Consider the following 72089-nt stretch of genomic DNA (forward strand, 5'->3'; position numbering starts at 1 on the left):
CACCTCCCACATTTTCCCACATTAACAACAACTTCATTAGTTAGAATAATTGCATTATTAATTGCAATTGAAGACATTTTGGAGCATTGCTACTAAGCATGGATTAAAGTTTACATTTTAGTTTACACTCCCTCCTACCCAATTCTGTAGGTTATGGTATGGTACATGATGGCCTGCATCTGCCATGCAATGTCATTCAGGACAATTCCCAAGTCCCTAAAATTCCCCCATATTACACCTGTTTATACCTCTCCCTGCAGAATCACAGGCCTAGAGTCTGGAAGATAGATTTACAGGAAATAGAAAGGGAGAAGGTTTGTGAACCAATACCTATATGGGCAAAATCTATGATAAGGTGGAAATATGCAGTTGTACATTGGAAAGGCAAGACAAACATAAATTTTTAAAAATCCAGATCATTCCTATTAAAAAAAAATAACTACCTTGAAGTCATTCATGCTAAGTATCACATTTGATTTCTCAATAGTTTACAACAGAAAACATATTATGGGAAGTAGTAATAACACAAATATGCCTGACTTCATTCTTCTGGGATTGACAGAATCTGAAGATATCCAGCATGTCTTATTTTGCTATTTATCCTGGTATACCTGATTATTCTGCTAGGGAATGCAAGGATGATTCTGATAATTCATCAGGATTTCCAGGTTCACACAACCGAATACTTTTTCCTCATTCACTTGTCATTCCTTGACCTCAGTTACTCAATGGTCATCACACCCAAAAACATAGAGAACTTACTGGCTTCTTACAAATATATTTTATTAATGGAGTGTCTCACATAAATGTATGATTTTTTCTTCTTGGTTGTCACTGAATTTTTCTTTGTTCAGTAGCCTATGACTGCTATGTAGCTATCTGCAAACCACTTCACTACCAGGTAGTTATGGCTACGAGACTCTGCCACAGCCTCATCATTGGGTACTACATGATTGGTTTTACTGAATCATTTATCATTGTTCTTCACAGAAAGAGCTTGAATTTCTGCAAAGGTAGCATAATCTCTCATTATTTTCTGTGATACAAACCCAATTTTAGGCCCATCCTGCACTGACAATCATGACATTGAAATCTTTTTTTAAATTTTATTTTAAAAGTACATTTTTTCTTTTTTCTTTTCTTTTAAATGTTATATTTAAAAAATATGAGGCCCCCATATACTCCCCACCCCACCTCCCCACCCCTCCCACATCAACCTCTTCCATCATTGCAACACATCCACTGCACCTGGTGAATACATTCTGGAGCACTGCTCCACCACATGGACAGTGGGCCACATTGTAGTCCACACTCTCCCCCAGTCCACCCAGTGGGCCATGACAGGACACACAACGTCCAGTATCCATCCCTGCAGCACCACCTAGGACAACTCAAATTCCTGAAAATGCCCCCACACCATATCTCTTCTTCCCTCTCCCGACCATCAGCAGCCACCATGGCCACCCTCTCCACATCACTACTACAATTTTTTCCCTTACTAATTACAATAGTTCCCCAGCAGAACACCAGTAAGTCCACTCTAATGCATACTCTCTTCCTCCATCCTGTGCACCCTGGAATGGTTATATCCAGTGCCCCTCTACCTCAAGATGGGGCTTAAATTCCACTTGGATGATGGATGTAGCTATAGGCACTCTTGGTTCTCTGGTGTGGTGGTTGGCCCTCTTCACCTCCTTGTCAGCTGGCCAGGGTAAGTCATGAACTTCACACCAAAAGTATGAGCAGCAAAAGAACAAATAGATAAAAGGGACTTCCTCAAAATTAAAGCATTCTGCACCTCAAAGGAGTTTGTCAAGGAAGTGAAAAGAGAGCCTATACAATGGGAGAAAATATTTGGTAACCATATATCTGATAGGAGATTTATACCTTGCATATATAAAGAACTCCTATATCTTGAAAATAAAAAGACAAACAGCCCATTTAAAATTGGGAAAGAAGATTTAAACAGACACTTCTCCAAAGAAGATATACAAATGGCTAAAAACACGTGAAAAAATGCTCAAAATCACTAGCTATTAGGGAAATGCTAATCAAAACAACAATGAGATACCATCTTACTCCTGTAAGACTGGCATCTATCAAAAAATCAGAAGACTACAATTGTTGGAGAGGATGTGGAGGAAAGGGAACACTCATCCACTGCTGGTAGGAATGCAGAAGGATCCAGCCTTTCTGGAGGACAGTTTGGCAGTTTCTCAAAAACTAGCTATAGATTTGCCATATGACCCAGCAATTCCACTGCTGGGTATAAACCCAGAAAAACTGAAAACAAGGACACAAACTGATAAATGCACACCAATGCTCATAGCAACACTATTCACTATTGCCGAAAGTTGGATTCAACCCAAATGCCCATCAACAGATGGATGGATAAATAAAATGTGGTATATACATACAATGGAATACTACTCAGCTATAAGAATGCAATGAATGTCTCATGATGATGGAGGAGATTGTTGTCATGGGGGGAGGAGTGGGGTGAGGGGTTGGGGGGGTATCTGGGGACCTCATATTTCTTGAATGTTAAATTAAAAAAGAAAGAAAGAAAAAAAGAACAAATAAAGTACAAACATATGTGATAACATGGATGAATCACACTCCCCCAGTTGTCTGCTCTCTGTGTCTATTCACTGTGTGTTCTTGTGTTCTTCTGTGACTGATTCTATCCTTATCAGTGGCACTGGGAATCTGTGTTCCTTTTTGTTGCATCGTCTTGTTGTGTCAGCTCTCCATGTGTGTGGCGCCATTCTTGGTCAGGCTGCAGTTTCTTTCACACTGGGTGGCTCTCCTTACAGGGTGCACTCCTTGCATGTGGGGCTCCCCTATGCAGGGGATACTGTGTATAGTCCAGCTCCACATGGGTCAAGGAGGCCCAGGGTTTAAACCATGAACTTCTCATGTGGTAGGCAGACACCGTATCCATTGGGCCAAGTCCCCTTCCCACATGGATGAATCTTGAGAACTTGATGTTGAGTGAAGCAATCCAGGCATTGAAGGACAAATACTACATTACCTCTCTGATATGAAATAAGTAAACCAGGCTGTCTCAGAGAGCTAGAAACTGGATGATAAACTTAAAGGAAGTTGGGGAGTAGAGGAAGCTTGCGAGGTGACATTGAAATCTTGATCTTCATTATGGATAGTTTAAATGTTGTGGCCTCCGCTGCGGGTCTCTGCCGGGGGTCGGGCCAAGCTCACGGCCAGACTGGGGTGGCAGGTCACTGCTGGGGGTCAGGCCGAGCTCACGGATGGACCAGGGCGGCAGCAGGCGGCCCAAGGCTTGGTGGGGACGCACGGTTAGGTGGAAGAAACCATGGAGACGAGGTCTATGCACAGGTCTGCTTTATTGAGGAAGTGCCCTTAGTTATATAGGGCTGGGTGGGGGGAGGGGTTGGAGCTAGGGCGGACTGACTACGGGGTGATAGTGGATAGGTGGGAATGGGCGGATGGCTATGAGGTAAGCAGTGGCTAAGGAAGGGGGCAGATTATATGTTGGCAATGTGGGCGGGACTGGCGGGAAGAACAGCAACGGCTGTGAGGGGGAGATAACAACAGCTGGGAGGAGGGGTGGAGGGAGGCAGCAGCATAAGTGGCTGCCGAGAAGGGCCAGAATACAGAAGGGTTATGAAGAATAGGCAGGTGAAGTATAGGGAAGCGAAAAGCAGGGTGGGAGCAGGGAACAAAATGTAATGGTGTCTCATCACAATTTCTTTGTCATATGGGTCTATTCTGTCTACCATTTTGAAAATTAATTCCACTTCAGCAAAGTGCAAAGCCTTCTCTACTTGTGCCTCCCACCTCCTGGAAGTCACTATCTTTTTTGGCAATATGATTTTTACTTTTTTAAAACCAAAGAAGTCCCACTTCTTGGGAAAGGATCAAGTGGTCTCAGTGTTTTACACTATGATGATTCCCACACTGAATCCATTCATTTATATTCTTCAGAATGAACAAGTAAAAAATCCTCTCATTAGAGTTGTGCAGAAGAATGAGGATTCCAGGAAAATGAAATGCCATTTGAGGCCTTAAATTTCAATGTACCTTTTCTTTCTTTCTTAGTTGGGTATTCATTCTCTAAATAGAGTAACATCTTTTTTTTGTCTTTATTTATTTTTTAATGTTACATTAAAAAAATATGAGGTCCCCATATATCCCCCACTCCCTCACCCTACTCCTTCCCCCATAACAACAACCTCCTCAATCATCATGAGACATTCATTGCATTTGGTGAATACATCTCTGAGCACCGCTGCACCTCATGGTCAATGGTCCACATCATAGCCCACACTCTCCCACAGTGTATGTATGTATGGGAGGACAAACAAAGTCCAGTAACTGTCCCTGCAGTACCACCCAGGACAACTCCAAGTCCCAAAAACACCCCCACATCACATCTCTTCCTCCCACTCCCTACCCCCAGCAGCCACCATGGCCACTTTCTCCACACTAATGCCACACTTTCCTCGATTACTAATCACAACAGTTCATGAATAGAATATCAATAAATCCACTCTAATCCATATTCAATTCCTCCATCTTGTGGGCCTTAGAATGGTTGTGTCCACTCCATATCTATATAAAGAGGGGGCTTAGATTCCACATAGATACAGGATGCATTGTCAGCACTCTAGGCTCCCTGGTGTGGTGGTTGACCTTCTTCATCTCCATGTTGGCTGAGTGGTGTAAGTCCAATAAACCAGAGTGTAGGAGTTGCAAGTCTGTTGAGGGTCAGGGCCTGGCTATCACATGGTCAGTCCAGAGATTCAGGTCCCCTGGGTATACATTAAACCCCAGCAACAACTATAGTTCTGGTAAAAGTAACAGGAGAGACTTGTGGACAAAGATCACATCTAAGTCCAGCTCCATCACACAGAAACACAGACTCCAAAGTAGGGTCAACTGAGATAGCACTGAACTCCATCTGCCATGATGATAGAACCTGTGGGTCTCTGTAGAGTAACATCTTTATTTAGCTTGAATTTCTGTTGGGCTAATCTTTATTAGACCAGACATGATGGAACATTTCAAGAATATATTTTTAGAATTCCACATAATAATTAGAAGCCATGAAATATGTGTTAATCCTTTTCTCTAAAGGTATGTATTTCTAAGTGCAAATAATCTGCAAAAACAACAACTAAAATGTAATGTTTTCCTTCAAATTATTTTATAGAAATACTCATGCATATTCCAATTTCAGAGATTTTTATTATAATAAGCACTTTCAGAAATAATTTATTCTATAGAGGAAAAGATAGCTCGATCTTAAAAAGTGCTGCTTTTGAATGAAATACCCAGTGTTTGTCTTGATCTGTCAGCTTTTTAGCTGTTTTATTCCTTAGTAAGTGACTGAAAGTATAAATCTGGTATACTAAACTGTATAAGAAAAATAATTTTAAATCCATAGAGTTATCTTAAATACTAAATGAGATGATTTGTAGAAATAATTTCAAGCAATAATTATAAATTTGACCAGAACAATTAGAAAATCTTATATTCTTGCACAATTTTGAAAGCACAATAGATATTGTTATGAAAATGCTCATTGATGCTATATAAATATTTTTAGCTAAGCTTATTCCTAATCGAACAGTTAAAAATGAAAAAAAGAGAACTTAAATTTTTCCTTTTGAAAAAAATTAAAATATTGTGATAGAATTAAGCTATAGAAAAAAGTATGTTAACCTTGAAGAAAATTTGTTAACATGTTAAATTATTATAGAAAATAGAAATATCCTAATCATTTTTCAGATTTTTATTCATGGCCTTCTAGACAAATCTTTTGTACATGTGAATTTATTGGATATATATATATATATATATATACACACATACATATAAATTTTTGTCATTTTCTCTTTCTATTTTACAGCTTTCATTTCCCATTCATCATCATAACCTTTGGTTATTCTTTCGTCATTTAAGTTGGGAGATGAAAGTTTTCTTGGTATATTACTGAAATCAGGAATCTCATTTTGCATTGCTTTAAGCCCTGAATTTTTGTAAATTTAAGAGTTTAAATACTTGAATGTAGGTATACCTCTTTGTATCCACCTTGTAATCATTGGAAAACCTTCCCATTCTGTGATGCATCAACAAACTTTAGTATTTATTATGTCTTTGTTGAATTTTGCCATGATTAATTTTTTTTTCATTTTCTCATGTTTTTATAAGTTTATGTTCTTTAAAAAGATATATATTTTTGAGTTACTTACTTGGCTCATTTGTTTTAAAAATTTTAATAGAGAAAATTTGCAAAGCTAAGAATTGACTATCAATACAAATTTTGTGAAATTCCCTAATTTTTTCAGGTAGTTTGCTAATAATTCCTTTAAAATTTTTCTCTACATAATCTGAAATTGCAGTTTTAATTTTCTCTACTTTTTAAATTATATTTAAGAAAGTATGTTTTTTCATTCCTATATGTGATTAATTTTATTTATATTTAAGAAATTTTTGTTTGATATATTTTTCTCTTCAGGGTTCTTTATTCTTTTAATGCATTTTAAGGTTTTCTTTGTAGTATTATAAAGTTCATTTTCTTAAATTATTTTTTAAATATTGTATTAGTCACCCAAAGGGGTGCTGATGCAAAATACCAGAAATTGATTGGTTTTTATAAAGGGCATTTATTTGGGGTAGGAACTTACAAACACCAGGCCATAAAGCATAAATTACTTCCCTCACTGAGTTTATTTTCACATATTGGAACAAGATGGCTGCCAATGTCTACAAGGGTTCAGGCTTTCCGAGTTCCTCTGGGCTCAGCTCCTCTGTTTTCTCCACAAGGTCAGCTGAAGACTATCAGGCAAATGGCTCTTTCTCTCTCCCTGGGGCTCTGGCTTCAGCATCGAACTCCAACATCAAAACTCCAACATTAAAATCCCTCTAAGTCTGTCTTTTGCCATGCCTTTTATCTGTGAGTCCCTACCCACCAAAGGGTGGGAACTCAATGCCCTACTGCCACAAGAGGTTTACATGATTGCTTAATCAAGGAAACTTACGAGTCCAGTATAATCTAATATACCCACAGGGAAAGATTAGTTTACAAACATAATCCAATATTTCATTTTAGAAATATTGTCAATAGTATCAATTTGTCAATAGTATCAAATTGCTACAAATATTAAAATAAAATTCAGACTGTTTTAGGATTAAACATTTAATTAATTTTCATTAGTTCATTATTCATTCTTAATTTCTTCAAATGATGAAAATGTGCATTATTTTCCTTTACATTCTGAATTTACATAAAAGTTAAATTTATCACAAATAATATTTAGGTCAATTTTCTATAACTATTTAAATTTGCTCTGATCTCTATATCTTATAGAATATATATTTATTGCAATTCTTTTATGTATTGTCTGCAATTAGCTTTTTCTTTGTTAAGGATTTTCTTCTTTTTTTTTCTTTTCTTTTTTATAATATACATTTTTCTTTCCTTAGGAGGCACCAGGGATTGAACACTGGATTTTGTACGTGGGAAGCAGATGCTCAAACCACGGAGCTACATGCATTCCTTAATAATATACTTTTAAATTAACCTCTCACCTTGTATATTCATTGCTTCCTCTCTTTTATTTATAGACTCTTTATATTTTCTGGTCTTCTCTGTGAAATTTTCTGGCCTTACTTTCGATTATGTACATTTATATAATTTATGAAATCCATCCTATTGGTTTTTGTTGGCAATGATGGCCAACAGATTCTCTAATTTTTCAGAGAATAGTAAGTTCAGAATTTGCTTATGTTTTAATTAAATTCAGACTAACTTGTCCTCTTATAATGTATTCCAGGAAGAATTTTAATTATTAATTAAATGTAACATAACCTCTGGGCAAAGTGAACTCAATGGACTATTTACATTCCTCTATTTTCTCTATTTATGTCAGTGTTTATCATGTTTAATGTAAGATGTGGTCTGATATAATTTTAAGACAAAATCTTTTGTGCTTGGTGTTATGTCAAAATTCTATACATTATAAAGTTTGGGCTACTTAAAAATGATTTTAAAAGACTGGTATACACATAACAAGTAGGCACAGATTTTTTTTGGTTGTTTTCAAATGACTGATGATATACAATGATGATAAAAATAGACTATATTAACTTGAGCACCTACTGTGAGCCACACAATATTCAAAGGGCATTAGGCATATAATTAATTAACATAGTTTATCTTCACAAGATAACTCTCAGATAGATACTTGCAATATCTAAAATTTAATCTTATGTAATGTAAAGCCATGTTGCTACTTGTTAAAAGACATTAGAGTCATAGTTTCATTTTCTCTCTGTTGCATACCTCCCATCAGCATATTATACTGATGTCTTCTACAGATGTATTTGGAATGTGACCGTTTCTCAACATCTCTGGTATTCATCTTCACCTGTAGAACCATCCTCTCAGTCTTTAAGTTATTGCCACAGCCTTCTAGATTTTCTCCCTGTTCTCTGCCTTGTACTTCTTGTAATGCTTTGAAATTATTTTATAAATCTCAAAAAGATTAACTTCTTAAATTTATCTATTCCCATGGGTGTGAGACCCTTTTTGACTGGACCATGTCATTGAGGCTTGACTCAGGTTGAGTTTCCATCCTCTTTCTGGGTCTGATAAAAAGAGACACAGTAAAAAAAAAATACACCATTTTGAGCTTGCAGTGTGAAAAAAAGGCCTCTAGTTTTTCCCAGAGATGAGCTGCAAGGAAAGAAGGCCCTGAGAGGCTCAAAGAGCTGATGCACAGGCTCAGGAAGAGGTGCCTGTATGCCTGATAGCTCACAATAGCTCACAATAGAATTGGGGAGGAAAACAAAGCATCTGAGACTGCTGGAGGAGGCCCTGAAAGAGACAAGCCAAATGCCTGGTTGCACACAGCTGAGCTATGGGAGATGGTAGTTGTGGAGGGGAAAGCAAGGAACTTGGCAGAGACTGTGTCTTTTAATTTTCAGGTCTCCTTGACACGTATACCAAAGAATTGTCCATTTTGACCCTTGCAGATTGAGGTATCATTAATCTTTCTGTTCAAATTTTAATTTAATGACACTATATAGTGTTTTTCTCTTCATATGCTCATTATTCTTGCAAAGACCTTGAATGGATTTTTTTTTTTTTTTTTTTTTTTTTTAGATTTATTTATTTTATTTAATTTCACCCCCTCCCCTGGTTGTCTGTTCTTGGTGTCTATTTGCTGCGTCTTGTTTCTTTGTCCGCTTCTGTTGTCGTCAGCGGCACGGGAAGTGTGGGCGGCGCCATTCCTGGGCAGGCTGCTCTTTCTTTTCACGCTGGGCGGCTTTCCTCACGGGCGCACTCCTTGCTCGTGGGGCTCCCCCACGCGGGGACACCCTTGCGTGGCACGGCACTCCTTGCGCGCATCAGCACTGCGCATGGCCAGCTCCACACGGGTCAAGGAGGCCCGGGGTTTGAACCGCGGACCTCCCATATGGTAGACAGACGCCCTAACCACTGGGCCAAAGTCCGTTTTCCTTGAATGGATTTTTGAGACATACTTTTGTCTAAAGAAAGCATGTGGATTTCAGTAATATGCAATAGTTGCTTATGTCATTTGCAAAATGAAAATGAAATAAACCAAATAATCACTAATAAAATTGTTTATAAGTGCTATTACTGAAGGAATTAAATCATGAAATATGCCACAAGTTGCATTTAATTTCTAAAATTTTTATTTTATTTTTTAGTCATATATTTTTATTTTTAAAAACTTTAGATTACAGAAATGTTACATAAAATAATATAACAGATTCCATATGCCCCACTCCTTCCCCCTCCCACACTTTCCCACATGAACAAAATCATTCATTAATGTGGTACATTATAACTGATGAACACATTTGATGATAGAAAAGGAACATGGAAGAGATAGTGGATGGAAGTCATTATAATCCTAGCTATGGCCATGTGACCATAGGCAGAGACTAAAACTATAATTAAGCATTTTCCATTATGTTGAAATATACACATATTTACATATATCTTTATTTTCTTTCTTCTCTTGCATCCTCTACATAAAAAATTCATATTAATTTTATGTTGTAGCATTAAATTTATAGGATAATACTAAATATCGCTCAAGGATTTGCATTTTTTCTGGGGAAAAGTTTAGTGCATTTTCCTGTTACAAAACAAGGACAACTAGATCATATTAGGCAGAATTATGAATACATTATTAACTTATTAGGGGATTAATTATGGCTTAAGCAGATGTGCATCAGTATCGCATTGATAAGCAGTAGACTGTGATGTAAAGTTCATGGGTCAGCTTGGACAGAAAATGGTGCCTATGGTAGAACTAGCATGATTTTCTATGTGAGGTTATTTCATAAATGAATGTGCATCTATACTCATTTCATTGCTTTTACAACCCTTTTCATCTGACTCTCCAAAGGAGACTTTTCATGGGAATGTGGGGGGTCATCCCATCCAATGAGTTGGAGTTCTTAAAAAACACAACTGTGGATATCAGAAGTTAGAAAGAATTACTCCTTCAACTAGCCAAACCCTTTTGGGAAGTTCAATTTAGCCTTAATGAGTTTCCAACTCACAGACTGTCTTGCAAAATTCAGCCTTGAAAACTCTCACAGTCATGCTGTGAGTCAATTTCTGTAACAAATCTTTTCATGCATACCATGTCAGTTCTGTCGAAAACACTCTTAGTTTGCCAGACTTCCATGACAATTGCCACACAATGAGTTGTCTTAAAAAGCACAACATTTATTAGATAAGGGTTTAGAGAGCTGGAGATCCACATGAAATAACAACAAGGCCTGCTTTATCCCAATATTCGGTAGCATTCAGTTCCTGGCTTTCTGAAATTTTGGGGGTTCCTGAACTTTTATCTCTGCTTCCTGTCACTAGGAGATCTCTTTCTCCTCACGTCTGATCTTATTACTTATTGTTTTCTCTGTTTTCCAACTTCTTTCTGCATGGCCTTCTCTAGCCTCTGGTTTCCAATTTCTTCTCTTTATAAAGTTCCCAGTAAGGGTATTTAAGACCCACCCTAATTAATTTTGATCACACCTTAAAAGAAAATAATATATTCAAGAGGAGGTTTAATTTTCCAAAATGGTTTATTCCCAAAGGATGAGGATTAATATAATTAATATGTCTAAATTGGGGTTCACGTAATTCACTCTTCCATGATTTTCTCTCTGGAACACAAAAAAAAATATGATCTACCCATGAGTAAAATACATTTATCCATCCCATTATCCACAATCTTTAAGTCTTTCTGCAATATCTCTAAGCACAAAGTATCATCAAAATCAGTTGAGGATGTGGCCAATTGTGGGGACAAATTTCCTATAATCTTTGGAACTGTGAATCCTAGAAAACAAGTTGTCCGATTCCAAAATTTAATACAGGGAAAGGCATAGGACATTCCCTTTCCAGTGGTCAGAAACCTAGAGAAAAAGGGGATCAGGTTTCCTGAGCAAGGTTGAAATCCAACCTACAAATTCTGTTAGATTTCAAGGTCTGAGAGCCATCTGTCAAGCTATGCATTGTAGTCTGGGGCAAATGGAGTGGATGTCCCCCCTTTTTAAGCACCTGGAGAGGAGTCTTGCTCTGCAAAGAGTAGGGCCTAGGTTCCATACCATCTTGCACTGGGGTGGAAGCTCATTTCCCTTAACATCTGGACAGAAGCCTTGCCCCCTCCAGCCCTGGCTCAGAAATCCTGCTATACCCAAAGGCTTGAGCTAGGGAGATGTCTTCAGTGGAGACTTTCCAACTGAAAAGTCATTTTTTTCTTCCTTTTGCCTTGTGTCTTCTTGCACTCACCCTGGCATTTAATCAGCTCACGCAAACTTGTCAAAAGCCATCACAGAAAAGGATTTTCCATAGATCCTTCCTAGAAAAATACATTTCCAGTCGTGCCTAGAATGCTGCATAAGGGAGTGATGATAATATTCTGCTTCAATGTCTTGTTCCTATTTAAAAGAATACTTTAGTGCATGAAAATTCACTTGCACTTATAATATATGTACTTTTCTACATGTGTATCATATGCAATAAAAATTGATAAGGAAAAAAATTTATTTCCTTGTCCCTTTTAAAATTTGGTACTTAAAAATCCTTTGACTTACTCATCTTACTTATTTTCCTATTATTGAAATAGTAAATAAATGCTTGTGACATATCCATATACAATTATCCATTATAATTGTATGCTTTGAGTTTTTAACATTTTGAAAATACAGTTAAACATTTTAGTTATGTCAAGTGTGATGAATTTTTAAAATTTATTTTTCATTTTAATTGATTTTTCTTCTCAGCTATCTTTTTTCATATTTTCTTTCCTTAATTATGTTTCCTATGGTGGTTAATCACTCTCATAGTTTACTAAATTTTACTAGATTTATTTTAATTTTATGTCAAGTTTATTCTGACTTATTTTTTTCCCTTTATTTTTGTCACACACACAAAAAATATGAGGTTCCCACTTAACCCTCACCCCCCTCACCCCACTCCTCCCACATCAACAACTTCTGTCATCATTGTAGCACATCCATTACATTGGGTGAATACATTTTGGAGCTCTATTGCACCACATGGACAACAGTTTACATTGTAGTTGACACTCTCCCCCAGCACACACAGAGGGCCATGGCAGGATATATAATATCCAGCATCAGTCCCTGCAACATCATTCAGGACAAACCCAAGTCCTGAAAATGCCCCCACGTCACATCTCTTCTTCCCTCTCCCTGCCCTCAGCAACCACCTTCGCCATTTTCTCCACATCAATGCCACAATTACTTCCATTACTAGACACAACTGTTCCATAGTAGAATATCAGTAAGTCCACTCTAATCCATATCCTATTCCTCCATCGCGTGGACCCTCAGATGATGCTCTCCACTCCACCTCTATATCGAGAGGGACTTAGATTCCATATGGATGATGTATACCGTGACTCCTGTGCCATATACTTCATATGTTTATCCAATCTCTGGTATATGTGATTTTCTTGAAGCTTTAGCTTTGTTAAATTTTCTTTTGCATTATTATATGATATTAACTTATTTATTTTCTTGCTATATTGCCATTTTGTGCTCTGATATTATTACATTTTGGAATATAATTTGGTTCCATTTATCTTTCTCTTTTATATGGAGTTTAAAAGCTGTAATTATTTTATTCATTGTTTAAATGTCATTGTTATTCTATCAGGTACAGCAACAGGTTAATAATGGGTCATTATAATTTTCCAGTCTCATGTTCAGTGTATTATTCTCATGCTTTTATGATGGCTCTAAAGTATTTCTTACTTTAATTATTAGTCTGCCCAAGGGGTGTCAATGCAAACTAACAAAATTTGCTTCCTTTTATAAAGGGGGTTTATTAGGGGTAATAGCTTACAGTTCCAAGGCCATAGAAAGCCTAACTCAAGGTAGCATAAGAGGTGTTTTCTCATCAAATCAATTGCCACATGTGGAAGGTAGATGCCACTGATCTCTGGCTGGTCTCTGACTTCCCTTTAGGGATCACCCTTTCATCTTGAGCACTGTGGGCCCAGACTCTAAAGGCTTCATGCTTAAGTGATTCTTTAGTCCTCTCTCTCCTGGTATAGAGCTTGTTTCTTTATGGGCCTCCTATATCAGGCTTGTCTGTTCTGGTCTCTTCCCAATCTAAGCTGTAAGCAATCTAGCAAGTGGTTCATCTTTCCCCAGGGCCTCAGCTGTTTAAGTCTTCTTTCTGTCACATGGCAGGATCAAAAATGACAGAGTTCTCACTACCTGTTTTCTCTTGTGTCAGTCTCAGTGAATGTCTGTTTATATAAGACCAGATAAATGGGGGGAACTCATCCTGTGACATGACCACTGGTGTGGTCTAATCAAAAGCCGCAAATCAATCCTAACAGATAACCTAATCAAGGAACACTAAACTGAATTCCATTCAATCAAAGGTATAACACTTTGAAATAAGTTAGTATATAAACGTAATCTTTCTCTTTTGAGGATTCCTATAGTAATGTAAAACTGCCATGCTCTCCAACTACTTGTAATTTCCTAGATAAGTCTGATTCATGATTTTTTTTATCTGTAATTCCTTGAGTACCTTAGATGCACAACTTACTTGTCAAAGTGTTACTCCATACTTAGACATTATATGTTTTTGTGAAAATATTTCCAGACACTTATAATAATCGAGAGTTAAATAATATGTTAACAGCTTTTTCATGTGAGCCAGTGCCCATACAGACATAATTTACGATAAGTTGAAAGTGTGTACTTGGACTTTGAAGGGATATGACAGCAGGGTAGTGATAATATTGGGTTGGGTGGTGCAAGTTTAACAGGTGGGAAGATTGGGGAGGGTGGGTTGGAAGGTCCATAGAACTGGGGAAAGGGTTGGGAGAGGTGAACACTGGGGTTTGGTGAGTATGTGGTTGAAAGTACAAAGTTGGTAACACTCTTATGACAATATGACAAGGAAGTGTTATGGGTTTAGGGTGTTGGTTGGGGTGCATTTGGGACAGGAAACACCTGGGCATACCTATTAGGTATATAAATATGTTCAGATGTTCATGGGGCATTGTCACTATGAATGGAGACTCACAATAACTGAAAGAATGCTGAATTCCCATCCTGGAGAGCTCTGCCACATTCTCTAATGGAACAGCAACAGTTCCCCAAGTTCAGGGGCAATAACTGGTGAAAGAGGATGGCCCATTTATTTGACCTTGACATTGATGACTATGCTTTGAGCCTTTGCTCTTGAAATTGAAACTTAGCCTAGTGTTGTGGGATGCCTAAGATTTGCCTCCTGAGAGCCTCTGTGATTCAAATGTGGCCTCTCTTTAAGCCAAATTCAGTATATAAATGCATTACCTTCCCTCCAGGATGGGACATGTCTCCTAGGGATGAGCCTCCCACTGAGGGATTACTACCAAGCACCAACCAGCAGTGCAACTGGAAAATGATCTTGAATAAAAGGGGGAAAAGGTAAAGACAAATGAGTTAATATGGCTAAGAAATTTCAAAGTTAGTCAGAAGGTCCAGAGGTAACACTTATGCACATCTCAGAAGGATCTCATAGATGGCTAAAGTGGCTACTACCCCAAATAATGTGGCTTTTGAGGGCTCTGGAGACACCTGGGTCCTATGGTCAGGGTAGATAGCTTCAGAGAATGGTGCCTGGTCAGTGGGCCTTACTTTGGAGTTTGTGTTCCTGAGAGTGACATAGTTGGACTCAATTATGGCTTCCCTACACATGGCTCATCTGTTCCTTATATTTAAATCTATATCTCAGGCTATGGCTTGTAGGTGTATGCCAAAGAGACTGGAATCTTTGAGCTGTCCATGTACCAGATTGGCCTTGAGCCTCAGGGGAGTTGCAATACCTACTCTCCAGTTCATTGGACTCATCCAGGACAACTAACAAGGAGATGAGGGTTGTCAACCATTACACCAAGGAAACAAGAGAGCCTACAACTGCAAGCAGGAGAGTCCTATCCATCAGCTGTATGAAATAAAAGCCCCCTCTCAATTAGAGGTGGAATGGACATCACCATTCCAGAACTCTCAGAACTGAGGAATGAACTATGTCCTAGAGTGTGGAGGCAGGTGGCCACTGGAGGCATTGGGGGCAGGGAGAGGGAAAAACAGTTGTAATATGGATTTTCATTTGGCGCTTAGAAATCATCCTGAATGACATTGCAACAACAGATATAGACCATTTTATATCTTCCCAATGCATGCAGAATTGTGTGGGAGAGAATATAAACTGCAATGTGAACTATGGTCCATGCTCACTGACAATGCCCCAGGGAATGTTTATCAATTGCAATCAATGTGCCACACTAATGAAGGATGTTGCTTATGTCAGAGGGTGGAGGGGGTATGTGGGGGGGGGGTATGGGGAGTAGGGCACAAGGGAATCCCTATATTTTCTGTATAACATTTATGTAATCTAAGTATTTTTCAAAAAACAAAAAAATATATATTATTTTTAAAATAAATAAATAAATGGCATCTATACAACTGCAAAAACAAACAAACAAACAACAAAAAAAGTCCCCAAGGTGACTCAATTTATTCTCATGGGAGACTCAAATCATCTGAACTTTCAGATTCCTCTTTTCCTTGTCTCATTGGTGTTCTGTCATCTTACTTTGGCTGGGAGTCTGGACATCAACCCTCAATAGTGCTGATTATCAACTTCAAACACCTTAGAGATATTTCCTCTGATGATTGGCTATCACCAATTTGGGAATTCTACCATGATTGGTCCTAAAATTTTGGTCCATTTCTTGGTTAAGAAGGAAACCATCTCCTATTTTTGGTTGTGCAGACCAACTGGGTGGATTCTTAGTTTTCTTTCTGGATGCAATGGCCTATGACCACTATGCAGCTATTCCATTTCCCTTCCCTGCTCTCCATGGTGATGGTGTCCTGCCTACCTTCCTCATGTACCTGTACAGTCTGACTATTGCCATGACTATCTTCCCTTGATTGTTCTCTGAGTCATAAGGCTCTTCAAATGTAATCAATTTTTATTGTGATAAAACCCCTCCATCAGCATTATCTTTGGTATCCACAATCCAGAAGTAGTCATCTTTACCTTTTCAGGTAATGATTTGTTGTTTTCCTGGATCAATATTTTGATATCCGACTTCCATGATGTCCTCTCCATTTTGAAGATATGTTCCTCAGAGGGAGAGAAAAAAATACTTTTATACCCATGTTTTTCACACCATTGCTTTCACTGTGTTATTTGGTACTCTTCTTATGTATTTTCAAACAATGAACAATACCTCATTAGAGAGTGACACAATGCCCCACGTCACTTACACCCTAAGGATATCTATGTTGAATCCTCTAATTTAAAGTATGTGAAGGATGCACTGAAGAGATTCCTGACTAATCCATGTTATTCTTTCAAACTATTTTAAGCTAATAACTACAAATCTCTTTATTTAAGGGATGGCAATTTCTTCTGTGAATTGAAGGATAAAAAATAGCCAGTTTTTCATTGATTTAATTTTAAATGGATACACCAATGCATTTTATTTCAAGCTAAAATATCCAGCCAATTATTCCATATATAGAAAGGTTTAAAGTTTATAATTAAAACAAACATATTTCATAAACAATATCTGAAAATAAATAAATGCACCTGAGTTAATCATAATATATGTATTTTCCTAAAAACTGAAAGATAGTCTGATGGTGATAGAGGTATGTAAGAATCTTTTCTTTGGCTGTACTTGAGAACCAGATCATCCTCTTTTCCATCTCCATCCTTTATTCAATGCTTAAAGTTTTTGCTATTACTTTTACCTTTTATCACATCATTTTCCATCAATTTGCAATCTTTTTGGGGCCCATTTAAATCTTGATATTAAGGTCAACTTATAAATAAAATTTTATTAAAGTATATGACTCATACATGAGCATGAATAGACAATGTATAGTAAAATATGTGAATTTACAATACAAACATGCATATCATCATGCAAGGTTCCATACATCTCCCCACCACCAACACCTTCATTGCTGTGAAACATTTGTTACAACTGTGAAAGAGCATCCTCAAAATATTAATACTAACCATAGCCCATATCTGACTTTTGGCATAGTTTCTGCCAACCAACTCAATTATTAACAACCTATATTAATGTTTATACTTGTTATCATTCAGAGAAAACGTTCTCATATTTGTCCTATTAATCTCAATGAATCTTCCACCACTCTTTTATACAGTCCCACACTTTGCATAATTCATTAAAAGTGTATATTCATTGGCTCTCATTTTCATCATAGAGATGTGCTGAACATCAATTTATAGCACAGAAAAAAATTAACACTTTAGAGGAAAAGAAAATATGAATGCTTGAAACCATGCTATAAGACATACGGCAAAATATTCCAAAAGAAAAGAAAAAGGATTCTACCTTTCATCCTTCTCATTCAGGCATGCACTTGGGCATCTATGGGAGAATAAGCATGTTTTTCTACTACTTATGCATTGTCATATTTTTGAAAAGAGCAATCTAATATCTTGTACTTCTCTCATTTACTAGTGTTCAATAAAATAATTCCATAAATGTCTACACAGTATATACCTATTGCAAGTTACTAAGCTAAAGCTATTTTTTAATCTAACTTTACATGGGATCCTCTTTAAAAGACGAACAAAAGAGGAATTTACTCGAAGATTCCATACACATACTGAAATATTGTTTGTTACACTATCATTTATAAGTGACAAACCAACTCCATAAACCAATTAGGCACATCAGCAAAGCTCAAGCTTGCAAAGAAGTAAGATGGGAAAAATAACTTATCTGCTATCCCTGATCTTCTATGGTCAAAGTATACTTCATTTAACATTACTTTTTTACAGTCCCAGGTTCTGCATATATAGGTGTTCAGGGAGTTCTATGGTATCTTCCATCTAAACAATGATCCTAATCTGTGCTAGTGATGTAAGAGTGACAGGGCACCGTCATGAAAAATGTACTTTGGGACATAACTATGTATTTAGGAAGCCTTGAAACAACAACCACAGGGGACCCCAATTCTGTAACTGAAGCAGAAGCCGTAGCTCCTATCCAAGTCTATAATTTAGGGATTGGACAGAAAGCATTGCAATTGTGTAAATCTAGTTTTTTGCATGCATTAAATACTGTCAATAATATGAGATTAAGAACAGGCAACACATTGCATAATTCAGAAGTATAATAAGGACCATTTCTCAAATTTAAGCTCAAATATCAGTGTAAGAAAGCCCATACTTTTGATTTGTTGAGTATATCATTTTGTTTTAAAGAGTGTGATTTAATACCTCAAAATTGTATATGCATCTCATTACAGGCATACCTGGCAGTGATCACCATTTCAGGTCCATTGCAATAAAGCACATATTGCAGTAAATCGAGTCATACAAATTTTTGGTTTCCCAATGCATATAAAAGATCAGCCTATACTATACTGTATTCTATACATTGTGAAATAGCATTATGTCTAAAAAATATGCATACCTTAATTAAAATGTGACACAGAGTGACAAAGTGACCACATATGGTAGAAAAATGGCACCAACTGACTTGTCCAATGTAGGGTTGCCACACACCTTCTATCTGTAATAAAAACCATATCTATGAATTACAATAAAGTGAAACACATTAAAATGAAGTATGCCTATACTGTATGTATGTAAAGGCTTTTATAGTATATAAATTATTAAGAAAAAGGTAGCAATTATCATGATTCTATATTTTTTAAATTCAAAAGCAAAATAAAGGAATTTCACTCTTCAAAAATAGGGATTTCCTTTCCCTTAAATTCTAGATAATTTTGGCTTAAGCAGCATATCCCTCTCTCTGGAATTTCAAAGATCCCAAATCCAAATACCTATGCTGTCAAAAGCTTCTGAGAAAAGCAGAAGTTTACATCATAACTCAGCCCTTCTTATTCCAAGAGTAATATAGCCACTCCGCCAGAGAACAATTTCCCACTTGCCCTTCATCTTCTCCATTCCCCTAGCCTTACACCAATTTACTGGCTCCTTCCACTTTCCACACTTCTCCTTTCTGATATTTCTTTATCTCCATCGAGAACTGTACAACTTTATTTCCTACTCTTAAAGAGCATTATTACTATGTAGTTAGAGGTTCTTCAAAGAATTATGACACTAGTTGTTGCCATCTATTCAAAGCTGCTGTCACAGCTATGATTTGTTTCTTCATTGCTTATCATGGCATTTTTAGAAGAAATAATGTTTACCTGAGGAGAAGTAGCTTTGTTGACACAGATGTTGTGAAAATAAACTATTCCTCATTTCCAAAATGAACATGAGTTTGGGTTAACTAAAGGTCTACTTCATTAAAAGCAATTCTAATCACAAAAGATATTTGACAAAAAAAAAAGTGAGAAGTGGATTCTGATAATTTCAAGGAAAGAAAACACCTTTCCAAAAAGAAATTCAATCATCAAATAGAATACATTATTGGATAGGAATGGTTATTAATGTTTACTCATTGATCAACAGAAACGTATTGATGTAGACATGGGCTCATGAGGAGATTATATCATGTTATTTAGAAAGTTTTGTGAAGTATATGTTAAAAAAATTCATGTTCATATTGTAAGCTTAAAGTTTTGCTTCTGGATCACCAAATAATCATTATGGCTGCAAAGACAAAAAAAAAGAACACTTATTTGCATGCAATGGTATGTTCTCTGTATCTGTAAGCACTTATCTCATTCCTTGATTCTAACTTTTGTTTTTTTCAATATTATCAATGTTTTATTGTTGATCAATTGGAAAATAAAGACTCTACAGCATAAAGCCAGTGTAAAAAGCCAGTCAGGGCAAACAAGGAAGACTCAAAGTGACTTTGATGCTGGGATACCACACAGGAGTTAGGCTAGATCTCCATTACTTTGCTGTACCTAACAGCAAGGGAGGATGGGAAACAGTCTAGTCATGTGTCCAGGAGACAAAAAAAATTATTTGGCAAGGAACAGAATACCTCTTCTATAAAGTGTGTCAGTTCTGTGTGACTTCATCAACTACTTTATCAGCATTAACCAACTCTTCATCCTACCACTACTAACAATAATAAAATATTAAAGAACTATGAAACATATTTTTGTTTCTCTTTTAAAATATTTGAATTTCTTTGTTGACATTAACTTTGCTTATTTACATTTCAAATAGAGATTGGCATTTATAAAAATGTAACAATATATTAAGGTTAATAAAACAATAATGCTCTATCAAATTTATTGTGATTGAGTTTATTTGTCTCAATAGTTACCACTTACATAAGTAGCATACATTCATATGCAAGATTTCAGAACTCTGAAATCCTGTACATTGATGATTGAATGTATATTGATAAAAGTAATCTTGCAAGTATCTATTAGAAATTGAATGTGTGTATTTGCCTGGAATCAGGATCCATCCAGTCCTGGATATAGTTCATACAATATTCAGTCATGGATAATCAGAGTTACACACTCAAATTTGTGTGTTTTGGTACATGTAGAAATCAGTAGTAAAGAAATAAAAGCAACTTTTTTTTAAACAAAACAATGCATTTAAGGGATGCGAGTATATAGATAAGAGAAATTTAATAACATTATTACAGTATTAGTGGAGACAAGAAGGAAACAGAGAATTGGTGTGTATTTAGCAAAATTAATACATCTCAAAAATTTAATTGAATGAAGACCTTAAATATCAAAATGAGATACATTCTAACATAAGCACTCCCCTTATAATATGTATTGTAATTATGTTATATAGATATATGCCTTTTTGAGAATATCCATTATCCTTCATAGAATGTGCGGCCTGTATGTGAAGGAGAATTTGATGCTAGTGAAACTGAAATCATGAAGATCATTCTCAATGGTTCAAATGTAATTGTGTCCTTCATCGCAATCTTTGTGTCCTAAAAGTCTATCCTGTCTACTATCCTGAGAACTAATTCTACTTCAGAAAAACACAAAGCCTTCTTTACTTGTGCCTTCCACCTCCAGGGACTATGATTTTTACTTGTTTAAGACCAAAAACTCCTACTCCTTGGGAAAGGATCAAGTGGCCTCTGTCTTCATGAACATTGCTTGCCTTGCTTTAATTTAGGCACATTTCTACAATTTAGAAAATGCATCTTGTTTCTTGGTATTGGCAATGTTGGTCAACAGATTCTCTGATTTTTTCAGACAATAATAAGTTCACGGTTGCTTAAATTTTAATGGAAAACAGTTTGGAAAGGATGTATGATGTTATTAAATAAGTGTAATATAAACTTTGGAAAATATGAAAATACTTAACTGTTTTCCAGTTCCTATGTATATCAATGCATAGCCTAAATAGACAAGATTTGGTATGAAGTATTTATACCAAACTTGGTATGAAGTATTTTATATATATATATATATATATACACATACACACACAAATATCTATATTTAAAGATACTTAGATCACACAAAATGTTACACAAAAAATTTTAAGGAATTCCCATGTGTCCCACTCCCCATACCTCCCACCTTTCCCCATATTAAAGACTGCTTTCATTAATGTGGAACATTCATTGCAGTTGATGAATACATTTGGAATATGGCTACTAAGCATGGATTATAGTTGACATTGTAGTTTACACTGTCTCCCACTCAATTCTGTAGTTTAAGGCAGGATATATAATGGCCTGTATCTGTCATTGCAGTGTCATTCAGGTCAATTCCATGTCCCAAAAATGCCCCGTATTACACCTCTTTTTCCTTCTCCCTGCCTTCAGCCCCACCAGTGGCCACTGTCTCCAAATCAATTATGTGATTTCTTGGTATGAAGTACTTTTTAAGACAAAATCCTTTTGTTTATGATGGTCTATTGTTGTATCCAGCCTGAAGGGTATCAGGAATGAATAACAAAAGAGAAGGGATCAGGGGATCTGGGAGTCAATGCCCACAGACAAGTTTATTTCCATTCAGCTGCATGTTTATAGAGAAAGCTTGCATACTAAAGGCCCAAAAAGCAGAGACAGATTTACTATTGTTATCTTATAATTAGAAACAGGGACAGGCCTTAACTTTTTAAGGCAGCTTTATTCTTTCTTCTAATCTGGCCTGTTGACCTAATAGATCTTAACCAGAGACATTCCTGTCCTGTTGACTAAGGGACTCTCATCAAAGAACATTCTTTTCTTGCTCTGTTTCCTAAGTTACACCACATCTTATTTTCTTCAGCCAACAAGTCATTACTTCCTTCATGTCCCCCTTTTTGTTTTAGGGTGAGGGTGACAGTGCCTGTCTTAGGTTGCCCTTATCTCAATTTAAGAGTCTTATCTGTCATTGACTATCAGCCAAGCTCTTCTGGCACAATATTTTTTTGCAGTGATCTTGCAAGAACTAGGTTATTGGCTTGTTCTATCTGGTCAGTGCTCTGTAATTGCTGTGTAACATATCATTTAAAACAGGCCATTGTAATAAGTAGTATTACTAAAACAGCCATCCCTATTCCTAAGGATGATACAAAATGCTATGATTTCCACCAACTTACAGGATTAAACTTCCTAATATAGAAATTAAATCAGAAAAAACATCTCTATCAGTGTCTACATGTATCTGATTCTGAGACAATTCTAATATTTTCTTTTGCAGTTCAACAATTTCTGAGGAGATATTTGTTTTGTGGTCCAGTAAATGATTTTTTATTTTTTCCCACTTTATCTCTGAAGAATTATATACAAGTGGTGTAATATAGAATTGCTTTCATTCCAATCACATTTAAGTCCTCTCAACAAGTTTAGATTATGCAACTGATCTCCAATATGCAATATAACAGATTCTAAATCATTAACTATATTATTAAACTGCTCATCAATATGCTCTTGACTATGCCATAAGTCACTGGTGTTTTTATGCCAATCATGAACATATTGCTGGGTCTGAACTGTTTCATGCAATGCAATGGGAGCCATGGTGACACCTATTATTATTCCAATTAGTCCAGTATTCCAGCAATAATCAGTTCTATTAGTTGCTTTGCTCATTTTATATATGCTTGTCTGAGACGTAACAGCAATTGACTTTCAGGTGATGACTGCCACACCTGGGTCATACGCACTGGAACCCATACTTCTTTTCTTTTCCAAGCAGCCATGATAGTTTCATTTTCCTGTAAAATATTTTCAGAAATACAAGTATATAGTGTACAATTTTTACAAAACAGGGTTTGATTTCTAATTTCTAATTTTCCTGTCACAAAAACATAGGATCTCATATACATGTCTTGAAATGATATGTTTGATTAAAATAAAGATATTGTCCAGTGTCATTCTCATTCCTGAGTCACTCATAAGTAGGAGCTAGTCCAAGAAATGCTTTCCATAAATTTCTCTGAACAATTTGTGTACTATTAGTCCATGGGGAAGGTTACCACCTTCCTTTGTTTTTCCAAATAACTGATCTATTAGTAAATATAGTTCATATCCATGTAAAATAGTTTAAGCTTGCTCTGAAAGCATAAGAATATGTAAAAATGCTCCCCATTGACTAAGTAAATCCTAGCCCCACAGAATAAGTCCTACATCAGCCTCATAATGTTGTAGCATAAACTTTTGCCCATTAGGTCCTAACACATCAAAAACAGAAGAACTTTGATAAATATCTGTCATAGTCCCAATGCCAGTAAAGACTGTTGGGACATTTTGTAATGTTCATGATTGAGGCCAATATTGCTTAGCAATGATGGGCACATCAGCTCCTGTGTCTATTAATCCCCAAAACACTTTTCCATTAATAGTAATAGTAACTTCAGGCTGATTATCACCTACAAAAGTCTGTCAATAAATTTCATTCCAAAGACCCAAATACCCCATTTCTATCAAAAGGAAGAGTTAATGGTTTGTGATAGATCAGGAGTAGTAATTGAGCTATGCATTGCCCCAAAGTAACTTGTACTTGACTAACAGCTTGCACCATAACCTTAATTAAAGGGAGTATATTTACTTAATCCCTACTGAATGTCATACAATGGTCAGCAGGTTTAAGGTATATAGTTGACATAGTTTATCTTCACAAGATAACTCTCATGTGAGTTCATAAAATATTTAAAACATAAGCTCAGTTAATGGAAAACCATAATAGTTTTTGTTTAGGAAAGTCTTAAGAGGTGCAGGATGTTGGTGATGGGTGATTATGTGTGGAGGGGGATGCAGAGGGATGCACCTGGGGCATAATTCTAAGGCATGTGAATATGTTCAAGTGTATATGGGGCATTGTCTCAATGGGCAGAAACTGGTGTAATCACCAAAAGAATATTGAATTTCCACCCTGGGGAATCCTGCTACATACTCTAATAAAGCAGAATACACTGAGTATTTGGGAAGTGCCTATCTAAGGAGAACAGACCAATGCACCAGGACTTGATATTGATTGTTTTATTTACGAACATTTTTGTGTGAAATTGAAACAGCATAGGGTTATACATTGCATAACAGTTACTTCCTGAAAGCCTATTTGTTGCTCAAATGTGGCTTTTCTCTAAGTCAAACTGAGCATGTTAATGCTGGTGTGGGACATGACTCCCAGGGAAGAGTTTCCCTGGCTCTGAGGGATTATTACCAAACTAACAAATAATCTGGAAAATAACAAATAATCTTTGACTGAAAAGGGGGAAATATTACAAACAATTTAGTTTTCATGGTTAAGAGATTTCAAAGCGAGTTTGGTGGTTATTCCCAAGGGTAGGCTTATGAAAGTCTCAGCATGATCTCATTGATCCACAGTATACAATGCCTCAAAAAGTGCAGCTCCTGAGGACTCTGGGCACATCTAGACATTATATGCAGGACAGACCATCTCCGGAATTCAGCATCCTGTAAACAGGTCTTACTTTGCAGTATATGCTCACCAATGAAACAGAATTAGAATCATCTCTAATTTCCCCACACATGGTTCTTTTGACCCTTTTATATGAACGTTTACCTAGCACTATACTTGCTAAGTATATGTCTCAGAGACTTAAATCTTCAATAAGTTTGTATGCTGGTCTAGGCCAGAATCTCAACAGAGTTGTAACACCTACCCCTCCATTATTGGACTTGCCAGAGATGATTAACAAAAAGGTGATGGTGAACAATCCCAGGATGTGGAGTACCTTTGCAACTCCAAGACAGTTCAAGCCATCTGTTCCATGGGATTTAAGCACCTTCTCAATGCAAGATAGGGTAGGCATCACCACTCCAAAATCCTCAAGATTGGGTTGTTGATGTGGGAGGGGTGGGGTGGGTGGGGTAGGGGGTATATGGGGACCTCATATTTTTTGAATGTAACATTTAAAAGAAAATAAAGAATTAAAAAAATTGATAGAAAACACACACACACAGATTTCTGGTGCCACTAATAAGGATAAAAGCAGTCACAGAAAAATGCACAGCAAATGGACACAGAGAGCAGACAACTGAGGGGGTGGGTGGGTAAGGGGAGAGAAATAAATTAAAAAGAAAGAAAGAAAGAAAAAAAATCCTCAAGATTGAGGAATGATCAAACATAAAGGGGGAATGTACTATGGACTAAAGTAGATAAAGGCAGTGGCCACCAAAGTTTCTAAAGGGGGGAATGGGAAGAATAGGTGCAACATAGGGGCATTTTTGACACATTGGTAGTATCATACATCACAGTGACAGATACAGGCTATTATACATTTTGTCAAAACCTATAAAATTGTGCAGGGCAAAGTGTAAACTATAATATAAGCTATAGTCCTTTGTTAGTACAATCCTTCAATTATGTGGTCATCAATTGTAAACAATGTACAACACTAATGAAAGATGTAGTTAATGTGGGGAAGTGTGGGAGGGGTAGGAATTCGGGTATATGGGAACCCCTTATATTTTTGATATAATATTTATGTAACCTAAAGTTCTTTAAAAATAAAAAAAAAATATTTTATAAAAAAAGTAATCCTCTAATTTTCTTTATGTAGAGTAAATTGAATCATATCACATTGCTTCACAAAACTTACAAGATATCCCATCACAGTAAAGGCAAAAGTCAAAACAATATAAGATCCTCCCTATAATTGACATGATCTTGCCCCTCCTTCTTACTTTTAGGAACTCATCCTTTATTATTCCATCTGTCATTCTCAATTTGGAGCAGCCACACTAACCTCTTGATACTCCTTTATACTGATTAATCCTGATGTGGCTTTCTTTTTTCTGAAATTCCCTTTTCCAGATAACTGCATGGATTGTTTCTCATTCTTTTCCTCATAAGCCCATACTTTACAAACCTATTTGAAATCAGCTCTGTACCATTCCTCAACCTTGCTGCATTTGCTTCCCATAGCAGTTATCCCATCTTATATTTCATATATTTTGCCTATACCTTTATTTCCTCTCTTTTTTCCTCCACATTGGAAGCTCTATGAGCACAAGATTATTGCCAAGTAAGTTCACTCCTGTATACCAAGGACTTAGAAGAGTGTCTCAATAGATGTATTTGAATGGCTGAATTTTACAGAGAATGAAATTGGGACACAGCATGGTTAAATAACTTAGTCATGTTCAGTTAACAGGTTAGAGGACAAACTCACATTTGAACCCAGACAGTCTGACTTTAGAGCTGACATTCTTTTTCACTACTCTGTATGACTGTTTACCTATAACATATTTAACTTTAATTATGGTTGAAAAAATAATTCATTGTTCATTATTAAGAAAATAACAAAATGAAGTTTTATTTGAAAGATATATATTGCTGACTGGTCATCTATAAATATGCTTAGATAAGACAATGTTACATTAGTAATGCCAGCTAAATATTTTTAAAAATGCATGCATTTTCCAACTTAGAAAAAGAGAGAACTTTGTAGAGAAAAGAAAAATATATCAGGTGATTGGGCTAGGGAGAGAATCTGTATTAGTCAAGAAAAGGCTCTCTTCTGTAAGAAAGCAATTCAGAAACAGAGTATCCAAACTATGGGGGAAGTATTGTCCTGGAATATAACAGTGTAGACTCTCAACAGACTAGGCTTGTGGGTGGCTCTTTTCCATGAAATACCCATGGGACCTAGTTTTCCTCTGTTATTGCTCTACAATTCCAATATGTATATTCTTCAGCAAGTGTTAAGAGTTTCTCTTAGCTCTGTCTAAAACCCAGTATGAGGGAAATGTGAGAGCTTCACATTGGGGAAAAAATTACCTTTTATTTACATATAGACTATTGTTTAAGGAAAAAATTAATTTCTTGAGTGTGTAAAGAGCTGTCTAGTTTACCTTATTTTTTTTGCTGTGTGCATCATTAAAGAATTGCGTATTTCATCTAAATTATAAAATTTAACAGTATTACATTTTATTACTGTCCTTTTAATATTTGTGGGGAACTATAGAGTTATTACTTTTCTCATTCTTTATATCCATAATTTTGTCTCTTCTTTTTACAGTGACTTTCCCAGGGATAATTAATCTTTAAGTATTAGAGACGGCAATTCAACTTCCCCAATCCTGTAATAATTCTGTGATACATTTTACTTGTATATATATGGCAAGTATATGATCTTTGGTATTTTGTGAGTTACATATTGACCTTGCCTGAAGGTCTCCCAGGTTGTCCCTAGTCTTTCTCAAGAACACTTTACATAGACCTGCAAAGTAGATATTTATAGTGAATTCAATCCTGTGAATCCTATGTTCCCTAAGTTTCCCAATTAGCACAGTAACTCACACTTGGCTTTAACAACTTTTTAAAATTTATCTGTATTAATCCTATCTGCTTGCACAGTGGCCACCTATTCTCTCACCCTCTGTCAAAGGTGAAACAGTTAATATGCTCCATCTCCTCTTTTAGGTGTTTGTGCCCCATTGGAATTTGATTTCTTAGATATTTCCAACCTCATCATTGTGATGGAATCAAGTAAACTTATGACAGTTTAAATTAGTGTTTTTTTTTAAGTTATTAAGGAGGAGGAAATGGTCTTTGAAGATTTCTTCATCTTAAGTGAAAGTGGAAATTTTAATTCCCTTTCAAATCTTATTTACTGCTGTAGCTTCACATATATATTTTCTGTAAAACTCATTTGCCAGAACAGTATCTTTCTAGTGTTCCAGTATTACACCTTGAAAATATAATGGAATCTTTGTGTCATTGTCAATATAACTGGTCTTATCCATTTATTATTATTTTTTTATTACAGAAGTTGTGAGTTTACAGAGCAATCATGCATAAAATACAGGATTCCCATACACCAACCTATTAATAATGCCTATTAATAGCAACAGGCCATGATGTACTGCTGAAATGTTGTGTTTATACCCCAAGTCTTACCCCATGCTACATGTGCACAAATAGATCAAAAGGTTTCCTTATGTCTGGGAAACCAAGTGCTGGTGCTTTTTAAAAATTTTCTTTAATAGCATGCATTGCCTCTTGACATTCAGCAGTTCAAATTAAGGGTTCATTACATTTCCTTTAAGGTCTTCATATAGAAGGTTGGTTAGAAGTCAAAATTTGGAATGCAAATATAACAAAATCCAGTCATTCCTAGAAACCCTCAGTGCTGCCTCTTAGGGGTTGGCAGAACTAATTTACTTAATATTCCTAGCTTCTCTGTGGCAACAAAATACTTTCTATCTTAGACAGCTGCCCCGGCCCGCAGGATGGTAACGAGGGCTCGAAACCTGCCGAGAAAGAATGGTGGGACAAGAGACACGAAGAATGACAGCAAGACAGGGTTCTGATCAAGCTGCGAATTTTATTGAGGGAACAAAGCATATATACTCTTGGGAAGGGAAAGGGCGGTGGGTGGAGGTGGAAGCTAGGGATTGGCTACTTCTGTTGCTGATGTAGAAGGCAGACTTCAGTTTCATGTCTTGCGCCTGCGCACTATCTTATCAGTCTGGGCAGTGGCGGGAAACGGAGAACAAAGGAGCAGGGAGGGAGAAGAACAAGGAAGTGACAGGGCAGATTTGAGTTCTGCCATGATGTGGGACCCGCCATGTTGTGGTGAACTAATTATAGTTTACTCAAATGAGAAAGTTGGCTCCTCTCTGGCAGCCGTGCTGCTGGCTCTGCTGAGTTCGGCGTGTACTTTATTTTGACTGCTCCCAACATCTCCTCCGTTTTTCTTTTATTAGCACAGTATTTCTTGTAGGCTAGCTGAGGGAAGTAGAGGCCTCATTTCCCTGATGTAGATGGCTCTGATATTTTGGGAAGGGGTTGTGTAGCAAAGGCAGATGAGGGGAGGCTGTGCCTGTCTTAGGTCGGAACCATACCTGGCGAGCCGTTTCAGCTCACTCATGCTGTAAGCCTCACTCACGCATGTGACCCGTCTTACCCACCCATGAGAGCCATCGATGATATCCGTTGTGGGGAGGCATGGTGGCGAAAGGCCATGTCTCTGTTTGGGTTGACTGTCAGGTTGGCTCAGTTGCCCGTCATTGGCTAGCCAGCCTAGCTCTCTGAGCAGTTAGGATGCTATCGACGTACCCCACCCATCTCTGCAGGCTGAATGCGGTCGAAGCACCTTGCTTAGTGGCCTTTGCAAACAGAGCGCACCCCTGTAGCAATGAGGCATACTTCTCAGAGATCAGTTAGGTTGTGCTTACCTTTAACTGTCTCCTGCAGTGCTGTGCCTTGCACTCAGCAGCTTATTGGTGGGGAGAGTTCATCCAGGAGGGGAGACAGTCTGCATGGTCCATGGACATGCCTTGGTCAGCGAGGTGGAGCCGGTGGTAATGCACCTGAATAGGCTTACCAAGAGCGGAGTCAATTTGGTCCTTAACTAACTGAATGATTCTTTTTATGGCCCAAGGCCCAAAAGATATTACAAGGAGTATGGTTAGTAATGGGCCTAGTATGGGGAGCAGATATGGTAGTATCCCTTGGAGTCCATTCCATATGGGGTGGTTGGCTAAATCTCTCCTTTTTTCTAGATCTTCCTGAAGCCTTTTAACTTTATCACGAACAATGCCAGACTTGTTAGCATAAAAGCAGCACTGTTCCTGTAAAGCCAGACATATTCCCCTGCGTTCAGCTGTAAGCAGGTCTAGCCCTCTTCTGTTTTGCAATACTACCTCAGCTAAAGAGTCTATTTGATCTTGAATATCTTGTATAGTGCTCAATAAAGCTTGGACATCATCAATTAATTGTTTGGATAATTTTGTATATTGGGTAAAAGCGAGTCCTAACCCCGCAGTACCAGTGGCTAGGGCTCCAGAAATGCCTAAGGTAACAAAAAGTGGGATAAGTTGCACAGTTCTTCTAGAGTGGCCAGCAATGTAGTCCATGCTGGGGACAGGTACAGGTTCAGTTCCATTAATAACACTAACATCGGGGAGGAGGATGACTGGGAGGGCAGTATCCCTTCCCGCAATTCTCGTATTTTAACATTTTGCTCAACAATACTAGACTTATTTATATAGTAGCAACATTCTTCCTGGGGAAAAGGCAGGTTCCCCCTTTTTCAGCTGTAAGTCAAGGGCCTTGCGGTTTTGTAAAGCTACTTGGGCGAGGGATGTTAGTTGCTGCTGCATAGCGTTAAGAGACTGCGCACTGGATTCTAGGCTAATTTGTCATTGTTCAAAGTATTGCAAGCTGATGAGGCTATGGCCAAGAGCACCACGTGCTGTGGCAGCTGCAGCGACTGAACCTGTGAGGCTAATTTTTTACCAATATAGGGAGGAAGGCAGCTCTCTTTGACACAGATGGGGATAGTAAAATTTTTTAGTTTGCCTTCTCCATAGTATGTTAGTTGTGGGGTAATGGCTACTAGGATGCAAGGCCTCATTTTTATAGAACAGAACATTTTTGGGTTATAGTTAATTTCCCAACCACAAACACATAAGGATTTCTTACATATGCCTGAAGATGAATTTGATTTAAATGCAGATATTGACCATTCTTACTATTATTCCCAATCCATTCTATAGTAGGAGCTATTCCTAGAAAAACTTTCCACAGATACTTCTGTTTATGTATAGATGTGATATTACACCATGGAGAAAGGATTCATTTCCCCTTCTGTTTCCAAACACTATTATTTTTAGTAAAAATTATTTTTTGTTGTCCTTTACTATTTAGACCATGCCAAATAAATCTGTCATTATATTCAATGGGACTCCCCATAGGGGCACTTTCCCACACTATTCCATAGGAATCATTAAAAATGACAGATTCTCTTCTTATATGGCATTCTTGCCATCCTTCTTTATCCCTACTGTCTTTTTGCGGACAATCATAAGTAGGATTTTTAGTCATGATTAAATCGTAAGAGGGAAATAAAGTCACAATAAACTGAGTATTATTATTTTTGAAGATAGCTATGGCCTGATTTTTAACATACATACAGGAAGGATGATTACCAATGCATAAGCATTGATAATCAAATGGTAATATGAGATTATCGATTCTTTTTCTTTATAGGGTTTAATTGGCAATCGATTATCAATTGGTATAGGGAATATATGGGTTTTATTCAGATATATATGAAAGAATGGACTTTTCCAGGTTAACACTCTAAGTAATGGGGGGTTAGGTACATAGGCCTAATAAGTGTAATTACTGTCAGCTTCCTTATTACTTACGATCACCATCATCAGAAGTTGTAGAAGACTCCATCTCTTCATTCTGGAGTTTAATCCTTTTCACAGATAACTAAATTTGTTCTCCATTTTCTGAAATGATAAGAGCATAGCCTCACCCCCTTACTATAATCCTGCCTTTTTTCCATACATTGCTTAAAGTATCTTTCCAGAATATTGGTTGATCTTCATTTCCTGTATCTACTGTAGATGTTTGACATTTTCCAGAGTGACATTCCACAGGTGTTAATGAATTATAAACATTAAGAAAATGTAAAGTAAATAAAGCTTTAGCTAATTGATCTTTTGGTGTTATAATGCCATCATCTCCCCCTTTTTGTTTTAAAAGCATAGTTTTTAGGGTATGATGGTTGCATTCAATTAGGGCTTGACCTGTAGGATTATAAGGAGTGCTGGTATCATGTTTAATACCATATTTTAAACAGAAATTCAAAGGATTTACTAATCTAAGAAGGTCCATTATCAGTTTTAATTTTCAGAGGGCATCCCATTACTGCAAAAGCAGAACAGAGGTGTGAGTTAACATGATGAAACTGTTCCCCACTTTGAGCAGTAGCCCACATAAAATGAGAATAAGTGTCAATATAAACGTGAACAGATGGTAGTTTACTAAGGGATGGTATGTGAGTAACATCCATTTGCCATAACTGATTCGGAGTCAGGCCTCTGGGATTAGTCCCAGCCTGAAAAGACACTGTAGTTAAGGGTCCACAGGTGGGACAGGTACAGATAATTCCTTGTGCCTGTAGTCTTGTTAACTTTTGATATTTATTTCACAGGCCTTTAGAATTAATATGAGTTAAAGCATGGCAATCATGAGCACTTTGTAAACACCTTACCAATAAATCAGCTCGAGCATTATTTGATGTCATAGGACTAGGCAAAGAGGTATGAGAGCGTATATGAGCAATGTAAATAGGATGCTGTTTTAAACTAATAAGATGTTGCAAGTCAGCGAAAAGTTGAGATAACTCATCAGTAGCAAAGATATGAGCTGTTTTAATATGCTTGACAGTAAGACTTACATAGTTAGAGTCAGAGACAATGTTCAAGGGCTCTTAAAACATTTGTAAAACTTTAATGTTGGCTCAAAGCTCTGTGCATTGAGCAGATGAATAAGGAGTTGGCTAAAGCTGTTCTTTTTGAGAAGTAACGTATGCTGCTTTTCCATTACTATTACTATCAGTAAATACTGTGCAGGATGGTTGGCTATGCACACAGCCTTGAAAAGCACTGCAAAAGTTTATTGTTGGGTTTTTTACAGATAGAGGAATGCAGCTGGCTTGATTTGTGTAAGACACTAAAGAGAGTCTCAGCAAGTTTTAAAACAGTGATAGCAATACAGCTGGACATTAACTTTTTGCAACAAACTAGCAGTATTTGGGATTGCTGCATACTAGTGTTGTTACTTTGATCTATGATAAGAGGTTGTTTTTGTGACATATACTCTTTTATAATAATTAAAACCATAATCAACCACATTGTACATTTTTTTAAAATATTATGCTGAAATATTGGTAACTTTATACACTATTAAGCATTTATAGAAAACTTTCACTCAGACAACTTTAATTAACAGAGGGTTAAAGGAAAGAAAAAATTTGTTAATTTTATAACACTTTAAAACACCTTTTATTTAACTTATAACATATCAAATGAACTTAATTATTACTTTAATTTTTCTTTCAAGGTAAAAGAACAAATCTCTTATAATTAGTTTGGAATAAAAGGCTACTGTTCAGGATTAGGTTTTGAGAAAGCAGTTTTGAACGTTATGTTCCTTTAAGAGATAAAGCTTTCCTTCTTGGAATACCTAGGAAACGATAAGCACAAGAAACACAAGACAGACTTTCTTTGTATACTGACTGAGGATAAGAACTTTTACCAAAACAGATTAATGGTGAGAGGCCTTGAGAAAGAACAAAAACTTTTAACTTTGCATCAGCATACTACCCGACACCAAAGCCTATACAATTTTATAGATAGACCCATTAAATTTTATTTAACTTTAACTGTAAAAATTCCTTTTCCACCAACCTTCTGCAGTTTCAGCATTCACTCAGGTTCCGTCCTATACTCTACTCTTTCCAATAATCAATTATTTTATCTCAGGACAAAATTATTTTCTGTTTCTTAAATAATAAAAACAAATTCCATATAGCCTACATACAAAGTTATTAAGCAAACTTCTTATAACATAATACTGTGAACACTAAACAAGCTTGTTAAAATAATGAACTTTTCTTTAAATACTTAGTAGCATGCGATATTAGAAACAGTTTCCTAGAAGCAAGTTGGCAGGGGAGGCTGGTTGCTGCTAATCTTTCCTGTTATAAAATTACCTTTTATTATTATTATCATCAATTCAGTTTTATATATATTTAAGAATGACCTTTTGGAATTAGCCATTTAATACCTTAATGTAAACAATGCTTTATTAAACCTTTTATAATTATTTATAACCATATAGACTATTGAAGACAAATTTTATCTTTACAGAACACATTCCCTTACTTAAAGTTATCACAATACCTTTTACAACTTGCCACATGCAAATTAAGTTTCAAGAGTTTATGAAAAATTAGCCATCCTACTTTAGGACAAAATATGCCTTTTTTGCAAAACTTATTACATTTCAGTTAGCATTTTCACAAGCTTTTAACCTTTTTAATATTCATTTAAGTTTTACATTCTTTATATTATCCTGTGAAGAAAAATAAGTTATTCATTTTAATCTGGGCAAGAACAACCTTTTATGAAGACGTACAGTTAATTTTGTTAATCAAGACATACAATTTTTATTATTGTAGATATCTTATTAACATTTAAACTTATGTATTAATATAATAAACTTAAGTATTAATATAAGTGCTTATTTAATTTTTGGCCATTTAAATAGAGCTCTTTTAAAAATTTCTAGTAATTTATATTTACCATCCAGAGGTATCACAATATACACTGACATTGAATGAACAGACAGACAAACACAAAACAATTACAACACATTAACAGAAATATATAATTTATTTACAATCGACTCATAATTCTTACTTTCTTGGTATAGCTGCTTTTAAAGCCTCTGTTATATAGCATATCATAGATTATACCCTTCAAGAATTCTTCTGTACTTCATGTTGCCTGTAATATGAAAGCTTGTGCTTGGAAACATTTTTATTAGTTATCAGCAATCAGTTAAAATAACTTGAGCAGCAGTTAGGCAGACCATTAGCACACATTTTTGGATTATTACTCTAAGACTATACTGAGACTTGAAGTTCTGGAGATAATTATTGATTCAAAACTGAAAATTCCTTTTAGACCTTTATAAAAATTTTGTACTCATTTTATTATCTTGGTTAAATAAGCCCAATCAGAATTAGCATGGAAATAAAACAAAACACAAATGTTGCCATGTTTTTCTCTCATACCAGTGGATTAACTATATTAGCCTTCACTAGCCCAGAGCTACATTGTCATGTAGATAGTAGGGAGCCCGGAGAGTTGTGAAAGGGGTGGGCATTTGCTGGAACAGAGTCCATTGCCTTATAAGCTTGTTTGGATTTTGGGGCTTGTGGCTGGCCTTGTTGATAGGGGCCAATTTCAGAACAAAGCCTGATGTAACCAGAAAAGTTCTCCTACTTTCAATAAGGTCTAACTGCGGCCTGATAAGCCGTATTTGCATTTACAAAGGCAATTTACTTTACAAAGTCTGTTTCTGTGTTGGTATCACCAAACAGTTTTTCTGCAGCCGTGCACAATTTGCCTACAAACTTTGAAAAGGGTTATTCTGGCCCCTGCTTAATATTAGTGAGGGAGGAGGCAGTAGGGATTAGCGACTCGTTTTCGAAAGAGATGAGGCTAACGGGTAAATCAGAACGCTCAGGTTATTCTCTTTTGTACTTTCCCCACCCCGGTTTCTATTTTCCTTGTCTCAGCCGCTGCAACATGAGGCAGGGCGGAAAGGTGATTGTGATTTAAGGACAGTTTTTCCTTCCGTAATAATATCTTTAATATCAGGGGGTTTATCGTCAAAGGAAATTAAGCTAAAGGGTGAGTCTGGGCATGAGTGATGGGGTTGCGAGTGATATTCAGACCTCTTACTGCAACCCGAAGAGGGTTGAGAACTTAATTTTAAAGCAGTCTCCCCTTCTGTAACTAAATTCTTTATATCAGGAGGTTGGGGGGTGATTCCTAGTATATCTTGTACTAGCCACCAGTAGCTAAAGGCGGTGACGGGGACCTTTTCGGGTCCAAAAGTCTTATAATAGTCAGTTAAACAGTCACCTACTCTACTGCAACACTTTGCATCTATTGTGCCCTCCTCGGGAAACCATGGACAGGTTTTAATAATAAACTTGAAAAATTCAACCAAACTTTTCTTTTTGACCTTAACCCCTCATGTCTTGAATGCCTCTTTTACCTGGCTAATAAACAATGAATGCAAAGATTCTGCTTGTCCCATGATTATAAAGAAATGAAGTGAAATGAAGTATTTCACTTACCCATTTGGCCACTGCCAATGACTGAAGAATTCACGGGTTGGTGCAGAGGTTTCCCTTTCCGCCACTGAGATGTAGCCTTTCATCTGCCGATATGCAGGGAGCGCTCCCCTCCTGGATGAAGCGATGTTCTTTTCTCGATTACAGGGAATCGTCGAGCCCCAGCGTTGGGCACCAGTCTGCCCCGGCCTGCGGGATGGCAACAAGGGCTCGAAAACTAATTATAGTTTACTCAAATGAGAAAGTTGGCTCCTCTCTGGCAGCCGTGCTGCTGGCTCTGCTGAGTTCGGCGTGTACTTTATTTTGACTGCTCCCAACAGACAGCTCATATTCTGGATATTTCATGGTACGCTTTGATATTTGAGCTTTTCTTTGGAGACCTTGTATGTTTGGTCTGCCAGGAAACTGAGAGATAAGACAGAATTCTGATCTTCTTAGTGGTCATGGCAATAAAAAATACGGTCTACATATTGTAGTAAAATTCCTACTTGAGGTTAAAACTCTCTTAAATCCATAATTAGCCTTTCTCCAAATAGAACCAGGACATTTTTAAATCCCTTTGGGAGCACATGCATCAGTATTGTTGTTTTACATTGGCTTGGGGAATTTCCATTAAAAGCAAATAGCTCTTGGGATTCTGGGCTTAGAGGCTCAGATTAGGGGGCATCTTTTAAATCCAACAGTAAAACAACAGAAATTTTCAGGTAAGTGGTTAGGAATGTGTAAGGTTTTGGCACTACTAAGTGAATGTGTTTTACTGTCTGATTAATTGCCTTCAATTCCTGCATCAATCTGTACTTGTACCAGGCAACTAAGAAGGCAAATAGAAGTCTTGTATAGAGACTAGCATGGCCAAACTAATGGATATCAGAGAAAAAGAAAAATTCCTATTATTGGCTGTATATCTTTTATGGCCTCTCTTTTCAAGGGATACTGCTATAAATTAGGGTTGTTGTTTTTTTTTCTTTTGCACATGCGAGAGTTTTTTTTACTTTGACTGGTTCAGTAGCTCAGGCTCTTCCAGGCATCCCATCAGTCTATATTTTTGGCTTTACTTTCAAGAACCTCAAGTTCTGTAACCTCAAGTCAGTTCACTCCATCTAAGTGTAGTAAGGCAGCTTTAAGAATATATGCTTGGTTGATAGGAACTATAATGATTATTATTTCTTCGGATAAAGTTACCTGAACATTTAATTTGGTTAACAGATTCCATTCTACCAGTAGCATAGGATATTCAGGCATATTGGTTTAAATTAGTGTTCCCTAGTTGACATTTGAGGGGTGGTAAGAAAGGAATATTGGACCCAGAAACCTCAGGAATAGCAGTCTTGCAGAAGGAGTATGTTTTTCCATTTAAAACAGGCTAAGTATTTCTGGTATCTACCAGAAAATCTGTAAGTTTCTACTCCACCATCACACTTACCTGAGAATCCCTGAGAGAAATGTTTATGTATGACAATGGGTTGAAAGTTGCCCCTGGGCTCTGTCAGTCCCATCCCTCCCACTCCCAGTAATGTGGGATATTTGATAGACTGACTTGTGAGCAATTCTTGGTTCTCCCTCCTTTAGGTGGCTTAGATAACTCCTTTTCCTGTATCCCTCATGTTTGTAATAGGTGTGCTGTTATGGTCGTAATGTGGATGGCTCTTTTGATTAGTGGTAGAAAGGTGCAGGGGTCTTAAACCTGATCATTTATCTTAATTCATCAGGGCTTTCTTGTACCTGGCAAGCTGTGGTTTATGGCTGGAGTTAACAAGGTCTTGACATCTCATTTGCTCTTCCTGGATCTGGTCTCTATTTTGTAGACTTTGAAAGCTCTTTCAATTAGCCGAGGCATAGACATTTATAATCCTCCTTTCAATTTTTGTAGTTTCTTCATTGCATCTGGTACACTTTGACTGATGAAGATCATAAAGACAAGTTTTGTATTATTCAGGTGCTCTAGATCGAGGTCAGTATATTTCCTGTATGCTGCAAACTTTTTTTCTCAAAGAGTGGAAGCATTCTCTTTTGGCCCTTGCTGCATTTCCTGAACATTTTAAAATCTTTCTGGCCATAAATTCGCTTCTGCATCCCTAATATGATGTACATTCTATAATGGCATAATTTACCTTGATTTGTGAGTTAATTTGGATCCCATCAGGGTTCACTCTTGAGATGACTATTGCTACTTGTTAGAGACTTGCAATAATTAACAAACTGAAGCTCATTTTCCCCTGATATGCTTTGAGGAGAGGCTAACTCCATCCCCCATAAGCCTATGTGTCAAAGGGCACAGCACTTCCCCACAGTTTAAACAAGGAAACCATGTAGAGACGGGAGTAAAGGGAAACGGAGACCTTCCCTACCTGCATATCAGAGGGAGATTTTAAAAACCCTTTAATCCCTAAAGATCAAAGAAACATATGCTCCTGCAGCATTCCAAGAAACCATAGCTTCCTAACCCATTACCCTCTAGCCATATCAGGGAAAATTTTTACCTCTAGAGCTACCTATTGGTCCCTGCACATCACTTGGACCCTCAATCCCTTCACACCAAATATCATTTCCCTGCTTAGGAAAGTTCTGTATAAATTCAAATCTCCCTTTTCCAGGAGTGGGCTGAAGAACCCCAACAGGCTGAAGTCTGCTCTTCAGACTCTCTCCATTGGAAAAGCTTCTCAATAAATTTCTCCTGTGTTCATATCAGTCTCCATGTCCCAGTAAGCACCATATTTCTCCAACATATGGCGCTGAAACCCTGGACTGGGGTCATGTTGAGACTGATTGATTAGTGAGGACTCTGTCTTCTGCCACAGTTGAATGCCTATCCAACACCAGACATTGAATCTCAACTGGGTGAGTTAAGGATTTCTCCATTGGAGGATCCTGCTGTCTCTCTCTCCTTTTCCATTGCACAGGACAACCCACTGGTAAAACCTAGTGCTAGGTCAGGATCCTCATTGTTCCCCAAGGGCCACAGTGAGTGGTATACATGAGTCCTTATGGGAAGAAACCCCTTGGCTCCAGAGACATCTAGCTCCAAGCACAGTTCCTGTTTCCTTGGAGATATCTGACTGATTAGGGATGCTTGTCTCATTTAGAATCTCCCCCATCCTAGAGATCCTTAGTCTCGCCTAGCCACCTAAAATGGGGAATTCAATTTCACCACCACCCCCAACCATACCTCTGGGCTGTTACTTCATAACCTTAAAACTCTGTACCCAGAAGGAAATATCAGACCTAAAAACCTCATTTTCTATTTAACCTCTCTGTGGCCACAATACCAATTGGACAATGAAAAACAATGTGCTTTTAATTCCCAAGTTCTCCAAGACTTAAAAAACTTTATCCAGACCAGTGGCAGACATGTGAGATTCCTTACACTCAGGCCATCTCTCATCATTGTATCTGCCCCTCCCTCTGTCAATTCTGTTTTTCTTTTACAACAAAAATCTCTTCAAAAGTTTTCTTTTTCCTCCTTTCTGCCCCCCAAATCCCCCCAAAAACCTTGACTTTGATCCTCCTGATCAGACTCCCCCTGCACTTCCTCCATATATTCCTTGGACATCATGCCCACTCTCCACCTTCCTCATTCTCTAACTCCCATTCTTCCCCTCTGGTCCTCACCACCTTCTGCCTGAACTTTCTCCCTTCCTCCTACAGGAAAGTGAAAAGCTAGAGTTCACCTCCACTCCCCACCCCTCCTTGCCTTCCATACACAAAAAATTCTTATTCCAACTCAAATCTCTCTGATCACATTCCTCCACCATTGCTCTATGCCTCATCAGCACCCCAATTTACTCCATCCACCTCTAGTGCCCCCACATCACCCTGTAAACCTACTCCCTTCTTCCCACCCACCACCCACTCTCAAGCCCAACTCCCCACTCTCCAGGCTCCTTTCCCAGCTCCTGTCCTCCACTTCCAGGAAATGGCAGAGGCAGAAAACACATCCCCTTCTCAATCTTTTCTTTCCCAAATCAAGCACCTTCTCAGATCCTATTCCTCTGATCCCATATAACTTACCAATACCCAGCTGTCTCTAGTAACCTTCCTTAACCTTCAATTGCTCACCTCTTACAAGTAAAGCTTTCAGCTAACTCCTAAGTCTATTCCTAAAGAGCAATAATCCAAAATATATGTACCTATTATCTATCTAAACTGTTAAATTTACCTGCATTTATCATGCGCAAATATTCCTGACTGTTGCTAATGACTAGTAAATGAGTTTCCAAAAACAATGTTGAATATTATAAGCAACACTCATTCCATAAATCCTAAAAGGGAGTAAAATAGTTCATACCAAAGGAGTAAGAATTATGAGTCAAAATAATGAACTTTATGTTTCTGTCTGGGTACTGCAACTCTTTTTGTGTTTGTCTTTTTGTTCACTGGCAGTATATATTTTAATACATCCAGATGGTAATATCAATTCCTAAAAAAACTCTATTCAAATGGCCAAAACTTAATCAAGTGTTTATATTAATAAATAGGTATAAGTGATGAAAATAAGTCTTGACTGATAAAATTGCTACAAATCTTTTCATAAAATTGTCCTTGCCTAAATTAAAATGAAGTTTACTTTTCTTCACAGAATGAAATGTAAGGTATTGAAAGAAATGAAACGTTTGTAAGAGTGCTGACTGAAATTTGATAAGTTTGTTCAAAAAAGTGTTTTGTCCTAAGATAAAATGGCTGGTCTTTGTAAAATCAGAATGAAAGTATGTAAAACAAAACTTGAATGCATATGGCAAGTGGTAGAACATATTGCGGTAGCACTGAGTAAGGGAATGTGTTCTATGAAGGCAGAGTTTGTCTTAAAATGAAGTAACTATACTCTAGTAGGTAATGAATAGTTATAAAAAAAGTTTGTAAAAGCATTGCTTAAGCTGAAATATTCAAATGGTTAAATATAAAAATCACTGTTAAACCAAAAGCAAATTGATGATTAAAAGCCACCTTAATCTGCATATTATGGTGGTAATAGGGAAAAATAATTTTAATTCCATTAAAAACCTTAAGTTTCCATAAATAATGAGAAAAGTAGTTTTTTTCTTCACTGCTAAAATAAAATACCTGCTAATTAATGGAATCATATTCTAAAAATTTGCTTTGAAACAGTTTCCAAAATCATTTTTGTAATTTATGTATGTAGGGTGTTAACGATGTATTTATTGTTAAGAAAAAGATAGCAATTTTGTCCTAAAATAAAACAACTGGTTTACTTAAGAGCCTAAAATAGGTACACATTTAAAACAAGCTACAAAGTCCTGACTATCCCATTCTTTTTCTTTTTTTAAAGATTTAATTATTTATTTCTCTCCCCCCCCAACCCCAGTTGTCTGTTCTCTGTGTCTATTTGCTGCGTCTTCTTTGTCCGCTTCTGTTGTCATCAGTGGCATGGGAATCTGTGTTTCTTTTTGTTGTGTCATGTTGTTGTGTCAGCTCTCCGTGTGTGTGGCACCATTTCTGGGCAGGCTGCACTTTCTTTCACACTGGGCTGCTCTCCTTATTGTGCACACTCCTTACGCATGGGGCTCCTCTACATGGGGGACACCCCTGTGTGGCAGGGCACTCCTTGCCCGCATCAGCACTGTGCATGGGCCAGCTCCACATGGGTCAAGGAGGCCCAGGGTTTGAACTGCAGACCTCCCATGTGGTAGACGGATGCCCTAACCACTGGGCCAAGTCTACTTCCCTAACATGCAATTTCTATCTCATCAATATATCAATTATTCCAAGAAAAGTTTATTTGGAGAGAAAAAGAGCAAAAGAAAAATGTTGTTTGTAAACTGGCCTGTTCCTCTGGATATGATACCCTTTGATAGTATTAGATTCAGATGAGTTGCCTTTGATTAAATTATGTTAAGATTAGGACTTTGATTCAACCAGGTCAGTAGTGCATGAATCACGGTTTACTCCCCACCCTCTTGGTGGGTTGATATAGAAGAGCACTCACTCAGTAAGACATATGGGAAAAGAGAGAACTCCATAGACATGGCAGAGGAAAGAATGTTGATACTGTAGCCCCAAGAAGAGATGAACCATTCACTTGATAGGTAGCAGCTGAGCAGCTGATAAGTCCTGGAAAGAAATGAACCCTATGCCACTAATATAGGAAGCTCTGAGAGACAAGCCCTATGCAGGTCTTCAAATGAGATCAGAAGAGGCTAGGTCCATGGAGCCTTAATAGGAAGTAGGCCAAAAAATAGAGATCACCTGCCATCTTGGTTCAACATGTGGCAAATGAGGTGTTATATGTGATATTTGTACTTTAAGTGTTTTTTTCTATAAATCTACAACTTTCTAATTAAAAAGAAATAAAATATTATACCTCTTCATATAAAATATAAGGCTTTTAAACATTTCTAATTTGGTCCTTGTCAACTGTTTCCATATAGTGTAGCTGGATTTTGCATATGTTCTTGCCTCAGCTGCAAGGGATGAATTTCAAGAGCATACCATCTGGATTAGGCCTGCAATTTATTAAGGTGGAGAGTGAAGAGAAATGGGAGAAAAATAACAGATCATGGGTCCCAGTAGAGAGGAAGAGGCTGAAGAACGATAAAGAGGATGAATTTAAAGACTATAGTATCCCATTATAGATTATAAATTCCCAGGTTTAGTTGTGTATTGATCAAGTCATGGGCAAGAAAGGCCAGAATAGGGCAGAAACAGGCACAGAGACAGGTTCTGTTCACTTTCCCACTTGCCTTTTAAACCATTAATAATTCAGTCTATTTGTTAATGACATGGGAGGATTCCAGGTGGTTTGCTATTTTGGTTGATTACCCCACCCTTCAATCCCCCAAGAAGTCCCAATGATAAGGCCCCGGGAGAATATCTGGGTATTTTCCTGGCTTCCAGAGGAAATCTTGCTCTGAATGGGAGAATCTCAGAAGGGTCTTACAGCAGCCATACTGGGGGTCCCAGAAGACACATATTAATGGTGGCAGTTTTTCAGCCAAATTCCAGATCTGTGTATTGATTCCCTATCTAGCCTGCTTTGTTAGCTTTCTTCTATATGTATTAACACCTGAAAATATGATTCTATTATATTTGTTGCACACAGATGTCCTTTACAAAAATTTCTCAGGACTTGAAGTCTTCATTTATTTTTGTAAATTCAATTTTTCCTGTCATACCATATTCTTTAAGTCAGATAATTTATTAGATTTTCTTGTGTCACAGGACTTTTGACACCAATATTGTTATAGAGAAGTGGGGTGTGCACGGTATTGAAGGCCAGGACATGAGAACTCTGAGAAGGAAGTTGGTTTGTTTCGACCAGCTGGACTCGGTGGACTCTTGTCCTAATAATAACCAAGCCCCGAATAGCATTTTTCAGTCCCTTTTATCCAGAGGTTTAAGATCAGGGAGACAAAGGGTGATGGTATGCAAACAGACCTTTGGTTAGTTTCTTCAATGTTTGATCTGAGTATCAGATAGGTTATTTCCTGCAAGTGAGTTGCATATTCCCCACATTCCAAGCCAGCTTGGATTTAGCATATCTTCCACAGCTTGGATTTAGCATATCTTCCACATTCTATCTGGATGCAACCTTGAATACACCTTCGGTCTTACATCCTTTCTGAACATTCAAAGACTGTAGGGCTTATATTACTTATTTGGACTTTTAGGGACTAGGTACACTTAGAAACAATTTTGAATTTTTGCACAGGCTATATCAATATCATGCTTGAGATTCACAAAAATTTTTTATAATATTTTTCCTCTTTTTGCCATATCACCCTTTATAGAATTTTTCTTCTTCTAGTTTCATTGTTTCTTCTGGGAAGTCAGATATAATTGATATGTTCCCCTTTTCCTTCAGGGCAAACATGCGGCTTTTATCCTAAGCGTGGCTATTTGCAAGAGAAGGGCCTGAATATTCTGGCTTTACAAAGGAAAAAAATGTCTCTCAGTGAAAAGTTGATTTACTGCATTTGCACAAGCAAGGAACTTGAGGAATCTTCACCAAAGCAGTTTAAAATGAGTAAGAGGATAGGGGTCAAGGAGAATAAGTACAATTTGTCAGTCCTGTGTTCTCTCAAGCTTGTCAAAGCTACCAGCAGTCTCTTGAAGTGGGGGAACTATGGGTCAAACAAGTGTAGGAACATGTACACAGCTGTTTCATGGGGAGAGCAGTGTAGAGATGGAGGGTTGATAGGGTGGGCAGACTAGATCTCAGTCAGTTCCTGCGAAAAGGAACAGTGCCAGCCAGTGAAGCAGCTCCAGGGAGAGAGGAGAGCAAAGGTGATTGGCAGGCTTCTGTCACACATGCCAGCCCTGGCAGAGAGAGGAACTGGATTATGAAGGGGGTGGACTGACAGACACCTAATATCTTGGGAGAGACAGCTGGCAAACCATCAAAACCCAACTGGCTGGAGGGAAATGGAGCAGGGAGTAGCAATTTTTAGATGCCCCAACAGGCAGAAGAGAAGGGAGCCAGGGAGTGATCCAGTGGGTTTTCAGGCACAGAGCCATTTGCCTGGGGGAGGGGGAATTTGTGGGACAGTCAGCTTTGGGACAGAGACCTTAGATTGTGATTTTATTTTTAGGGTTTTTAATTTGTTATTTTATATATAAATAATTTTTAAACTTTTTTCTTTATGCCCAGGTAAGTTAACTAAGGAGTGAGGGCCATAGAGTGATAAATTGGTGAGCACTGGCAGCCTGAGATTGTTGTTAGTGGCCTGATAGGGAGGCTTCTTTTTCCGTTTTTTTTTTTCTTTCCTATTTTCTTCATTTTTTCTTTTTTCTCCTAATTTTCTGTATTTCTTTTCATTATTTCATTTTTCCCTCTTCTTTCATTTTCTTTTCCTTTCATTACACTTTCTATTGTTTGGTCTTCATTTAATTTCTTCTCTTCTCATCTTTCTGTTATTTCATTTTATTTTTTCGCATTTCTTTTTTTAATTCCACCTTTTAAATTCTTATTCCATTTTATTTTTATTTTTTAAGTTTTTACTCATTACTTTTTTTCTGGTTCTTTGGTTCCTTTTTCATCCTTTTATTATTATTATTATTAATTATTATTATTATTATTATTATAGTCTTCTTTTTGTGTTCCTTTGATATGATCTTAATATTTTAGGGGGAATGTGGACAGCTACAAGGATATAGAATAAAGTGGAACCAAGTGGCTAAAAGACCCCTTACTGCAAAACAAAGTGAAATAAAACCTTAAAGTAGACAGAAAAGCTAACCAAGTGAAAAATCCCAACGAAATAAATAGATGCCTACACACCAGCAAGATTACAAGCCATACTAAGAAACAGTAAAACATGCCCCAGCCTAATGAACAAACTAAAAAGCAGGAAGAGATGGTGAACATGTTATACTATTTAATGATGTCCGAATAAATATCATGAATTGACTTAATGAAATGAAGGAATAGATAAAGGATATTAAGAAGGCACTGGAGGAATATACAGAAGAAATTGTAAACATATATGAAAAAATAACAGATCTGATGATGATGAAATGCACAATGCAAGAAGTTAAAAATATGTTGGAAGCACAGAACAGCAGATTTGAACAGGCAAAGAAAGAAATATGACTTCAAAGCTAAAACATCTGAAATTGCACAAGGAGAACAATAGATAGGAGAAAAAATAGGAAAAAAATCAACAGGGACTCAGGGAATTGAATGACAACACAAAATGCACAAACATACACATTTTAATCATCCAAGGGAAGAAGAGAAGGGAAAGGGGGCAGAAAGAGTGTTGGAGAAATAATGAATGAAAATTTCCCATCTCTGATGATGGACATGGATGTACATGTGCAGGAAGAAGAATGGACTCCAAATAGTATAATCCCTAACTAGGCTACCCAAAGACAAATACTTATCAGATTGTCAAATGCTTGAAACTAGGAGAGAATTCTGAAAGTAGCAAAAGAAAAGAGATCCATCACATATAAGGTAAACTTGATAACATTAAGCACAGATTTCTCCCATGAAACCGCAAAGACAAGAAGGAAATGGTAGGAAATAATTAAGGTGCTAAAATAAAGAAAAAAAATGCCAGTGAAGAATTTTCTCTCCAAAAAAGTTGGCATTCAAAATGGAGGGATAATTCAACATATTCATAGATAAACAGAAAATGAAAGAGTTTGTCAATAAGAATCCTGCCCTATAATAAATACTAAAAGGAGTTCTGCATATTGAGAGAGAGTGTTGGAGAAGATTGTAGAAAGGACAATTATTAGTAAGAGTAACTAAAATGATTAGGATATATGCAAACATGAAGAAAAAATGGCTAATATATGTACTGCATCATGGCAGAATGCATAGGGAAAGATGACCCATTTATATGATGTCTTCAAGAAACTCACCTTAGACCCAAGGAGGCAAGGAATTTGGAATTGAATGGTTAGAAATAATTTTACATGCAAAAAATAACTAAAAAAAGGTAGAAGTAGCAATTCTAATATGAGAAAAAAATAGACTTTAATGCAGAACTAATGTAAAATACAGGGAAGAGCACTATATATTAATAAAAGTGATAATTGATCAAGCAGAAAGAATCAGGTTGCCCCAAAATACCTGAGGTAAACATTAGATAGACAAAGTGGAGTGTCTACAATTGTAGTGGGGAACTTTAATACACCATCATCAACAATAGAGAGCATATCTTGACAGAGGGTCAATAAAGAAAAAAGAGGCCTTATCCCAGAGACAGCCAAAGTAGATACAACCCCAGGAACTGGTGTTCCTGAGGGCTATGGAGACACACATGTTCTATGGACATGGCAGATGGCTCTGGAATTCAGTACATTGTCAGTAGGCCCTAATTTCAAATTTGTGTTCCTGAGTGTGATGGAGTTGGACTTTATGTGAGCTTTCTACACATGCCCCTTCTGTTACTTTTACTGAACCTGTGGTTGTCCTGGGGTTTGTGTATAAGCAGGAGATTTAAATCTCTGGACTGGCCAAGTGCCAGCTGGGCCCTGAACTTCAATATAGTTGCAACTCCTATTCTCTAGTTTGTTGGCCTTACCTAGGTCAACTAAGAAGGAGATGAAGATGGCCAACCAACAAATTAGGGAACTGAGAGTACCTACAACTGCAAGCAGGAGAATTATATCCATCAGCCATGTAAGATCTAAGCCCCATCTCGATTGAGAGGTGGAGTGGACATCACCATCCCAGGGTCCACAGGATGGAGGAATAAAATATGGATTAGAGAGGACTTATTGGTATTCTACTATAGAACTATTGTGACTAGCAATGGAAGAAATTTTATCATTGATATGGAGACAGTGGTCATGGTAATTGCTGAGGAAAGAGGGGGCAAAGAAGAAATGTGATGTGGGGGCATTTTTGGGACTTGGAGTTGATCTACAGGATATTGCAGGGACAGATGCTGGACGTTATATATCCCACCATAACCCATTGAATGGACTGGGGGAGAGTGTAAACTACAATGTAAACTGTAATCCATGAGGTGCAGTAGTGCTTCAAAATGTATTCATCAAATGCAATGAATGTGACACAATGATGAAAGAAGTTGATGTGGGAAGAGTGGGGGGGGGCGGGTAGGGTGTGGAGTATATGGGAACCTCATATTTTTAACATAACATTTTTTGTGATCTATGTATCTTTTTAAAAAAAGAAAATAAAAAGATTTTTAAAAAGAAAGAGAAGACTTGACTAATATGTCAGAGGTTCTGGAACTAATGGAAATATACAGAACAGTATTCCTCAATACAACAGGGTACACATTCTTCTCAAGTCAACATACATCATTCTCTAGGATAGACCACATGCTAAGTAACAGAACAAGTCTCAAAGAATTCCGAAAGATTGAAATTATACAAAGTAATTTCTCTGACCACAATGGAAAGAAGCTGGAAATTAATAAGGACAGAGAAGCATAATAGGCACAAAGATATGAAAGTTAAATAACACACTCTTAGACAATCAGTGGGTCAAGAAGAAACTTGCAAAAGAAATTAGTAGCTACCTTTAAATGAATGAAAATGAGAACACACGATATCAAAATATATGGGATGCAGCAATATAACCATAAATGGTTATATTAAAAAGAAGAAAGAGCTATGATAGAATATCTAATATCATACCTGACGAACTAGAAAAAGTATAGCAAACTAATTCCAAAGCAAGCAGAAAGAAGACAATTACAAAAATTAGAGACTAAATGAAATTGAGAATAAAAAACTTAAAAAAATTAACAAAACCCAAAGCTGGTTCTTTGAGAAGATTAATAAAATTGTCAAACCCTTATATAGGCTAACAAAGAAAAAAAAAAGAGACAATGCAAATACATAAAATAAAATTTTAAAAATGAGAGGGAATGTAACTGATGATCCAAAAGAAATAAAGAGTATCATAAGAGGATACTTTGAAAAATTGTATGCCAAGAAAAATTATATGCCAACAAGATGGATAAATGAGATGAAATGGAAAAATTCCTAGAAACTCACAAACAGCTTAAATCGATGGTAGTCTTTTCTAAGGTTACATTTATGCCATCTTAGGTGGACCTCACCAACTGCCAGAGTAAACAATTCCTCAAGCAGGGGGCTCCTGAGGGCTCTAGAGACATGTGGACACTATAAGCAGGGCACCCAACTCCAGGAATTTGGAGCCCAATCAGTGTTCCTTACTTTGGAATATATGTTAACCTGTTTCCCAGTTGTAACAGAGTTAGACTCCTTTATAATTTCCTGCACAAGGTTTTTCTGCCCTTTGTATTTGACCCTATAATTAGCACTATACTCTTTAAATATATGTCTCAGAGATTTAATTCTTCAGTCTGGTCATATGCCAGTTAAGCACTGAATCTCTGCAAAACTGCAGACTACACATACTCTGCAGTTCTTCAGACTCACTCAGGACAACAAAAGGATGATGATGGAAAACATCACAAAAATCAGAGACTATCTATACTGTAAGCAAGACAGTTCCATCTACCTGCCCCATCAGATCTAGGCCTTCTCTCAAATGGAAGCAGAGTGGACAGCACCATCCAAAAAAATCAAGATTAAGGAAGAACAAACATAAGGGAGGAAAGCATTTATAGACCAAAATAGACTTCTTATTATTCTAGTAATGGAAGAATTTTAAAAATGGATATAAAGGGTTGTCAACAGAGATTATGTGGGAAAGGAGAAGGAAGAAGAGGTATAACATGGGGCATTTCGGGGACATTGGAATTGCTCTACATGATAATACAGTGATGGATAAAAGCCATTATAGATTTGGTCAAAACCTATGCATTTGTACAGTGTGAGTGTAAACCGCAATGTGAACTATAGACCATGTTTAGCAGCAATGCTTCAATATTTTTAAATTGAATGTACCAAATTGACCACACTAATAAAAGATGTTATTAATAAGGGATGACAGGGAGAGGTGGTGGAGTATATGGGAATCCCCTATATTTTTGATGTTACTTTTTGTAATCTAAAACTCCTTTAAAAATAAAGAGCAACAAATATTCAAAAAGAAAGCATTAATGGAAGTGAGGAACAAGAAAGCTATGAGGCCTACAGAGGCTAAAGAGCAAATGGTAGAAATACAGTTCTACATTATCAGCAGTGACTTTAAATATAGATGGATTAAACTATGCAGTCATAAAGCAGAGATTGGCAGAATGCATAAAAAATCATGACCCTAATATATGCTGTCTGCAAGAGACACACCTTAAATTCATATATACTAGTAGATTGAGGGCAAAAATTCAGAAAAAATTAATCATGCAAGTAGTAAACAAAAGAGAGCTGGGATGGTTATAGTAATATACAATAAAATAGATGTCAAGTAAAAAAAAAAGTTAAGAGAAACAGTCAATATATACTGGTAAAAGTTTCCGGAAAGTCAACAGAATGATGTAAGATTTATCAATATATATATACATAAGAGCAAAACACTGATACATATGAAATATCAGCATGAAACTAGAAGTCAATAACACAGGGAAAATGGAAAATCCACAACATGTAAAAAGTAAACAATATATTCTTAAGCAACCAAGGGGTTAAAAAGCGATTTAGGAAATATCTTAAGGTGGAGGAAACTACAACATATTAAAATGTATGGGATGCAATGAAGGCAGTTCTGAGAAGGAAATTTATAACTCTAAATGCATATATTAAAAAAGAAGGAAGACTTTAAATTATAGACCTAACGTCAAAATTGGATGAATTAGAAAAAGAAAAACAGACTAAACTCTAAGGGTGCAGTAGGAAGGAAATAAATGTTAGAGCAGAGATAAATGAAACAGAAAAATAGCAAACAAACAATAGAGAAAATTAAAAAAATCAAAAGTTGGCTCTTTGAAAAGATCCAAAAAATTGGCAAGCATTTAATTAGGCTGACAAATAAAAAATGATAAAAAATACAAATAATAGAAATCAGAAATGGAAAGAGTGACATTACTTTAAAAAAAATAAAAATGACTATAAGAACATAATATGACAAATTGTAAAGCCAATAAAGTAGATAATCTAGATAAAATGGGTGACTTAAATGGAAGGGAATTCTGTGTTCATGGATTGAAAGACTAAATGATGTTAAGATGTCAATTAATAAGCCAATCTTCATATTTATATGGAAGGGGAAGGAGCCCCCCAAAACGATTGCCATACTGGAAAGAATGAAGTTGGAGAACTCATATTTCCCTAGCTTAAAACTTATTAAAATGCCACAGAAATAAAAACAGTATGTTATTTGCACAAGGATGAACATATAGACCAATGGAATTGAATTGAGAGCTCAGAAATCAACATTTATGGTCAACTGATACTTGACAAGGGGGCAAAGATCACTCAAATGAGAAAGAGTAGTCTCCTTAACAAATATATATTGGCACACCATAGCCGCGTTAATTATAATTGTCAAAAGATCAAAACAACCCAAGTGTCAATCAACCAATGAATTAATAAATAATAAGTGGTACATACGTTCAAGAAATTGAATATTATTCAGTTGAAAAGGAATGAAGTATTGATAAATACAGCAACATAAAAGAACCTTGAAGACATTCTGTTGAGTGAGATAATTCTGACACTAAAGGACAAATATTATATGATCTCATTGATTTGAAACAATTAGAATACTTTTGAGATAAATTTGGAGTCAGCATCTTAAATATAGATTACCAGAGGACAGGGTCAAGTTAACCAATAAGAATTTCAAGAATAAAACACAAAGAGGTCTTAAATGGAATGATGGAAATGTATTAGTGATAGATGGTGGCATGATACCACAATATTGTGAACTCAAATAACAACATTGAAATATATATATATATATATATATATATATATATATATATATATATATGTGTGTGTGTGTGTGTGTGTGTGTGTGTGTGTGTGTGATTAACAGGGGGAAATGTTAAATTATACATGGAAACTGTGTAAAAATGAAAAAAATATGTATCTGTGGAACTACACCACACAAACACTGAACACTATGTAAAGTATGAGTTTTAGTCAATAGTGCAATTTTTAAAATGTGCCATCATCCATTGTAATGAATGTTTTACACCACTGCATCTTTTTGATGGTGAGGTAGTGCATGGGAATTCTGTATTTTATCCATGATTGTTCTCTAAACACACAAATTCTCTAGTAAGAAAAAAAATAACAAGGACTAGATGAATATTAAAAAGACGTAAAAATGTATTCCTTAAATATAACTATATGAATAAACCTGTGTGAAGTAGTACTAGTAGAAAGATTAGACTTCTGTTTTCAGAGTTATGAAGGACAATGTAAAATCAATAGAGGCAATTTTTCAGAATACCATAAAATTCCTAAAAATAGCTTCAAAACAAGTAAAAAAAAGGAAATAATTAAAAGGAGGAATTTTTAATAAATGACCCTGAATAGTTGTCAGGGATGATGTTCTAATTTTGTTGAAATATAAGGCAAATAAGTTTATTTCCTTTTTGTTTCTTCCTTTTGATCATGAGCCAATTTTTTTTTTTATGGTTAGATATTTATTTCATATTGAGATCCCAACAATAAAGATTCAGTAAAATATTAGCCAAAAAAGTTTTGTGAAATATTTCTTCAACATTGCTTACATTATTTTTTGAAGTTTTTTTAACGATTTATTTCTCCCTCTTTTAAAAGAAAAGATTTATTTCTCTCTTCTCCCTCATTCCTTGCCCTCCCCACCCCGTTGTCTGTTCTCTGTTTCTGTTTGCTGAGTCTTCTTTGTCTGCTTCTGTTGTTGTCAGCAGCATGGGAATCTGTGTTTTTCTTTATTGCGTCATCTTATTGAGTCAGTTCTCTGTGTGTGCGGTGCTATTCCTGGACAGTCTGCACTTTTTTCCCTGCTGGGCAGCTCTCCTTAGGGGGCGCACTCCTTGCGCATGGGGCTCCCCTATGCGGGGACACCCCTGCGCGGCAGGGCACTCCTTGCGCACATCAGCACTGCGCATGGGCCAGCTCCACACAGGTCAAGGAGGCCCAGGGATTGAACCGCGGACCTCCCAAGTGGTAGATGGATGCCCTAACTACTGGGTCAAGTCTGCTTTCCCATGCTTACGTTATTTGAAAGCATATATAATGTCTATAAAAATTTTATTTCAATAACTAGAAGAAAAACTCTGTCATGTTTATTTTGAAAAGAGAAAGCAGACCCTATTGAGGGGCATTTACACAGAATATCTTAAACCCAAGAGCCCTTATTGTGAAATAAATTGATGCTAGCCTATGAATCTCCAAATAAACTTTTTAAAGTGTCATTGAATATTTGATGAATTTAAGAATTGTATGTCAAAACCTTATCTAATATATGAAATATTATTTTGTAATATCTTTATCTATGCAAACAAGTTCTCTCTGAAAATTCTGCAGTATTAACAGTATTTCTTGTTTGAGTTGCTTCTAATCTACATGAAAATTGATTTCATTATTGTTAATTAACGAAAAATTCATAAAGACTCATTTCACCTGGTTTATATAAAAGAAGTAAACTTTTGACCATTAATATAATGATAAAAACTGTTCTCAGCACAAATTTTTATATTCTTCTAACATTTTTCATATAATAATTGCCAATAAACTAAAATAATAAAACAAACTGCACAATGATTGTTGTGACTAAATATATTACCTGTGCTTTCTTAATGAACTAGTTGACGCTCCCAAACCTGACTGGAGAAACACCACCATATTTTTTTGTCAGGTCTCAAAAATTCCTGTTCATTAGCTGGTGCACAGTCCTAGAAAGGAGTTAATAATGCTATACAAGTCAAAGCAAAATGAATGAAATTGTGAGTTTTACAAAAGTTTATCATAAAAGAGGTCAGGGTATTTTATAAATATTTAATAATAAATATCATGATATTACTGAAAATTGAGCATGATAAAATTATACAAACATATATGTACTAAGTATATATATATAAATAAGCATTACATGAACAAATTAAAAAACATGGAGGCAAATACATCTAAATAATAACAACATTTATGGACAATTTTCATTTTCTTTCTTTTTTTGTATAATAATATATGTATAATAAACAATGTTTAATCCCATGATAGTGTCATTGGGGAAAATGTGGTAATTCGTCTTTCATAGTAAATAATCTGGACTTTCCATGACAGAACAATTAAACTCCTCTTTCACTGAGTCCTAAATTAGAGCATCACAAGGGGATACTAAAAATGCTGCACAACATTGTGTGGCTTCTAAGAGGAAGACAACTCTCTGTTGCTAACTTAAATGGATGCATTAGGCCTTGAATCTTTTATCCATGGAATTGTGCCAATCTTCTTGGGAAATTGGTCCCAGAGATGACTAACTTTGCATTACATGCAAACATCTGTATAAGACATGACTTGCCTTTATCAGGATGAAAGGCAAGGGATTCTCTGTTCTGCTTGTGTTCATAGTGGCTCACTGGTCCACATGTGAGACAAAATTTCCAGGTGAACTTTCTATTTGAATAGGTCATGAACAAAATTTGTGGATTATTTATTGTATCTCAAATTTTAAAAAAATAGATGCAGAAAAAATTAAACCTATGTTATCTGAACAGAAACAAAAAAACAAAAAAACTTCAGGCCCATTATATGATTTACATACTTTATTTGTGAGAAAAAGTTGAGGTTGTAAAAGGTCTAGACAGATAATGCTGGAAGAAGTTTTTCACCAACTTTGACTCATGGTAAGTATGAATTTCAATTTAGATTTTTAGTTTATCTAAAAAAATTGGAATATTATTATGAGATTATGCATATATATATACATACTATATAGCTCTTAACTAAGTAATGTCAATGTTCGTAGAAATGGAAATATAGAACTGATGGAATCAGAGAAATTAAGCAATGGACAATGTTGAAAATGAAATTTTTGAAGGAATTTGTTTTATATGATCAGTTAAAAAAAAAACTCTAAAAATTAATAGTAATGCGTACTCTATATTAACAAACCCAAAGTTTTAACTTCTGATCTGTCATTTCTATTATATAATATTGGATACCAAATAACAGTAAATGATGCATTAAATCTCTATGTATTTTTCTGAAATTAAATATAAGTGGGAATATAACATTAAGAGCATGATCGCTCTTTGGCAGTCTCACAGAAGTAATAATACTTAATGGTTGTGACTCTGGATAAGTTACTTTAATTTCCATGCCCTTTTTCCATCTAAAAAATGTATACAATAGAAATGCTTACAATATAATATTATATCTGAATAAATGTGTTAATGAAAAGAAGTATTTATAGCAGTGTCATATTCAAATTAATTAGACAGTATATATGTATCCCCATTATACAATATCCAAAAGTTGACTTATACTGAATTTACATTTGGCAGTCTAAGATTATTTTAGCCATATTTTGCAAACTATTCTTTATTATGAATTTCTACCATCACTAGATTAATATTTTTTAAAAATCCAGATCTTTTCTATTTAAAAAAAAAATTGTTTTGAAGTCACTCATGCTAAGTATCACATTTGATTTCTCAATAGTTTACAACAGTATAACATATTATGGGACATAGGAATAACACAAATATGCCTGAATTCATTCTTCTGGGATTTACAGAATCCGAAGATATCCAGCACGTCCTATTTATGCTATTTCTCCTGATATACCTGATTACCATGCTGGGGAATGCAGGGATGATTTTGATAATTCGTCTAGATCTCCAGCTTCACACTCCCATGTATTTTTTCCTTAGTCACCTGTCATTCCTTGACCTTAGTTATTCATCGGTCATCACACCTAAAACCCTAGAGAATTTACTGATTTCCGACAAGAATATTTCATTCATGGGTTGCTTCACCCAAATGTATTTTTTTGTTCTCTTGGTTGTCACTGAATTTTTCTTTCTCTCTTCAATGGCCTATGACCGCTACGTAGCTATCTGCAAGCCTCTTCACTACCACATTGTTATGTCCATGAGACTCTGCTGCGCCCTCATCACTGGGTCCTACCTGATTGGCTTTACGGAATCATTAGTCATTGTTCTTCACATGAAAAGCTTGCAATTCTGCAAATCGAGTGTCATCTATCACTTCTTCTGTGACACAACTCCAATTTTAGCCCTGTCCTGCACTGACACTCATGACACTGAAAATTTGATAATCATTCTCGCTAGTTTAAACATAATGGTGTCTCTTACCACAATTTCTATGTCATATGGGTCCATTCTGTCTAATATCCTGAAAATTAATTCCACTTCAGCAAAGCGCAAAACTTTCTCTACTTGTGCCTCCCACCTCCTGGGAGTCACCATCTTTTATGTCAGTATAATTTTTACTTATTTAAAACCAAAGAAGTCCTACTCCTTGGGAAAGGATCAAGTGGCCTCTGTGTTTTATACTATGGTGATCCCCATGCTGAATCCATTCATTTATAGTCTTAGAAACAAAGAAGTAAAAAATGCTCTCTTTAGAGTAGTTCGAAAGATCAAAGGCTCCAGACGATTGAAAAGTCAGTGATGCTGAATATTTTAGTGTAAATTTTCTTTCTTTCCTATTTGGGTTTCCATTCTCTAGAGTAGCTTCTTTTAATTAGCTTAAATTTCTGTTGAGCCATCCTTTATTAGACCACACATGAGTGAATATTACAAGAATATGCTTTTAAAATTCCATGTAATAATTAGAAGCCATGAAATACGTGTTAAACTTGTTTAAATATACGTATTTCTTTTTTTTTTAAGATTTATTTTATTTATTTCTCTCCCCTTCCCTCCCGCCCCAGTTGTCTGTTCTCTGTGTCCATTTGGTGTGTGTTCTTCTTTGTCTGCTTCTGTTGTTGTCAGCGGCCCAGGAATCTGTGTTTCTTTCTGTTGCGACATCTTGTAGTGTCAGCTCTCCGTGTGCAGCGCCATTCCTGGGCAGGCTGCTCTTTCTTTCCCGCTGGGCGGCTCTCCTTATGGGGTGCACTCCTTGTACATGGGACTCCCCTGCATGATAGGGCACTCCTTAAGCACGGGCCAGCTCCACAAGAGTAAAGGAGGCCCGGGTTTTGAATCGCAGATCTCCCATGTGGTAGATGGACGCCCTATCCACTGGGCCAAGCCCGCTTCCCAAATATATGTATTTCTAAGGGCAACTAATCTGTAACAACAAAATATAAAAGTAGTGCTATTCAAATTCTATCATAGAAATCCCCATGCCTGTTCTAATTTCAGAGATTTTTATTATGAAAAGCACTTTCAGAAATAATTTATTCTCAAGAGAAAAATAGCCCAATTTTAAAGTGTCCTGCTTTAGACTGAAAAATCCAGATATTTAGGGTCTCAATCTGTCAGCTTAGTAGCTGCATATCCCTTAGTAAGTTACTGAAAGTATAAATCTAGTATCCTCAAGTGTAAAAGAAAAATAAGTTTAAAATCATAGAATTACCTTAAAGATCAAATCAGATGATGAATAGAAATAATTTAATGCAGTAATAATATATTTGACCAGGATCATCTGAATGCTTATATTCTTGCACAATTTTGAAAAAGCAATAAATAATGTTATGAAAATACTCATTGAGTTTAGGTAAATATATTTTGCTATTCTTATTCATAGCCAAACAATTAAAAAGGAAAAGGGGAATTTCAATTTTTGTTCTTGGAAAAAATTGTAATATTTTGATAAAATTAAGCTATAAAAAAAGTATAGGCTAACCTTGAAGAAAATTTGATAACATGTTAAATTATTATAGAAAATGAAATATCCTAATCATTTTTGAGAATTTTACTCATGATCTTCTAGACATATCTTATGTATGTGTGCATATATTGCATATATTTTTAAAATATTGTCATTTCCTGTTTCTATTTTGCAGCTTTTGCTTTCCATTCACACTATAACCTTTGGTAATTCTTTTGTCATCTAAGTTGGAAAATGAATATATTCTTGGTATACTAGTGAAATCAAGAATCTCATTTTGCATTGTTTTAAGCCCTGAATTTTTGTAAAGTCCTGTGGCTAAAAACTTGTATATAGGTATATCTCTTTGCATCTTCCTGCTAATCATTTGAAAGCCTTAGCATTCTATGATCCATCAACAAACTTCATTATTTACTGTCTTTGTAAAAGTTTGGCTTCATTTGAAAAAATCATTTCATTTTCCTAGTTTATGTTCCTTAAAAAGACTTAGATTTTTGAGCCAAATTTTGTGAAATCCCATAACATTTTTAAGGTAGTTTGCTAATATTTCCTTTTTAAAATATCTCTATATAATCTGGAATAGCAGTTTTAATTTCCTCTACTTTTCAAACTATATTTAAGAAAGCATGTTTTCTTCATTTCCAATATTTGATTAACTTTATTTAAACTTAAGATATAGTATGAGGTATATTTTTCTCTTCAGGGATCTTTATCTTTTAATGTAAATTAAGGTTTACTTTGTATTATTATAATGTTCATTTTCTTAAATTATTTTTGAAATATTAAAATAAAATCCAAGGTGTTCTAGGATTAAACTTTTAATGAATTTTCACTAGCTCATCACTCCTCATTCAAATGATTAAAATGTGCATTATGTTCCTTTACTTTCTGAATTTACGTAAAAAATTAACTTACGGTGCTCTCTGTCTAAAGGGACCTGTACCTAATGTTGGTGTGTATTTTCATCTTTCTCTCCCATTTCTCAGCAAGGTCTGGTCTTTTCCCCATTTCCCAAATAAATTCTTTTTACTGGCCTAACTAAAAACAAACAAACAAAAAAGATCAACTTATCTTATGTAGTATTCATGGAAATTACTTGAACAATATTGAATTTTACTCTGATCTCTAAGTTCTCTAGAATTTGTATTTGTTGCAATTCCTCTTTGTTTCCAATTAGCTTTTTCTTTGTTAAGGATTTCTTTTTTAATATATACCTTTTTTTTTTTCCCCCCTTAGGAGGTACCAGGGATTGAACCCTGGAACTTGTATGTATGTGGGAAGCAGGTGCCCAAACAATTGAGCTATATGTATTCCTCAATAATATTCTTTTAAACTAACCTCTCACTTTGTATATACATTGTTTCCCTTCTTATAGTTATAGACCCTTTCTTTATGAACAGCTCTGGACTTACTTTCGATTATGTACATTTCTATAATTTAGAAAATGTATCCTGTTGGTTTGTGTTGGCAATGATGGCCAACAGATTCTCTAATTTTTCAGAGATTTGTAACTTCAGAATTTGCTTATGCTTTAATTAAATTCAGACTAACTTGTCCTCTTACAATGTATTCTAGGAAGTATTTAGGATATCATTAATTAACTGTAGCCTAACCACCGGGCAAAGTGAACACAATAGACTATTTACCATTCCCTCTATTTTCTCTTCTTATGTTAGTGTACATTTTGCTTTATGTAAGATGTGCCCTGATGTATTTTTAAGACAAAATGTTATGTCACATTTCTATGTATTATAAAGTTTGAACTACTTAAGAATGATTTGAAAAGACTGGAATAGTTTGTAACAAATACGTACAATATTTTTGTTTGAAAATGATTGATGATATTTAAGGATGATGAAAACAGTATATATTAACTGATAACCAATGTGTGAGTCAGACAATATTCAAAGGTGCATTAGGTATATAATTAACATATTATCTTCAAAATTAACTCTCATGTAGATACTAGCAATACCTGAAATTTAATCTTAGTTAATGTAAAGGTGTGTTCGTACTTGTTCAGACAAAGACTTAAGAGTCATAGTGACATTTCTCTCTGTTACATACCTCCCACAGAGTCCATCAGCACATCATATTGAAACCCTCTGCAGAATATATTTAGAATGTGATTATTTAGTAAATCTCTGCTGCTACCACCTTGGCCCATAGAAGCATCCTTTCAGTCTTTAAATTATCGCCACAGCCTTATAGATTGTCTCCCTTTTTGCTGCCTTATGCCTCTTGTGAAAGTTTGAAATGCTTTAATGCATCTCTAAAAGATTATGTTCTTAAATTTATCTATCCCCATGGGTGTGAGATCCTTTTTGATTGGAGTACATCAGTGAGGCTTGACTCAGGCTTAGTTTCTACCCTCGTTCAGAGTCTGATAAAATGAGACACGCAGTAAAAGGAATACAACATACTTGACCTTGCAGCGTGAGAGAAAGGACTACAATATTGATTTTTAGTATTAATGTAATGAATAGTCTTGTAAGTTTTGTGAAGAAAAGTGACATAATACAGCATACATATTAACAATACCATTCTGGCCTCTACATTAAGATTAGACTCAAGAGTTGTTTCAAATTGCCACAGGGCTGCTGATGCAAAGCACCAGAAATGGGTTTGCTTTATAAAGGGGATTTATTTGTGGTAAAAACATACATTTCCAAGACTGTGAAACACACAAATCAAGGCACCATCAGAGGTGCATTCTCACAAAAGTCAGCTACTATTGATCCTGTCATGGATGAGGCAAGGCCACCAATTTCTGTCAAGTTCTTTGCCTTCTCCTCCAGAATTTACTCTCTTCTACAACTCAGCAGTTTGCAGCCAGGCCTAGAGCTTATCTCTTTCAGGGCTGCCTCTATCAGTTTCAGCTCTTCTGCTTTCTTCCTGAGTTTACAACATCCTACAGATTCAAAAAGACCTTGCCCTTACTTCTTATTTTTATGAACTGATGCTTTACCATTGCATCTAGCATGCTCACTTTGCAGAGGACACACTGACCTACTCACACTTCCATATAACCAATAGTCCTGATGTTGCCTAGAATATTTCCATTTTTTTCTTCTTTCTGAAATTCCCTTCCCTGGATGACTGTATGAGACCTTACCTCATCACCTTATTTATTTTGCTAGTGCCTTTTGTTTATTCTCTATTTTCCTCCACATTGAAAGCTCTATGAGCACAAGACTTTTGCCAGTTATGTTCAGTGCTTTATCCCCAACACATGGAAGAGTGCCTCAATAAATGTGTTTGAATGGCTGAATACTACAGATGATGAAACTGGGGTACAAGGGTTTCATTAGCTTATTCATGCATGGCCAGGCAACAATTTTAAGAACAAGCTCAAATTTGAACATAGAGAGTCTGAAATTAAAATTTACATTCTTAATCACCATATTATCATATGACATTTTTGTCTACAAATTATACTCTACAGATTTGAAAACATGTAATACATTATATTAAAAAGTGTTAAATACATTGATAAAAGATATATGCTGCTTGCAGACTTCACTAGAGCTGCTTGTAGAAGATAGTGTAATTTTGGAGATGGCTATTAAATATACTCAAACATACAATTATAGTCCTTTTTACAGAAAGAAAGTTCCCTGTACAGTAAAAAGTGATTTATCAGGTGATTTGTTTGGGTTGGAGAAATAACCTGTCAGTCAGTCAGATAGAAACTGTTTAATATAAGAAAGGACTTCAGAAATAGAGTGGCTCAGCAATGGGAAAAGCATTGTCCTTGGATGTTAACAGTGCATTCTTTAACTGACTAGGCTTTGTGGGTGGCTTTTATTTCTTGAGGTAATCCTGGAAACCAGACTTCTTCTATGTTGCTGCTATAATATCTTCCCAGACATCTTCTTCTGGGTAGAAGTGTTTTCCCATAGCACACTGCACATATTTCAGTTTGGCGGAAGGGTGAGATTTTTATGTTTGGAAGGCAATTTAAGATTTTTTGTCATCTGGGTATTTTTGAAGAAAAAATTCAATCACTTTAAAAGACATAGGCGTAAATATGTTACACAGTTCTTCTGATTTTAGATAAAATGTAATTTCATCTAAATTATTAAGTTTACTACTTAAAAGTCATTTATAGCATTTTTTACTTCTTTTCAATATTTATTTGTAACTATATTATCATGATGTTCTACTTTAATCTTTTTTGTTGATCATTTTTTTCAAAGTGGTTGCCTTAATTATTATTATATGCATATTTTATTTATCATAGCCTACCTAAAATAATATACCACACAACTGTAACAATTAGAACTATAAAATAGTAGATATTCAATTCTTCTTTCCAATTTTGTTACTTTTGTCATAAATTTTACTTATATATATGTTTTAATCCCAAAATTCATCAACCAATCCAGCTTTAGGAAATTATTTCTAAAGCAGGTAAAATTTTACAAATTAAATATTAGATATATATATATATATATATATTTTAGCATCATTAATGTCTATATTTAGAATCAATCGTCCTTCCATTGACCTTATCCCTGCCTTTAAAATTTTTAAATAACAAATATCCTAGAAATATATTTTTTCTGTGTGTATGCTATTTTTCCTAAAAAGTCTTTGTCTTTATTTGTTCTTAAAATTGAAAGCTATTTAAAGTGGGTTTTGAATTCTGAAATATTTTTATTTATCAATATTTTAAACAGTATTTCTAGTATCTTCTGGGTTGTATAATTATTGATGGCAAGTCTCTTACAATAAAAATGTTTTTTCTTCTCTTTATGAAATGTATTTTCCTCTGACTACTTTTGCAATTGTATAATTATCTTTGTTTTAAAGCATGAATCTGATTAATCTCAATGGGTTTTATTGTTTATTGTCTTTCTATTTATCCTTCTTGTGGACTCACTGACATCTGAGGCCCTATGATTTGATTCCTTTTTCTATTTTTGGAAATGTCCTGGCCACTGTTTCCCCAAATATTTCTTCTGGTCCATTCCTTCTCTATTCTCGTTGCTGAAGCCTAACTGCCTGTATATTAAACTGTTTCACATTGTCCCACAGCTCTTTGATTTTATATTTATATATATATAAATATATATATTTTTACCACACTTTGTTTTTTGTTTAACTTTCTGTTTGGATATGTCCTATCAGCTTACCTTCAAGTTCATTCATGCTTTTCTCAATTGTACTGATGCTAATGAAGAACTTTTGTGGCATTTCTATTTTTCTGGTATTCTGGTTAACTGTGTGCTTTTTAAATTTTATTCTGTGCCTTTCCATTGGACACTACCTTATATTATCCATCCATCTCTGAATCTGAACATGTTTCCATGCATCTGAATAAATTGTTTATCCTCTTCTTTACATATTTTATGCTAGTAATTTTCAATACTTTTGTCAAAGACCACTAGAAATACCTGTAGTTCAACATGTTTACTTTATTATGCAATGCAGTGAGGAAGAACACACACCTTGAGGAAATGTGCAGTTTCAAAGTAAAAAAAAGTTAATTTAAGAACATATGATAAGATATAGGCACTCTTTTGATCATTGGGAGGGATTAAAAAGGAACTTCCTTTGTAGATAGACTGTTATCAGAAAGCAGGAGCAATTCTATTGTTAGGTATCTCAGTAAGTTGTTTTTATTATTAGGGAAGACTCCTGTAAAAATAAAGCTGTAGTTGGCAAAATAATAGTAGACTTTCATTTCGTTAAATAGGGGGATGTTTGGTATTTTGTGATTTGTAAACTCACCTTGTTAGAACTAGTCCCAGCCAGTCCCCAGTCTTTGTTATTATCATTTGGTAAACACCTGCATGGAAGACTTTGAGAGTAAATGAAACCCATTGGTTCTAGGTTTCTCTCTCTTTCCAGCTGACACCTTAGCTCAAACATGGCTTTAACAGTTCTTTATGATTGATCTGAATTATCATTATTTGCTTGTACTATGGTCACTCTTTCTTCTACTTTTTAATAAAGGTGTAACATTTCATTTGTCATATCTTCTCTTTGAGGGTCCGGTCTCCATTTGGAATTGAAATTACTTGGATTTTTTTTTTCCAAATTCAATTTTTTGGTGGACTCAGGAAAAGCTATGATTTTTTTAGATTGCTTGACTTTCTAAAATGTGTTAGAGTTGGAACAAATGCCTGTATCCTAAGCAGAAGTGGAAATTCTATATTCCCTTTTTAATTTTATGCATTGTGGTTGCTTCACATATCTCCTCCTTTAATAACTTCACACATGTCAATATAATATCTTTCTGGGTTTCCAGTTCTGTACCTTAAAAAGTGTAATGGAACCTCAGGATCATTATAGATATAAGTGATCTCATGTACTTTGTTTTTCCAAATGTTCTCCTTCTTTTCCCTCCACCTCCTTTTCCTTTTCCTCATTTTCTCTTTCCCCTTTTTCTTCTCCTTGTTATTCTTGTACATCTACAAATATATCTACTTCTAATTTCCCTCTACCTTGTCCTTGCACTTCTATTCCTCTTCCTTGTCCTCCTCTTTAGTTTTCTACTTTTACCTCTATTTTTACTGTCTGCATCTTATTGATCACCCCCGGATAATAAACCTACAAATTCTACATGTATCAAATATCTGAATGATTTGTCTAATCTAATGAAACTACTTCTCCCCTACTTCTTAAAAACATACCTTTCTGTTTTATTTGCAGCATTGACCTAAAGAAGAAATCATTTTTCATAATGTATTTTCAGGAAATATGATAATTAGTAGACAAATTGAAAAAATCATTTTGTTCTTTTATTCTATATATTGAAGTACTTAAAAGCAAGGATTCTGTAGGTCAGGAAACTTAATTTTGAATGCTGGTCTTACTCATTTGAGCAATATCATTTTGAGCAAATTACTCAAACTGCATTGGACTTTTTTCTCACCTGAGATCTGTGATTATAGGTAGCAATGGCCTCACATATTGGACTTGATATGAGCATATAATGAATTAGCATACAGAAACATTAATATATTTTCCAGTAACTGTCAAGCTGAATAGAAGTACTAACTATTACATTATGGCTGTTAAATATTACTCATTACTTACTCACCATTTGTTAAATGAATACTTATTATCTGTGTTAAATATTATCCCCTATAGATTAAGATTTGTGTGGACAGACAAAAATCATCCCTTTAATCAACTGAAGTTTCAGTGTAGTGTTAGATTTAGATAGCAATCTAAATTTGAAAACGGTAAATATTAAATGATGAGAGTTTTTATGCAGAGTGGTCCAAAGTTAACAATGGAAGTGAGATAATTCTTTTTGAAAGATAATAGAGCTGAGAGATTGTGAAAAGTTATTAACTAGAAAGTTATATATACCATTTTACCATATTGATGTGATGAATAAAAAATCATGGACATTGTTTATTTTCATCATTTGGTTTCTATTTTGGTAGTAGAAAAAGGGGAGAGTGCAATTTTAATATCGATTAATTTGATATAATTCTGTCTAATATTTGGAATGAATTGTTGGTCAAACATTGATAGACATAAGTGAATGCATCTTTGGTCCTACTGATATATCTTTTTTTCACATATAAATAGTTTTTTCTTAATGTGAATGAAAAACTAAACTGATGAACCAGGGTACAACCATGACTAAAACTTTGCTTTGATGATTTGAAAATCTAATTTGAATAAAAGGAGCCTTAAAATTACCCTTGAATCTTAATTATTGTAAGAAGTGGATAATTGTAAGGATTTCTGAAATAGTTTATTCCTTCAATACAGAAAATAATGTGAAAAATAATGATAGGGAAAATAAATTTTGGGATGTGATTTCAAATAGCTGGATATCTTTATAAGACAACATGATATCAAAATACTCAATGGTTTATCTCTGAAAATTTCTTTTTTTTCAAGAGGAGGGTTGAGTGTTGAGTATAGTTTTAAACATTACTCTGCTATCCAACATATGTTTGATCCAATATTGGTATGAGTTCTCTTTGTATAACTGATTAAAAACTGATGTACTTAAAATTATTTGATCAAATATCAAATTAGGTCTTAACAATGAACTCCTTTTGTACATCATTTTCCTGGGAATGTTATGGTGGACTCACAGGACAATCATCCCTGCTGTGAAAAAAGGGAAATTTTATTGAAATAAAAGTAAATTTCCACACCTAATAGCTGTTCAAATAAATAAATGAAATAAAAAATAAACAAAACAGAATAAATAAGTCAGAAGCAGGTGTATTTTGAAAAATGGCTGGTCCTTTCTGAGGGTCTTGCTCATTTGGTGCAAACATTGAGGAATGTTGACAAATGAAAGTTCATTTCCCAAATATGTAGGGAAAAGGCAGAACTAGGAAATAAGCAAGAATCTGCATCAAAAGAACTTCCACAGGTAGGCTAGCCAGCTTTTCAGAACTAGGTTCATCTGTAAATAGCATCCAGTTGAAAGCTATTCTTTAAACTATTGTTTTCCCTGAACCTTAATTATACTCTCAATAAATATTACCATATCATTTAATTATAAATATGGAAACTTAGAAGTGGATCTAATAAATTTCACTGATTAGACAGTGAGAAAGAAAAAATGGGATTTTCTTTTTAGTTAGTTTTTTGTTTATTAGTCATAATTGTATTGAATTAATGAAAATTTCTAATGATGATTGAGATGAACACACAACTATGTGATTATGCAAAATACCATTGATTGTACATTTTTGATGAATGTTATGCTTTATTAATATGTGTCAATAAAATTGATTGTTGGAAAAATAAAAATACTTACTGTGTTGAGCCATAGAGTGAAAAATGCATGTCCAGAGGGCTGGATGGATCTGAGAGTGTAAGGGCACATGGAGTATGTGAACAAGCACTAAGTAGTCATTCACAGGGATTCCAAAAAGGGAAATTATCTTCATAATGACTATTGAGGAATTACTAAAGCAATGTACGCTTTCATCAAGCTGCCATCTAATGAGGACATCCTCTGTAATTATAGCAGGTGAAAATAAAATACAAAAAGACTACCAATATCTATATATAATTTAATCAATGAAGTTTTAATATGGGTCATTTTGAACATAATCATAGGTATATAGATAACTCAATTTATCTAAAATATATTCCATTGGAGGACAGATGAGTGCTCTCTTTGGAAACATTCTAAAATAAGCAAACACTAATCAAAATTACACATTTTATTCCCTAGTTTCTGACCATAGAGATATTAATTGATATATAACATTCTATTAAGTTTTGCTCAGTGCTTAAATTGTACTTTATTAACCTATTTCTCTTAAACAACTAGTTCATTGCCTTTTTTACATTACTATTCCTCAAAGTATAGATGATAGGATTCAGCATTGGAACCACAATAGAGTAAAATATAGACACTATCATATCATGGTCCCAAGTGTTGCTGGAACTTGGCCTCACATTAATGAAGAGAATTGTTCCATGATGAATTGCAAAACTAATAAGATGAGAGCCACAAATAGAAAAGACTTTCCACCAGCCTTCAGAAAAATGGATCATCAGAATGACCAAAATAATGAAACCAGAGGAGATATAAATAATTTGTATATTGGTTAACTCAATTAAGACCACAAAGTGGAAGAGTAGAAGCTGGTTGATGTGAGTTTTAGAACAAGAAATAGACTAGAGAAGAGGGATGTCACAGAGCATAGGTCTAATTTCATTGGCTGCACAGAAGGAAAGGCTAAAAGTGACCACAGTAGGCAAAATACCACCCAAAATGCCACCAACATAGAAAGTAACGATTAGTGGCACATAGACTCAGGGTGACAGGCTAACTGAATACAGCAGTGGGTTGCAGATTTCTAAATAGGGATCATAAGTTATTGCAGCAAAGAGTATACTCTGTGGTCCCAAAGTTAAAAAAAGAAACATCTGTGTTGCACGTCCAAGAAATGAAATGTCTTTATTCTCTGCCAGAAAGCTGACTAACATTTTGAGGGTAACAACTGAAGAATAGCAGGCATCCAAGAATGATCACACACTCAGAAAATGGTACATGGGGTTGTGGACCTGAGAATACCCAACAAGCAATACAACCAGTCCTAAATTTCCTACCAAAGTAGAGATAAATTGCTAGAAATAATAAAAATAAGAAGACTTGCAAAATCATCCGTTAAACCTATTGGTATAAACATAGTGAGTTCAGTTACATTCTTCATCTGAATCCTGTATATATCCAAATCAGATGGCAACCCTGACATTGCAGTTTGTATTTATAGGTTCGCAAGGCAATACCCTGTGAAAATAGAGATCACTCAATTATAACTTCATCTTTCCTTCTTGGAAGAGCATAAGGAAATTCAAGGCATTGATGCAATGAGTAATGATGAAGAAGTTGAGCCAAGTGCTTGATTTTCCCTGTGTAAACTAAAGAATAATCTGGACCTTTCATTTGTTTGCTAAAAGAGTAAAATATATGGCAATGTAAATATATATTTTACACTTCATTTCTGATCAATTTTCTACATGTGCTTTATCTTAGATTTTCAGACACAACTGAATATTGGGATTTTTTTTTTTAAGATTTATTTATTTATTTAATTCCTCTTCCTCCCCCGGTTGTCTGTTCTCTGTTTCTATTTGCTGTGTCTTGTTTCTTTGTCCGCTTCTGTTGTCCTCAGCAGCACGGTAAGTGTGAGTGGCGCCATTCCTGGGCAGGCTGCACTTTCTTTCACGCTGGGTGGCTCTCCTTTACGGGTGCACTCCTTGGCTGTGGGGCTCCCCTACGTAGGGGACACCCCTGCTTGGCAGGGCACTCCTTGTGCACATCAGCACTGCGCATGGGCCAGCTCCACACGCGTCAAGGAGGCCCGGGGTTTGAACCGCAGACCTCCCATGTGGTAGATGGACGCCCTAACCGCTGGGCCAAGTCCGTTTCCTGAATATTGGGATTTTTAAATCCATTTGTTATAGTGGAAAGGATATATCTGGGTTCTAATCTTATATTTGCTATAATATGCATAAAATCCTTTCCCTTAATTTTTGTAATTATAAAGTTGAACAAACAAACTCACATCACAAGAATGTATTAAACTTAAGAAAAAAGCAGTTATGAGAAGTAATTTAAAAATGTTTCCAGGTGACTACAAATTCAGATAAGTTACACTCACATTTCAACTTGTCTTACAGAAAAGCCCTCCATAATAAACAATTTTGTGCTCTTTTCTAGCAATGATGTTTTTCTATTACTCCTTCAGGCACAGTTGTGAACAGGGCAGTAGAATGTATTCTCCAGTTAGATACAACTTTCTTTGCAAACAAAAGCAGGAAAATGTCTTTTTACCTTTAGATTTCTTTCTTGAAATTCATACTAACAAATTGTCCGTTTTGATCTTTACAGCTTGTGGTACCATTATTATTTCTGATCAAATTTAAATTTAATGACAATAAATAGTGTTCCTCTCTTCATATTCTCATTTACTTGCAAAGTCCTTGAATGGATTTTTGTGATACATCTTTGTCAAAAAAATCATGTCTGCTTCATTAATATGCATTAGTTGCTTATGTTATTTCTAATAAGGTAATAAAATTGATTTTGCTAAATGATCATTAATAAAATTGTTTATTAAAGCTATTACTGAAAGAATTAAATCATGAAATTGGCCACAAATTGCACTGTATTTCTAAAATAAAATTTTATATTTTAGTTGATTTGTTTTATTTTTAAAGAAGATTTAGCTTATGTAAGTGTAACATGAAATAATATTTATATAAGGGATTCCGTATGCTCCAATCTTTTCCACTCCCACACTTTTCCACCTTAACAACATCTTTCTTTAGTGTGGTACATTTGTTACAATTTATGAAACACATTTGCTGATAGTAAAAGAATGTGGAGTTGGTAGTGGATGGAGTTCATGATAAACAATAGCTATGGCCATGTAACCTTAGGCAGAAACAAAGGCTGTAATTAAATATTTTTCATTATGTTGGAATATGTACACATTTCTATATCTCTTTGTTTTCTTTCTTCTCTTGCATACACCGCACAAAAAATAAATTGTATTAACTTTATGTCATACTATTAAACTTACAGGATAAGGATCAATATCTCTCAAGAATTTGCATTTGCTTCTGGGGAAAAGGCTAGTGAATTTTCTGTATTACAAAACAAAAGACAGTTACACCATATTAAGCAGAATTATGAATATGTTATTTTCTTACTAGGGGATTAATTATGGTGTAAGTGGACATTTAAGAGTATCACTTTGATAAGGCAATAGACAGTGATGTTTAAGTTCATGTGTCAACTTGGGCAGATTATGGTGCCCAATGTGTTTGATCAAGGTAAAACTGGCATGATTTTGACTGTGAGGTTACTTCATAAACAAATGTGCATCTATCATCAGTTCATTGCCTTTACAGCTCATTTCCTCTGTTTCTACAAACAAAATTTCTCACAGGAATGTGGGGTGACTCCCCTTCCAATAGTAGGAATTCTGAAAAAAAAAAGAACTGAGGATATCAAAAGTTAGAATGAAGAATTTCTACTTCAGCTAGACAATCTCTATTGGGAAGTTCAATTCCACCATAATGGGAATTTCCAACTCACAGCATGTCCTGCAGAATTAAGTTTTGGAAACCCCTACAATCATGCTGTGAATGAATTTCTATAACATATCTTTTAATGTATATCATGTCAGTTCTGTCAAAAACTCTCTAAGTTTGCCAGATTTCTATGACAATCACCACACAATGAGTTGACTTAAAAAAGGCAAATTAATTGGATCAGGGTTTTAAAAGCTGATTCAAATAACAGCAAGGCCTGCTTTATCCAAAAATTCTGTATCATTGTGGCAGCTTTACTGCAATTCTTGGGGTTCCTGCACTAGTATCTCTGCTTTCTGTTACATGGAGATCTCCTCCTTTTTCTGTCTGATCTTATTGCTTATTGTTTTCTCTGTTTTCCTTCTTCACTCTGTACGGTGTTCTCTAACCTCTGGTTTCCAAAAACTTCTCTTTATAAAGTTCCCTGAAAGGGTAATTAACCCATCATAATTCATTTTGGTCACACCTTAATTGAAAATAATATGTTCAAGAGGTTCAATTTACAAAATGGTTTACTCCCAAAGGAATAAGGATTAATATAATTAATATGTCTAAACTGGAGTACATAATTCAACCATCCATGATTTGCCACTTAAACACAAAAAGATATGTTCTACCCGTGAGCACAATATTTTTATCCATCCTATTATCTAAAATCTTTATGTCATTTCAATAGCATCTCTAAGGCCAAAGTATCATCAAAATCAGTTGGTGATGTGGTCTATTCTGGGGGGAAATTCCTCTCTAATCTTTAGAACTATGAAACCTAGAAAACAAATTCCAAAATGTAATAGTAGGGCAGGCACAGGATAGACAGTCTCTTTCCAGAGGTGAGAAATCTGAAGAAAAAAGGGATCAGGTTTCCCAAGTAAGTTTGAAATTCAGCCTGCAAACTCCATTATATCTCACATCTGAGAGTCATCTGTGGAGCTATGCAGAGTCCTCTATACCTACTGGAGTGGTGGTTCCCTCTTTTCAAGTACATGGAGAGGGGTCTTGCTCTAAAAACAGTAGGTTCTAGGTTCCATCTTATGCAAGCATTGAAATGGTGGGCAGGCATTGTGTGAAAAGCACACGCTCTTACATTGGGGTTGCAGCTCATCTCCCTGAACATCTGGCAGGAGGCTTGCCCCTTCAGGTCCTGGGTCAAAATATTGCTCTACCCAATGCCTTGGTCTGAGGATGTCTTTGGGGAAGAGTTTCCCGTGGTTCTGCCCTTGAAGTCATTGTTTCTTCATTTTGTCTTGTCTCTCTTGCATCCTAGCTGGCATTTTATCAGCTCATACAGAATTCCCAAAAGTCGACAGAAAAAAGGATTTTCCATAGAAACTTCATAGACAAATATATTTCCAATCCTACCTATGATGCTGCATAAGGGAGTAATGACAATATTCTACTTTCATGTCTTGTTCCTATTTAAAGGAATATTTTCAGTTCCTGAAAATCGTACTTTTCTACATGCATATCATATGCAATAAAAATTTATAAGGAAACAAATTTTATTTTGTTGTCCCTTTTAAAATAAAGTACTTAAAAATCCTTTGAATCTCCCATCATCTCCCTGAATCTCTTATTAATGAAATAGTAAATAAATTTTTGCCACATATTCATTTTATAGCTGTATGATTTGTTTTTACCATATTGAAAATTATCATTTAGCATTTTAGTTCTACCAACTATTCTAAATTTTAAAATTTTCTTTTTCATTTCAATGATTTTTCTTCAAAGCTGTATTTTTCTTGTTTATGTTTTGTTTCCCCAGTTATGTTTTCTATGGTGGTTAATCCCTCTCATATTTTACTAAATTTCTGTTTGTCCTATATTTAATTTATTTTTGACTTCT

At 35.6% G+C, this 72089-nt stretch overlaps 1 protein-coding gene, 1 long non-coding RNA gene and 1 pseudogene across 2 annotated transcripts; 1 reads left to right on the top strand and 2 right to left on the bottom strand.

Moving 5' to 3' along the window:
* Positions 1–11090: 11090 nt before the first annotated feature.
* LOC111764886 (uncharacterized) lies at positions 11091–33050 on the bottom strand. The gene is made up of 4 exons (XR_009187566.1): positions 30108–33050; positions 19026–19124; positions 16604–16690; positions 11091–11190 (listed from the first exon to the last, which is right to left on the bottom strand). It is a non-coding gene; the product is annotated as an uncharacterized lncRNA (long non-coding RNA).
* Positions 33051–55606: 22556 nt separating this feature from the next.
* Positions 55607–56536, top strand: LOC105746404 (olfactory receptor 8H1-like). The gene has a single exon (XM_058306300.2). It carries the CDS (start codon positions 55607–55609, stop codon positions 56534–56536), a length of 930 nt encoding a protein of 309 aa, XP_058162283.2.
* A 10428-nt stretch (positions 56537–66964) lies between these two features.
* On the bottom strand, positions 66965–67899 carry LOC101415275 (olfactory receptor 5T1-like; annotated as a pseudogene).
* Between the last annotated feature and the right edge of the window lie 4190 nt (positions 67900–72089).

This window comes from Dasypus novemcinctus, chromosome 10 (genome assembly GCF_030445035.2).
Source record: "Dasypus novemcinctus isolate mDasNov1 chromosome 10, mDasNov1.1.hap2, whole genome shotgun sequence".
NCBI lineage: Eukaryota > Metazoa > Chordata > Mammalia > Cingulata > Dasypodidae > Dasypus > Dasypus novemcinctus.

Coding starts and splice junctions, on each gene's coding strand:
- LOC105746404 (XM_058306300.2), top strand. CDS start 55,607: ATGCCTGAATTCATTCTTCTGGGATTTACAGAATCCGAAGATATCCAG.